This window comes from Schistocerca piceifrons, chromosome 1 (assembly GCF_021461385.2).
Source record: "Schistocerca piceifrons isolate TAMUIC-IGC-003096 chromosome 1, iqSchPice1.1, whole genome shotgun sequence".
In the NCBI taxonomy this organism is placed as follows: domain Eukaryota; kingdom Metazoa; phylum Arthropoda; class Insecta; order Orthoptera; family Acrididae; genus Schistocerca; species Schistocerca piceifrons.
In genome coordinates this window covers 949244204-949316292 of record NC_060138.1, presented here as the reverse complement: position 1 = coordinate 949316292, position 72089 = coordinate 949244204, and positions in this window count along the sequence as shown.

The following is a 72089-nucleotide window of genomic DNA, read 5'->3' as shown; positions in this document are numbered from 1 at the left end:
AGTTATCTTAGAAGACAGGTTGATTAAATCTACGTCTATAGATTAATATTTAAAAAAGCAGTTCTAGCTTCCCAAGTGCTCTAAAGCAGGGATGTCCAATCCGTGGATAAGAAGTGAGCATCTATCACACCATTGGTAAAAAAAACCGCATATGTAAAGTTATGATAAACTGAAACATAATCCTAAAGACAGAGTAAAATAGCCAGTCACACGTTTAAATTTGATACAACAATTTGAAAACCGATTTCAATATTTTCGAAAAAAATATCAACAGTTTTTTTATATATGCAAGATCTTTTACAAGCAACATACATAGGTTGCCAGAGGATTTTTAGATGGAATACATAGAGTTGTAGTGTCTGCCCATAGACAAAATCCCTTGGCGCTCTGTCGTGCGTTGTATATGACATTTTTCTTTGGAAGCACGTACGTTTTTGAGCAGTTATTTTCGAGAGTAAACGGCACAAAGAGTACGAATAGAACGAAAATCTCAGATGAATACATTGAGAACACCCAGAGAATTGCTAGCACTCCAAACAAACTTGACACAGATACATTAGTTCCCAAATTTAGACTCAAATGTCACGTTAATTCTGTGATTTGATTAATGAAAACTCATATATAAAATGTCAAATTAATTCCATCTTGCTTTATATATATATATATATATATATATATATATATATATATGTGTGTGTGTGTGTGTGTGTGTGTGTGTGTGTGTTCTTATTTATTTGTGCTTATACATTATGTATGATCCAAAAATACTCGTCTTTTTCCATTGTTCCCCAGGTAAGCTAAAAGTTTGGACACCCCTGCTGCAGAGCATTATGCAACGTAAGACTTTTTTTTTAATATTAACCACAACATAAGGTTGCTATATCATTATGCCACTTTGTATTTTAATAAATTCCACGGCTATAGCATTTTAGATTAAGAGAAAGCTTTTGATATTGTGGACTAGACTATACTCTCTGACATTTTGAAGATAGCAGAGTAAAATACATGGACCTAAACGTTATTTACAACTTGTACAGAAACTAGACTGCAGTTGTAGTGGTTAGCCCTAGATGAGAAGGGAGTGAGAAGTTAACCAATCCCTGATGTTACTCAATCTGTACAATGAGCAAGCACTAAAGAAAACCGAGGAAAAATTGGGAAGCAGTATTAAAGTTGAGTGAGAAAAACTAAAAATTCTGCGGTTTGCCAATGACGTCTAAATCTGGCATAGTGTTAATAACGTGGAACAGCAGTTGAACATAATGGACAGTGCCTTGAAAAGACGTTATAAGATGAATATCAATAAAACTAAAACACAGGTTATGGAATAAGACCGAAGCAAGTCAGGTGATGCTGAGGGTATTATATTAGGAAGTAAAACAATAAAAGTAGTAGATGAGCTGTGTTAATTGATCAGCAAAATAACATGATGGCCGAAGAAGAGAAGATAAAATGCAGACTAGCAATAGTATGAAAAATATTTCTGAAAAAGTGTTATATGTTAAGACCTAATTTAAATCTTTTCTGAACGTATTTGTCTGGAGTGTAGCCTTGTACGGAAGTTAAACGTGGACGATAATGAGTGCAGACAGGAAAGGAAACGAAGCATTGGAAATTTGGTGCGACAGAAGAATGCTGAAGATTAGATGGCTTGTTCGAATGGCAAATGAGACACTGAGTTGAGCTGAGGAAAAAAGAAATATATGGCACGACTTGTCTAAAAGAAGCGATCGGTTGTTAGGACGGCTCGTTAGATATCAAGGAACTGCAAATTTGTAAACGGAAGGAAGTATTGTGGGTAAAAGTTGTTCAGGGAGACCAAGGCTCGAATGCAGTGTTCTGGTTAATGCGAATGTCGGTTGTGGTTGATGTGCGGAGATGAAGACGGTTGCACAGGATAATTAGCAAGGAGAGCTGCATCAAAGCAGCGTTCGGAGTGAAGACCACAGCAACCAACAAGAAAACTGTACGTCTAAATCGACTATGGCTGACATCGATACATGCAATCAGTTTCAGAACACAACAGAAGAAAAGTAAACCATTTGGAAGTATCTAATGAAAAATATTTAATGATGGGAAATTTCAGGAAGTATCTAATAAAACGAAATTTATTTCATTTGGAAATTGCTATTGAAAGAAACTTTGAACACTGACAGTATTTAGAAATGCTCACTCAGAGTGACTGTAAGAGGTGTGACTGGAAAGTTTTAAGAAAGGATATATTACTGCTTACTGGTTGGCGGGCAGGTACGCGGAGGGTGGGGAGTGAGTCATTGCATTGCCCTTGAACGCCCTCTGACAGGAAACTGCATTTCCTTTATTCAGTTCGTTGTGGCAGCTGGTTGAGTGCGGGTCTGTTACACCTTGTTGCCGGATTCTGTCTGCGTAAAAATGGACTTAAAAACAGAGCAATGAGTTTGTGTGAAATTTTATTTTAAAACCGGGAATTCAGCTTCTGAGACGTAGTATAATTGCGTAGGATTCCGCGGCCAGTCTGTCGACATAAAATTTTTCTGGGATTGGTACCGCGTCATAATGTAAAAACTACTGCCGCTGGAGAAAAACCAACGTTTCGGCCACGATTGTAGCGGCCTTCTTCTGGGTCTAAAAGGCTAGAAGAAGGCCGCTGCAATCGTGGCCGAAACGTTGGTTTTTCTCCAGCGGCAGTAGTTTTTACATTATGACGCGGTACCAAACCCAGAAAACTTTTATTAAAAACAGCTTTTGGAGTTAATTGTATGAGCCAGTCAAATGTTTTTGGCTGGTTCAACAGATTGAAAAATGGCCGCGAATCATCTGAAGATGAACCACGGTTCGGCCGTCCTTCCACCTCCAAAAGCAATGAAAATGTGAAAATTCGCGACTTACTGTGCTCTGATCGTAGACTTACAACTAGAGAGATGGCTGAAGAACTTAATTTAAGTTTCTATGCAGTTCAGTCAATTTTAACTGAAGATCTGAACATGTATCGAATGTCCGCAAAATTCATTCCAAAAGTGTTGTCAAGTGACCAGAGATAATACCGACTTGAAGTGTGCCAAGATCTGATTAATCGGACTAAAGATGACCGAGATCTGTTAAATTGGGTAATTACATGTGACGAATCTTGGGTATATGGATATGATCCTGAAACCAAAGTGCAGTCATCGCAGTGGAAGACTCCAGGTTCACCACGACCGAAAAAGCCACGGTAAAGTCGGTCGAAGGTGAAGATAACGTTGGTGATTTTTTTTTCGATTCTACCGGTATTGTGCGTCATGAATTTACCCCTGGAGGACAGACAATTAACCAGGAATACTAAAAATGTGTCCTTGAGCGTTTGCGCGAAACGGTGTGGAAGAAAAGGCCTGCATTGTGGAAAGACAGGAGTTGGGTGCTACACCATCACAGTGCTCCGGCTGATCGTGCCTTCTCTATCTTGAATTTTCGACCAAATTCAAAATTCGTGTGCTTCCACAAACGCCATATTCCCCTGACTTGAACCCTGCTGACTTCTACCTGATCCTAAACTGACATTTTCACTGAAAGGGAAGCGATTTGACTCGATTGAAGACATCCAGGCAAATGCAGAGAGCGCCCTTAACACACTTCAGGAAAAAAATTTCCAGAAATGTTTGAAAAAGTGGAAACACCGTTGGAGTCGATGCGTTCAGTCAGAAGGGGACTATTTTGAAGGAGATGGATCACAGTAGCATGTAAGTACCACCATTGTACAATTACAAGCCCATTCTTAAAACTTTCCAATCACACCTCGCACATTACGTATCGAGAACGTGTACAGGTCTAATTTATTTCAGTCCTCCTTTCATATAGGTTCTGTAATCAGGCCTCGATAATGTGTAACCTGCAAGGGACGCTCGGTTCCGATCTGTATCGGCTTAGCTGCCGATGACACTGCTGTTGCGACGTAATAAGCTGAAAGAGATAAGCTCCGTCCTACGACGTACAGCTTGTCAAGAAAGAGACTCGTGGTTCAGCTCATTCGCTAACAATGGTCTTAGTACTCATTCCATTAAAAATGTATTCAAAATGTGTGTCATTTAAGATAAGGAAGAGGATGACTGTTACTGAAAAATAAAATGAAATCATAACTTATTTGATTTTCTCAAAAGTGCAAAACTAACATTTAAACTATTTTTAATAAAATCGCTCACTCTTTTTAACACTATCACAGACCTGAAGCATTATTGAAGCACCTCATTTTAAATAACCGACGTGGATGGTACTTGATAACACATTGGTCATAAGACTGATAAAAAAATCATCTCCTTCATCTAACATTCGAAATCACTGAAAAAGTAAAACTAAAAACTCAATAATTGCTAAATGCACGCAAAGCAACGCGAGAAATATATTTTGGTTGATGAGCCGTTTCTGCGGGAAAACCGAATTTCACGTCTTTTCTCCAACCATATTCAGTTCGTAGCTTTTCTCCATTTCTCAAAATTTCTCATCCTCAAAAGGGAACCTCTTTCTTTGTCACAGAGCTGCACAACTAAGCCAACCAACCACCGTCACATCTCGCTCAAGACTCGACTACGACTCACGACTCGCTCGCTCCGCTGCTGCTGATCTCCCTTCCGCCCGCTATTTCTCTCAGCAATGCTTTTCTTAATACTGAAAAACAGTGTATCCGTTCATGGGTGCAAACTTCACATTTGTATCCATGAAAGTTAAAGTCTTTGCAACCGATCTGTAAGACAAATGATTGATAAGTGATACAGGACAATTATGTCTCAGTAAATCGATACATTACAGTAAAACGAAAAAATAGAAATACAGTGGGTAAAATGTTAAAATGTTCCTTTATCTTCCAAAGTAGGAGACTTTCTCCTTACACGAACCTTTCACCCAGTGGGGGGTGGGGTGAGAGGTGAAGAAAAGGCAGGAAACAACGAATTGACTCAAGACTATAACCTCAGAGCATTTTATTACTAGGCAGATACATTTCTAAATTAGAGAGTCTCAGAAACCCTAAAATGGAAATTGCAAGTCTGTCTCGATAAAGTAAACTAAAATTGTCCCGAACATGCCACGAAGGCCCAAAGATACCGACCGGCCACCGTGTCATCCTCACCCCATAGGCGTCACTGGATGCGGATATGGAGGGGCATGTGGTCAGCACACCGCTCTCCCGGCCGTATGTCAGTTTCCGAGACAGGAGGCGCTACTTCTCAATCAAGCAGCTCCTCAGTTTGCCTAACAAGGGCTGAGTGCACCCCTCTTGCCAAAAGCGCTCGGCAGACCGGATGGTCACCAACCCTAGTGATAGCCCAGCCCAGCAGCACTTAACTTCGGTGATCTGACGGGAACCGGTGTTCCCACTGCAGCAAGACCGTTGGCGTTCTGTCTCGATAACGCGAGTTTTATTTCGATCGTGACCACAGGAAATATCGCCGAATCGGGACGTAATAAAAGTGTTGCCGAATGTTGTATTCTACAAAATAACATTTTTGTTCTCAAGTTTCCTTCAACTGAGCTAACTCTCTTTCATCGTATTTCTGACCCTCGGGTCGTACGGGTGGTAACATCCCCGGTTTTTACTCCTTAGCGAGTCAACACCAGACTACCTGAGTACATTACACAGTAAATCGACTAAATGTAGCTGAGCAGGCCAGAGGAGTCACTCACGTCCTATGTCGGTCATTAGCGGACCGTGAGAGGAGCGTGGAGCACAGAGAAGTCGAGGGCGAGCGCTTGAGTGCGGCCGAGGATCAACGCACGGCGTGTGAGCCGCAGCCCGGCTCCTCGTGGCGGGCGCCTCTCGCTGTTCCAGGCGACCTCCGGCCTGCGATTAGCGCCGTGCTGCAGGCAGGAACGCCGAGTACAACAACGCTGCGGGCGCTCTCCCGCGTGCTGTGTGCGCCGGCTATCTTAAGAGCTCCGTAATCACTGGCCCGTCGGCCTCTTGGCGTAGCTGCCCGAGCTTGGGAACACCCCTAAGTGCCACAGCCACAACACTTTGCTCTCCCCTAGCCCGCCGTGATTTCTGGAGCTGTAGTGTTTTCAACAACATACGTTCTTCAGCACTATAGAACCAGGTGCACCAACATTAACTGGAAAGAAATGTCAGTACATAGATTTAAAAAAAATTGAGATAGAGTGACAGAAACGTAGCTTCAGGACACAGAGACTTTTTGCCATATAATGTGCCTAAGAAATATGTAAATACGTACAAAACTTGTTTTAACTGTTACACTGCCACTGTTGCTGGTGTCACGGTTCAATAGACGTTACCACAGAACATCCGCTGCTTGATCATTCTGTAGCCTGGCAGCTCTATTGTTTCTGTGAGTTTTTTCTGTATAAACTTAAAGCCATATTTAACGAACTGTATCGGTCTTAACATTCATTCTAAGTGGAACAGCTGTAACAAATGCAGTGTGAAAGAGGACATTTCTTGAATCGATTTATTTAATTATTAGTTGAGATCCTGGCGTTGCCCGGGTTTGTATTTATTCCATTAGCCCATCTCCTCCTTCCCCCTGCCTCTTTTCGTCCCCTTTTCCCTCTATCTACCTCCTCCTTCCCCTACTCTTTGTCCTCTCTACCATCCAACTCCGTCTCACTATGTTTTCCTCTCTGTCCATCTGCTACTACTCTCTCTCTCTGTCCGTCTGCTCCTGCCCCTTTATCTCCTTCTCACTCGCTTTACCTCCTCCTCCCTTCTCCCCCTGTCTACCACCTCCTCCCCATATCTCTATTTTTCTCTTCTTCCTTTTATCTGTTCATTTCCTCCTCCCAATCCATCGTCCATCTCCTCCCCCACTCTCTCTCAGCCCATATCCTACTCTCCTCTCTACATCTCCTCTTCTTTGCCGCCTCTGCCCCTCTATTCCCACTTCTCCCTGTCCATCTCTTCCTATTCCCATTCTCTGTCCATTTAACCCCCCCACCCACCTCCTTCATCACTGTATGCAAGTCCTCCTTCCCCCTCCCTTTCTGTCCCTCTCTTCCTCTCCCATTCCGTCTCCAAGTTATCATCGTCGACGAACTAGGAGGTTGCTGGTCCTTCACTGTATAGCATTTCTTTCCAGATAGTAATATGCGTATCGAGTCTGGTTGAAATCGATCCAGGGGTTTAGTACAACGTCTTTACGCGCTGCTTCGACAGAATACGCCTATGTCACATGTATTTCATATATATTTAACATATTTGGACACATATTTCACCTGTAGACAATTTCGTTTTCTTTTTCATCCAGCTCAATCTCTGTGGCGTCATATCTCCTGAATAATGTACCGTAAAATGATATAATTATACTAGTAAATTCAGTGACGTATCTGAATACTGTCTGCCAAATGTGTTAGTACTAAAGGCGTAACAGATTAAAATGAGATGCAGTATGCGGCAGTTTTTCATGCATATCAGGGTTCATGATGTCGTATCTTCTGAAGCATGTGTCGCACAATAACTTTATTTTTCAGGGTATATGTGAACACTGTATGCAAAACGTGTCGTAAATACAATTTATAGTGAAGAAGACACAAATTAAAATGTCATGACTCATGGGGCAGCTTCACCACATGAGCACCGAATATGTGGTAAGAGATAAACTATTTTCCTTTCATGATTTTGTGGAGATTGTCAGCAAGAAAAAGTTACTTAGAGGTTTTAAATTGCGTGTTAGGTTCGTTGCAAGTCACTAAGTGCTCTCATTCTCAAATACCTAATAAACAAAATCAGCGAATTCGCCCATCCTGAGCTTCACTACTTTCTCGTCCCTAACCCCACCCTTTTGGTAGGTGCGTGCTCCTTAGCCCCCAGGCGATTCTCTCCAGATAATATGTGATATACTAAGTCTGGTTGAAACTGATCCAGTGGTTTAGGAGGAGATGTGGAACATACTTACGTACATATTTATATCCAGATACACGTACATCCATTCTTATAATATGTATGGACTTTCATGTTTGACTACAAGAGTAGTCAGAATTGATTTCCAGTAAATATGCAAGACACCATAACACAAGGAAGCGCTCACGAAACCATTACGAATTCAACTTTTTAGTAGTGCAACAGAATTCAGAGTATGACGTAAGAGGGAAATCCTTCGAGAAGGGAGAGAGAGACACAGTAATCGAATGACTGGAAGCTGACCACGTGGAACGACTATATGAGCTTCGAGGACGTACAGTACATTTTTTGTAGGTAATCTCGCACTCTTAATACGCACTAAGTATTAAAACACAGTAAACCTGCGGAAATATCCTTCATCCAAGGGAATGGATCCGTCCATCTGGCGGGTAGCGATGAAAGGAAAAATAGTGCGGAAGAAAATTATAGCTTTACCGATGGCTGAATTCATTTGAAACCCTGTGACACTCTATGATAACTTCATACGGAAGTCTGACGTCTGAAAAAGATAACAAAAACATCTGAAATTATATCAGGCCCCATAATCTGGACAGATGAAAGGCGTCAAGCGACAGCCCGAGGAGACAGGGAGGGGGTAACACCACGCGCGGTGACGGACGAGAGCAGACGTGATGGTCTGCGAACTGTCCGTACAAACCACACAACAGTCGCTTTAACTAAAGTACCCTGTAATTAACGAAGTACAAAGTACGAACAGTCGTTAGCTTTCAGACTAAGTTGACGACTTCAGTTCGTTTAAAATTTTTGAACAGTGAATAACATGATTAGAACTGGAACCGTACAGTGAAAACTTTGTGTTGGCCCTGACCAGGTAAGTACTCTTACGCTGCTCGCCTTGTATTATGTCGTTTCTTTTCTTTGTGTCAGTGTTCTTATAACTGTATTTCAAGACCTGTGTGGCAGAGAAAATATCTTTAGAGATTGTCAGGTGTACGAGTATTTTAAGCTTCCACTAACTGTAAAGATAGAGTTTCTTTGGATTCACGATGAATACGCAGGAAAGGCTCTTTGTGCATTGGCGCAAGGCACAGACTACACGTAAGTGGTAATATCCGTAAGAATTTTACTCGCCATCCAGTCTTCTTCATAAACTGTCTCAAACCCTTTTCGGTACTGTTCATACTGGTAGGCTTGATAATCTGCTTCCTAAGTCTGATGTTTCCTTACAATGTCGACGTGGCACTAATGTGTCAAGCTGAGAGATTGACTACTGTTCCCGTAATAAGGTAAGGAGACAGTTTTGCAGGAAGGTGGAGAGTAGAACGACGACCAGCAGCTATAATATATTTGGTCAAAAGTATCTGGACTATTGTTAGTCGACATCAATGCAGGACGTGTCCACCCTTTGCCTATATGACGACTTGAACTGTGTTGGGGCATTTTCATTTCAGTTTCCCTCTCTGCTGATAATGACAAGGTGTGCGTGCGGGCATTAGGACTTATGAACAAGTGTGACATATGGAGGCTTGGGTCAGTTCTGGAAGCGTGCTCGAGTAGTTGAAGCGCTTAAGGTAACAGCTCCATTGAAGCGGGAAATCCGAGTTAGATCCCGTGTGGCACAAATCTTCATACGTCACCGATAGACAGTATAGCTGAAGCCAACTTAGATTCAAAGTTTGCGAGCCAAGTTTCGTAATATTTAATGAGCAGCTCTGAAACGCCAGGCAGTGTCTGTTCCCTTAGACGTGCTAGCATATCTGATCGTTGTATAACCTGAATTGTCAAAATACACATAGTATAATAACTTACTAACTTTCATTGAGGTATCTGAATGCCTGCGGAAGAATTGCAGCCCATTCTTTCTCAAGGCTCGAAACCAGAGAAGCTACTGATGTGGGTCGCTAGCGTCTGGAGCGCAATCGACGTTCTAATTCATCCCAGAGATATCAAATTGGGTTCAGGTCGGTACTATGAGCGACCTAGCCCATTTCAGGAATGCTATTGATCGCAAACCATTGACTGACAGATATTGCATTATAAGATTGTGTATTGTCATGCTGATACAATCATCGTTCCTAAACTGCTCCTCTGCTGTTAGCAGTACACAATGCGGTAAAATGTGTTCGTATTCTTCCGTATTTAGTGTTTTCTTAAGCGCTATAAGGGGGCCACGCCTAAACACGAAACACTCCCACGGTGAAACACCATCTCCTCTGTACTTCACTGATGGCATTACATATGATGGTGGACTACATTTTCCAGGCATTCGCCAAAACTAACCGTTTCAACGGATCGGCACAGGTTATAAAATAATCCATCGCTGCAAATCACTCATTAAGAGTCATTCACTGCCCAGTGGCGTCTCTCTTTACTCCACTTCAAGCGTCACTTAGCCCTAGGTACAGATAAGTGTACCTCATAAAGAGCTGCCCGGCTATTGCACCCAACTCGTTTTAACTTCCTACGCACAGTCGATGCGCTAGCTGCACTGCTGGTAGCACTTTGGAGCTCACGACTGACGCCTTCCGCTGATTTCACGCGATCACACTGCTCCACTGTCCCTCCTATATGCCGGTAAAGGAGGTTTATATGCTATTCGTTTAGCTATCGTTGTTCCTTTGGTATCTACTTCGCCATCGCATCACCAGCATTCGACGTAAGCAGCTGTAGAAGAATTGAAGCCTCTGGGATCGATCTGGTACTCAGGGGACACGTTCGAAGCCACTGAGCTTTCCTGAGCAACCCTTCCGTTGGTATAGCTACTCTACTGTTGATACAGTACTATTCGTATCCTTTTATAATGGCGGATCGCCTCTCGCGACATGTGTCGGTGATTTCCACATCACTCTGTGATGTCCAGGTATTTTTTCTTAGCTTTTGTATTAAGCAAAAGTATTTACTTCCTGTCTGCACTGTGCTTCAATCCCACTATCGTGGAACAAGGCTAAGATTGATACACAAGAAAGGAAGTATTCACAATATTAAAAACTACCGTCCTATCAGCTTGCTCTCAATTTTGTACAAAATTTTCACAAAGATCTTGTTGAACCGAATTAGTTCCCCCCTAGACTCAGCCCAACCTATAGAACAAGCAGGATTCCGAAGCAATTTTAGCACTATTGACCACAAGCTGACCGTTAGTGATGTGGTAAGTAGAGCATTGCCTTTGTTGACTTTGAAAAGGCATTTGACTCCGTTAGCCATGTAGCTGTCCGCCAAGTTTTGAGTGAGCAAGGAGTGGGAGCAGCATACATTGAAGTGCTCAGGAAAATCTACGAGAATTCTTCAGCTTATGTTAACATCGGCGAATCAACTCAAGAATTCCGCATCATAAGGGGTGTCAAGCAAGGCGATCCCATCTCCCCAAAACTGTTCTCTGCTGTTTTGGAACGGCTATATCAAAGCTGAGCTGGGAAGGTAAAGGAATTAGAATTAATGGAAGAAGGCTTACCAACTTGAGATTTGCTGGTGATATTGCCTTACTGGCCAAAGACTTCGCAGAGCTCCGAAACGTAGTTACAGATCTTGCATCGGAATGTCAACTGGTTGGCTTGAACATGAATCCAGCTGGAGATGTGAAAGTCAAGGACAGTCTACTAGAAGTGGTCAGTGAATATGTCTACATTGTCCAGATTATAAATACGTAGGGAGACATAAGGCCAGAAATCTATCGACGCATCAAGCTTGGCTGGCAAGCATTTGGGAAGAATTCAACAGTATTCAGATCAAAAATGCCAGTAAATCTGAAGAAAGCAGTATTTGATCAATGCATTCTTCCTGTGATGACGTAAAGCTGCGAGACATGGACACTGAACTCATTTACAAAAGGGAAACTTAGGACATTACAGAGAGCCATGGAGAGATCAACGCTGGGCTATACAAGAAAGAATAAGAAAAGGGCAGATGACATCTGGTCTGTGAAGAAGGTTAATGACATCTTAGAGACAGTAGGTTCCTTGAAATGGCAGTGGGCTGACTACGTCGCAAGAAGAAAAGACAACAGATGGACGAAGCTAGTACTGGAGTGGAGTCCGAGAGAGCACCGGAGGCCTAGAGGAAGACCACCAGACAGATGGGACAAAGACATCAAGAAGATCGCTGGTAACACCTGGCAGAGAACTGCCCAAGACCGTCCCACTTGGAAAGACTGCTGAAAGCCTACCCGAATCCACGACTCGAAGAGGCCACATCATTTGATGATTGAATTGGCTGATGATGATGATGATGATGACTGTATTAAGCTGAGTCGCTGCACAGGTACCACCGATCATGCCGGTCAAGAGCGACATTATTCACAAGTGGATTTTATTTCTCCTTCCTCTTACTCTGACTTGTACACAACATTCTGAAATACCCTCGCGGATTTGAATTAGATTATCAATGAAACAAAGTCCACTGAGTACGTAAGTGCTCCAGCACTTTGTTCAAAAATCTGTGAGGACGGATATGTAACGAGCTTTAAACACTAGCAAAATTAAACACAAGCTAACTGAGTTTCCTTCACTTCTCACTGTTTCAACTGTTTCAGGCCTATCCTCTGGCTATGCATCGCATTTATATTATTTCCATTTCACACAACACAACACCAAACGTGCTCCCTAAAACAAATTTTCGAGCGAACATTTCGCGTAGCTACATCAGGTTACACCAATCTTCCGTGAGCTGATGAGTCCTGGCTACCATCCTCTGTGGAACACGAGGAGCAATTTTTTATTGGAAGATAATTTACGGCCGAGATTGCTAGCGGTTGTATTTCCCTTTATACGAGGGTTGGAACTTAAATAGTGGCAACTATCAATTCACAACCGATACAAAAAGAGTTACATGTTTGCACCTGTTTCTGTTTTTCAAAGTAGTCACCAGCGTTGTGTAGAGTCCGTTGCCAGCGATGTGGAAGGCGTAGTATACCGTTAGCAGAGCCTGTCTTATTGATGGTGCGAATGGGGCGGTCTAAATTTATGGTGATTCTCGTGTGCGACTGTAATGGTGTTAGCCTAACGCATTACGTTCCTCCACGGTAGACCGTCCATGCACAATATTACTGTTCGTTTTTGGAGCATCACCTGCCACAGCTTTGCGACAGAAGCGGGGACGCTTTCTGCGCAATCCACCAATCATTTTGGACGACAATGCACGGGCGCATACAGCGCAAGCTGTGGCTGCTCTGTTCGGTTGATGGGACTGGGAAGTACTGTACCATCCACCATACTCCCCGGTCTTAAGTACTTGTGATTTTGACTTGATTCCGAAGATGAAATAACCACTTCGTGGCAATCGCCTCCGAACTGTTCCAGAGATTCGACAGGCAGTAGTCGTTCCATTCGCACCATCAACAAAACACTCTGCTAACGGTATACTACGCCTTCCACATCGCTGGCAACGGGCTTTTCACAACGGTGGTGACTACTTTAAATGACAGTAACAGGTGCAAACATGTCACTCTTTTGTATCGATTGTGAATGAATAGTAGCCACTATAAAAGTTCCAACCATCGTATATAAGATAACTGATAATCGAGAGGAACCTTCCCGCAACTGCTTCCTCCAAGCTCCATTATCACTCAGACCTGGTAAGTGCCGCTGTTACCACGTTGCAAGCATTGTTATGCAGCATTCCGTGTCGCCTCTATTGAGCGTGAGATCAAAAAGGAATAGCTGAGCTACGTACGCTGAGGTGGCGTATGTCATAGGATAGCACATAAACAAGTGGCTGTAGTATCACGCACATACGGTATAAAAAGGCAGTGGATTGGCTGACCTGTCATTTGTACTCAGATGACTCATGTGAAAAGATTTCCGACTTGATTATGGCCGCACGACGGAAAAAAACAGACTTTGAACACGGTGTGGTAGTTGGAGTTAGTTGCATGGGACATTCCATTTCGGAATTGTTAGAGTATTCAGAATTCCGAGATCCACAATGTCAAGGTTGTGCCAACAATAATAAACGTGGTCGACGGCTCTCACTTACCGACAGAGAGGAGCGACGTTTGAGTAGAGTTTTCAATGCTGACCGACAAGCAAGACTGTGTGAAATAACCGCAGAAATCAATGTGGGACCTACGACGAACATGTCCGTTAGGACAGTGCGACGAAATTTGGCGTTAATGGGCTACGGCAGCAGACGATCGATGCGAGTGCCTTTGCTAACAGCACGACATCGCCTGCAGCGCCTCTCCTGGGCTCGTGACCACATCGGTTGGATCCTAGACGACAGGAAAATCGTAGCCTGGTGAGATGAGTCCCGATTTCAGTTGGTAACAGCTCAGGTAGAGTTCGGGTGTGGCGCAGACCCAAGTTGTCAACAAGGCACTATGCGAGCTGGTGGTGGCTGCACAATGGTGCGGGCCGTGTTTACATGAAACGGACTGGGTCTTCTGGTCAACTGGACGATCATTGACTGGAAATGGCTATGTTCAGCTTCTTGGAGACCACTGTAGCTATTCATGGACTTCACGCTACGGATGATAAAGCGCCATGTCACCGCTCCACAGTTGTTCACGATTGGTTTGAAGAACATTCTGAACAATTCGAGCGAATGATTTGGCCACCCAGCACGTCCGGCATGAATACCATTGAACATTCATGGGACATAATAGAGAGGTCAGTCAGTGCACAAAATTCTGCACTGGCAACATTTCTGTAACCATGGACGGCTATAAAGGCAATATGGCTCAATATTTCTGCAGGGTACTTGCGACGGCCTGTTGAGTCCATGCCACGTCGAGCTGCTACAATACGCCTGCAAAAAGGAGGTCCGACACGACATTAGAAGGTATCCCATTGCTTTTGTCACCACAGTGTAGGGAACGTTCTCAGCTGTGTGGCAAACGTCGTGGCCAATGGTAATGTAGTAGTCTGTCCGGAGATAACTGTGTCTCCTATCTTCTGTCAGTGACTAGAGCCAGAGTTCTGTAGAGATCTCTTACGACAGTAGATGTGTGACCACGATAACGTGAATGAGTAGTCGATAATCTTGTAGCTGTGTGCCACTAAGAAATTCTCGTTCGTAATCCGCTGGCTAACAACATGACTCTAACTTCCCTTCATTACAGACCTTTTTCGGCTTATTTGATGCACAGAAGTTCGTCACAGCAGTTGACATTCATCTGTAATTTCTTCAGCTTACATTATTCGGTACGTTGTAATTTGCTAAAGTTTTCCGTTTGTTGCTTCGTACTTCATAGCCTCCTACAAAAAATTTTCTGGTCCTGTCAATGATATTGTTTTACCTTGTTTTAGTGTGATAACTTTCCTTTAAATTGAAATTAGGGTTTCGTGTCTCTTGTACTAGTCTTCATAATCTTCTTTGGATTTGGATGTATGTTAATTGTTTTGTTATTTTCTCGATAATTTTTCCAGTGTATATTTCCATATGCGTTAAAGACCTTTCTTTGAAGTAGAGTGTATTATTTTCAGCCTTTTCTCGTCTTCATTTTATAGTGAAAATTTCGTTCTAGATCTGAAACATGTTATTTCTACATGATTTTTTGTAATATTTTCTAACGTATTTATTTGTAATGACATGAATTCGACTAGAATCCTTAAACGAAGCAGAAATCTTGAACCTTGTAAGAACAACATCCCCAAAGAGGATTAAGCATATGGAAATAGAGGTCCTTAGGAGTATATTGCGAGCTAGGAGAACAGCAGACTTTCTATACAGAAGATATCGAACACCCTCAGGAAACGAAGGACAAGTTATATGGGAATGGAAGTTTTTTGGCGAATTTGATTCAAGAAATCTCGGATACCAAATACGTGGCGTCGTGTTATCGCAACATTTCGACTAATTTCCTATCCGTCATCTTCAGGGGAAGATTGGGAGTAGGTAACTCGTCGGAACGTTGAGAAAACACGACACAACGGTGGGATTTATAATCCGAGAAGATTAATCAAGGACGCTTTTTCGGATAGAGTAGATTAGAGATTGACACTTCGTATAATGCAGTTTGTTATGAACTAGAGAATCAAAATACGCCTGATCCAAGGGGTACAGAGAGATAAGGAAAAAATTTGAGTACAGGAAACACATATTTACAACAGATGGCTTTCAGATAAAAAAAAATCAATCTGTCATAGGTTTACAGCATGCAATTAGGTCCAGAACACACTCACGCAGAGAAGAGGGAATGATGTTGCGAAGTATGAGACTGGAGGAATTTCTAGGTGAGTATACACACCAAAGGAAACGTAGCTGATTTGAATATAACGTTGTAGTCCGACGGACAAAAGGAAAAAAAAAAGAAGACAAGACCTTGTATCATGTGCTCAGTTAGGTATGGCGATTATGGCTGAAGCAACCGGTTTTCGGTTACCGGTTGCTTTCATCTCTAGTTTAATATGACTGTTAAAACCCCTCAAAATAATCGATTTTCGGGTTTTTATTGCTGTTATTTCCAACAATAAGCGTAGATATTGAACACAGCAAAGGTTAAAAATTTCTATGCCTCCCTCAGTTTTACACTATTCGTTTCATGCTACGTACACCCAAAATATCAGCTAAAATAGGTAAACAAAAGAAAACTTAGTCCGTCCATCGTTTACTACTTTTCTTCGAAAAGTAGAGAACACTAGAGAAAATTCATCAGACTTCTCCTAAAGATTCTAATTTTTTAAATGTCTGTTGATTAATTACGTTGTAATCGAGAATCATACCGCTATTTGGGCATTACGAATAGTCATTGCTAAAGAGTGGACTCCGTTTTTCGTGTTCGTTTGCCCATTTCTGAGGGCTGCAAACAGGCAAGGACAAATTATACAGACACTGGCAGCAGATTAACTTATTTCAATGTTTATTATAAATTACCTTTGATCTGTTAAGTTTTCAGTTTTATTACTCATGTCACAATTTCCTTTTTTATTATTTGACAGAAAAGGCAAACAAATAATATCCTTTTGAATTTGAATAAAATCTATATTTTGCTGACAAACCACAAAATGCTTATTTAAAAAACTTCAAGTGAACAATTTAGATAGTGGACAAAATATAATATTTACCAGGAACAAGTACATCGAAATTTCAATTACGAATTAATCCAATGGCGAATATTTATTGCCCAGTCTGCTTATAAATACTCATTCTATAAATTTTGATCTGTAAGCTGATTTCTTCCATCAGAAACAGTATCGCTCAAAGACGAATCAATGTTTGAGAAGTCACGGAAAAGAAGCTTTATGGAAAAGAAAAACTTTAAACACTACTGCTATGGCTACATAATAAATCGGTTTTTTATCCTGTTATCAGTAAGAAAGAAAAATATCTGTTATAATCGAGACCAAACAAATCCCGAGAAACATCGATTATTCAGAACTAAGATCCCAGTACCAGTTTCCGAGCCCGAACTCACATCGTTCATTTAGCTTCTGTTAGGATGCGGTTCGCCTGACTTCAGTCTACAGTCATTAGTTGGTAGCGTTTCGACAGCACATAATACTTTTCTGGTTATGTCTTTGTAGCAAGGATATTTTTTTGATTTCACTTCCCGTTTTCTGTCAATTTAAAGACTATGTTTAATCCTCCATATCTACAATATTAGTCAACATATGCTGCAAAGGTATATGATTTAAACTGTGAATATACAAAATACCAGAGATAAATACAGAAGAAAGAAAAGTATGAGTTAATGAAGTTCATTTATCAGAACAACAACGGAAAATTATATAGAGGGAAAAATTGCAGTATTTTAACCTTTTTGAATAATCGATGGTCGTATTTTCCTCGAAGTGCATGGTTTCTGTTGAGAGAATAAAGAAATGCTCTGTAGTTTAAATAAGTTCTGAAACTGTAATCTCGATGAACCGAGAGGCTAAAGCATGAACCAACTTGGACTCGTAAGTCCCTAACTTCTTTATTTCTTCTGTTCGCTTCGAATAGAGCTAATAAGGCTAGAAATTGCTCTAGTACTTCCAAACTGCGTTCGGAAAGCATTATTGGGATAATATTTTGGAGGATTCGCAAGCAGGGTCCCTAATGGACGCAGCTTCATTTTACCAGCACGCTAGTCCATAAACTGCGAGACGCCGCTCGAAAATTTACCGGGCAATTACGTATTAAGAGCGTCCTGTTGGAGCCAGTGAAGGGGATCCGGAAGAAACTCTGCTCTGTATTTCCAGCAGGCAAATTGCGCAAATTTGCATTATTTTGCATTAATGACCGTAACTGTATTCCCTTTGTCTTTTAGTCATAATCACAGGGTTACATAAGGCTCAGGACTTGAGCGAAAAGGTGGAAAAGTACGGGCTGAGCGCCGGCGAGAAATTATAAGTTCTTCTGACGCTGTGAAGTATTGCACATCTTTTAACACAAAGTTCTGTAACCAGTTTGCAACAAGTTCTGTGGGTTTACATCCTGGCACATGTCTGCTAGTGTAGCATATCTGAACGGAATTTAAGTGGGACAAAAACAGAGCAACGTATCATGTTTAATTTCCCGACATTACACTAAATTTCTTAAGAAAGCAGACGTAACAGGCAGCAGTAGTAAATGAAAACGAATGTGGTACTGAGTAATATGTAATTTCTGTGGATTATGCACAGTTTTCGGGACTGAATGACAACGACATACGAGACGTTAAGTTCCCTAATGTTTCGACCACTACTAAGGCGGACATCGTCAGTAACCTCGTCTCCTAACTGGTCTTACTGGACGCATACAAGAGCCAGCGGTAAGTGATTTTGTACAGGTGCTTCCTGTGACTGCATTTGTCCATTGTGAAAAAATCGCTCTAGTCGTGAGTGTCACGGAAATCAAGAACTACGACAAAGCAACACTGCTGAGCTGGTACATTAAGACCATTGCCCACCGCAAGGTGCAAAGCGTGGTAGATGCGCTCTGTGCACGTGAAGCGTTACGGAAAGCACATAAGCAGAGCAGAGACGAATGCAGTATCATCTTAGCGACGATAAGGGCTGCAGATGATAAATACATTAATAAAAACGGTATTGATAAACTGCAGATTCTGAAGGCCCATTTCGAAAAAGTAATGTAGTGAAGAGTAGACTCATACTCAAGTGTAAGCAATTTACTTTTTTTTTTTTTTTTGTCATCAGTCGTCGCGCAATGGAGTTTTCACGACAGGTCTAGGATTTTCGGTAGCCCAAATTCTGCAGTTGTGGGCGTTGACAGACCATCGGTGCGTGAAATGAGCTTCGTCGGTCCACATCACGTAACTCAACCAATCGTCATCTTCCGCCATCTTTTGAAACGCCCATACCGGTAATGTCCTCCGCTTCACTAAATCGCCAGGTGACAGTTCATGATGCCGATGGATTTTGTACAGATAGCATCAGAGGGTACGCCTCAGCGCCAACCAAAGAGTAGTGTATGGGATGCCGGTGCGACGTGCGACTGCACCAGCACAGACTTCCCCGTGCATAGACGAACCCGCTACAGTCTCCATTTCTTCCTGAACTGTCTCAGCAGCATTACGCCTTGCGCTCGGTTGGCCACTACGCGCTCTATCGCCTAAGTAATTCTCGCCACAGCTGCATTTGTCAACGGACCTTGACCCCTTCGAATCGCCTTCCTATGGCGATAGGATCGTAACGCTGAACTAACACATTCCCCATTCTGACAATTTTTTTTTTTTTTTTTTTTTTTTGGTCATCAGTCTACTGACTGGTTTGATGCGGCCCGCCGCGAATTCCTTTCCTGTGCTAACCTCTTCATCTCAGAGTAGCACTTGCAACCTACGTCCTCAATTATTTGCTTGACATTTTCCAATATCTGTCTTCCTCTACAGTTTTTGCCCTCTACAGCTCCCTCTAGTACAATGGAAGTCATTCCCTCATGTCTTAGCAGATGTCCTATCATCCTGTCCCTTCTCCTTATCAGTGTTTTCCACATATTCCTTTCCTCTCCAATTCTGTGTAGAACCTCCTCATTCCTTGTCAGTCCACCTAATTTTCAACATTCGTCTATATCACCACATCTCAAATGCTTCGATTCTCTTCTGTTCCGGTTTTCCCACAGTCCATGTTTCACTACCATACAATGCTGTACTCCAGACGTACATCCTCAGAAATTTCTTCCTCAAATTAGGGCCAGTATTTGATATTAGTAGACTTCTCTTGGCCATAAATGCCTTTTTTGCCATAGCGAGTCTGCTTTTGATGCCCTCCTTGCTCCGTCCGTCATTGGTTATCTTACTGCCTAGGTAGCAGAATTCCTTAACTTCATTTACTTCGTGACCATCAATCCTGATGTTAAGTTTCTCGCTGTTCTCATTTCTACTACTTCTCATTACCTTCGTCTTTCTCCGATTTACTCTCAAACCATACTGTGTACTCATTAGACTGTTCATTCCGTTCGGCAGATCATTTAATTCTTCTTCACTTTCACTCAGGATAGTAATGTCATCAGCGAATCGTGTCATTGATATCCATTCACCTTGTATTTTAATTCCACTCCTGAACCTTTCTTTTATTTCCATCATTGCTTCCTCGATGTACAGATTGAAGAGTAGGGGCGAAAGGCTACAGCCCTGTCTTACACCCTTCATAATACAAGCACTTCGTTCTTGATCGTCCATTCTTATTATTCCCTCTTGGTTGTTGTACATATTGTATATGATCCGTCTCTCCCTATAGCTTACCCCTACTTTTTTTCAGAATCTCGAACAGCTTACACCATTTTGTATTGTCGAACGCTTTTTCCAGGTCGACAAATCTTATGAAAGTGTCTTGATTTTTCTTTAGCCTTGCTTCCATTATTAACCTTAACGTCAGAATTGCCTCTCTCGTCCCTTTACTTTTCCTAAATCCAAACTGATCGTCACCTAGCGCATTCTCAATTTTCTTTTCCATTCTTCTGCGTATTATTCTTGTAAGCAGCTTCGATGCATGAGCTGTTAAGCTGATTGTGCGATAATTCTCGCACTTGTCAGCTCTTGCCGTCTTCGGAATTGTGTGGATGATGCTTTTCCGAAAGTCAGATGGTATATCGTCAGACTCATGTATTCTACACACCAACGTGAATAGTCGTTTTGTTGCCACTTCCCCCAATGATTTTAGAAATTCTGATGGAATGTTATCTATCCCTTCTGCCTTATTTGACCGTAAGTCCTCCAAAGCTCTTTTAAATTCCTATTCTAATACTGGATCCCCTATCTCTTCTAAATCGACTCCTGTTTCTTCTTCTATCACATCAGACAAATCTTCACTCTCATAGAGGCTTCCAATGTATTCTTTCCACCTATCTGCTCTCTCCTCTGAATTTAACAGTGGAATTCCCGTTGCACTCTTAATGTTACGACCGTTGCTTTTAATGTCACCAAAGGTTGTTTTGACTTTCCTGTATGCTGAGTCTGTCCAATTTACTGTGAAATTTACTTAGCACAGCACAATTTGGATTAGAGAATGGTTGGTCGAGTGAGAAAGCTGTTTATACATTGACCCATCAAAAAGTACAAGCTTTAAACGATGAAATGTCGCCAGTTAGTACTTTTTGTTACCTTTCCAAGGATTCTCATCGTGTAGGTCACGTTACCCTTTCAGAAAAAAATCAAGTTTTGTGGAACTGGTGATTTTATTAACAATGGTTTGAATCACATCTAACAAACAGAAAGAAAAAAGCTGTAATGGATAATTCAAACAATTCTGGAAGGTTTTAAAAAGTTAGTGACTGGGGAGAAATCACATATGGTGTCTCGCAGGGTTCAATTTTGGTATCGCTCGTATTCTTAATTTACATATATGACGTTCCACTTAACATGTAACAGGAAAAATTGGTACTTTTTGCAGCAGATACTAGTACTATAATAAATCTCATTACGGAGAAACCAACGGAAGATATGGTACATTATATTTTCCAAAGAATTACAAAGTATTTATCAGAAAATGTACTCTCCCTTAATTTAGGTAAACGCGTATTATTCAGTTCTGTTCAATTATAGACATATCAGAAAACTTGTATTGGCAGAAGCATATTACCGAGCTTTTCAAATAATTAAGTGCAGCTACCTGTGCCCTTTGTATAACCGTTAATCTTGGAAACAAACGAATCAACTTCATGACAAATGTTGCACATTTCCGATCAGTAATGTCGTATTGAATTAGTTTTTGGTTTAACACATCACTTGGAAACCACCCAAGGACCTCTTCAAGGAATAGGCGTTTTAACTGCGACGTCATAGTATGTATACCCGCTAATGAAATTCGTCGTAAATGATCCATCACAATTTGAGAATAGCAGTGATATCAGTACCTACAGCACTAGAGGGAAAAAAGACCTTCATTACCCACTGTTAAAGCGTCTCAGCTAACAGTTCAATATGCAGCAACAAAAGAATTTGATCATTTGCACAATAACATAGAGTGTCTGACAGGTAACGAAACAAGTTCTAAAAACTAACTTAAATTCGAGTACTGTTGCCATGAGCAGCTGTGAGAATTGGTTGAAGAATGGAGAATCTAAGAGTACAAGTTCATGCTTCATCACAGAAAGTGGAACTACGAGTCTTGCTCGATCTGTAAGACGGGAGAGGCGGCGACCTGTGGTGTATCTGACGCCAGAGGACAATGCTGGTGGAGCCGTAAGTGTTTCGAAACACACTGTTCGGCGCACATTGTTGAACATGGGGCTCCGTAGCTGACTACCCCTACGTGTTCGTATAGTGACACAATGTCATCGTCTATTAGGATTGCAGTGGGCAAGGGATCATCGAGACTGAGCCGTGGACCAATAGAAACTCGTCACCTGGTCGGATGAACCACGTTTCTTTTTGTACCAGGTCGATGTCGTGTATACATACGCCATCATCCAGGGGAACGCCCGCTCGAAACCCATACCGTGCCACAACAAAGGCAGATGGGGTCAGGCCTATCCTTCAGATGTCTCTGAACACTATGGGACTTAACATCTTAGGTCATTAGTCCCCTAGAACTTAGAACTACTTAAACCTACGAACATCACGCACATCCATTCCCGAGGCAGGAATCGAACCTGCGACCGTAGCGGTCGCGCGGTTCCAGACTGAAGTGCCTAGAACCGCTCAGGCACACCGCCAGGATCATCTGAGCCTCCATGAGACATATGGCAGTAATCGAAGGTGCAGCAACGTGAATATTATTCTGAACCACCTGCATCCTTTTATATTCGATATCATTCCCGACTGTGATGGTACCTTCCAACAAGATAACTGTCTGCCTCAAAGTCCAGAAACGTGCTACAGTTGTTTGAGCAGGTCGATAGTGAACTCGAGTTGATGCCTTGGCCATCAAGTATGCCTGATCGCAAAACGATGGAATACGTCTGTGACGCTATTTGGTGACATTTCCGTGCCGAAAACTACCAGCCCGTAATTTGAGGATATTCCTTGACATATGCGTTTGGCGCTACAAGGGCCCTACACTCGTATTTGCTGAATACACGCCACACAGAGTCATCCCACTATATCATTCCAAACGTTGACGAAAACACTAACAAGCAGGGCGTCGTAACCAATGGTGTACTTCCAAGTCCTGAATCGAGTTGTAGCAGAGTATTTTGACGACCAATTGACGCAGTCGTTTTCTTCTGGTGCCGTGAGTTGTGCTGTTATGTGTTCTCGCTGCCTGGACTGCTAACTATTTGGAGCATTTTTGTAGCATTGTGCTTCAGTTCCGAGTTCTAGCAACAGTGCTTCAATCTTACAGCGAATGTTTTATTTCACATCACATTGTCGGCCGGCCGGAGTGGCCGAGCGGTTAAAGGCGCTACAGTCTGGAACCGCACGACCGCTACGGTCGCAGGTTCGAATCCTGCCTCGGGCATGGATGTGTGTGATTTCCTTAGGTTAGTTAGGTTTAAGTAGTTCTAAGTTCTAGGGGACTTATGACCACAGCAGTTGAGTCCCATAGTGCTCAGAGCCATTTTTGAACATCTCATTGTCTCGACCATCTGTTGCAGTCAAAATAAGTGTCTCAAGCTAGCAGTTGTGGTTAATCAAGAGTCGTCCGAAAACTTTCTTTCCTTGTGTCTCCTCACCCAAATGTCCTTATTTAAGTAACACTTGTTGTTCCGCACAGCCGTCTTTACTTTCGTGAACGTAGCTAATCGTACACTGCCGGAAATTCAAAGTGATACACCACGAACACCTTGACCGAGTGCTACTACATTAATAATTGTGTTTCCGCGCTTGCAAGAATATGCTGATTAAAATTTGGTCCTTATGCAAGCTTATTTTCGGTACAGAAAAAAACTATTCATACTTATAAAGTTTGGTGTGAGTACGTGATTGCTATTAGTTGTGTCTATGATTATAGCATCTTTTCATGAGGAGATCGCATCACAGAACGTCCAATGGACGTGCATTTTTTGATTTTTAACTTTGTGAAGGATCGAATCGTTGACATGATTTACATGGGAGAATCGTACAGAGAGATCACGTAGACAGTTGGCTACAGTACAATGATGCAAAATGGATGCTGACAAGATAGAATCAGAACATTAGTGTATCAAGACCAGGCACGTGACATTCCACAAGCACTGCACCACGGTAAGAATGAAGGAGTCAATGTGCGTCACCGTTAACGCCATAAACGGGAAAGCGGGTTCATCATAGCTGAAAGCCATTTGTTGTACTCAGTACGAGATGGATAATGATGATTACCAGATATACATATGATCACTTGGCAACATAGGGGCATCTGAAGACGGAACACCAAACACCGAAATAGAGTGAAATAAAAAAAAAAGACATATAAATACAACAGATGGTGTCAGCCTTACTACATAACTATTATTGTAGGATTGTTTGACTCTCGTCAATAGCCTAAATAAAGGCACAGGCCACTATGACATTATGGAAGCTGAATTGATACCTCGAGTCTGAAACCATAAAGCAGTGACGTACACGGTATAGAGATAGACTCGAACAAGACATTAAGTTAAATTTTGTGGATGTTCAGCAACGAGTTTCTCTTCGGTGTGTTGCGATCAGGTGGACGTCAACGCGTGCGTTGACGGTCTGGTTAGAGGTCACTGAAAGCAGCCACTGTCAAGACTCATCCACTCCAACTCCTGGAATCATGGTGTGCGAAACTACTAGATACGACTACAGGACTGGTCTGCTAACTGTTGACGGAAATTAAATACTCGCCAGTATGTGACAAGAACGGTATGCCCCGTTGTATCCTTCGCGACCACGCTAAAGTAGGGGAGTCGGTAATTAAATGTGGAGGTGAGAGGATAGAAGGGGTGCATACAAAGCCATGATGCATAGTGCACCAGAAGAGTTCTAGGGAAGACGTGGCGGAGAGTGCATTTTAGTGAATGATTTCGACCGGAATTGGTAGCAATAGCAACGCCCTCTCGACCACAGTCGAAGGGCCAGTCACATAATGGCATTTAACACTACGTCAGTCAGTGAATAATTCACAGTGAGCATTAACAGCAGCACCAGTGTGATAGGGCATTCTTGGTCCGTATTTGCGGCATTCTGTACGATCACCTGTCTCAGGTCGAGCGTTGTTGTATTGAGTGTACGAGGTTCTTAATTAGGTAGCAGGTTTACAGTCACTGTTTTCCGTTGGGTTACTGAGATCTGAGATTGATTCCCTGATCGACATTTGCATCGGGAGAACAAAATTTCCTTGTTGAGTCGACTAACACAGTAAATCACTAACTATAGTTGTATATATAGCGTATGTAAACTGCTTCACAACCTTTCATGGTGTGTTCATATCTACTATGTTTTTATTTAATAAATTGTTGTGTTAAATGAACGACTGTTTCTGTTAGACACCTTCCATTCATATTAAAGTATTTTTTGTGCAAATCCTCGCTGCAGTATCTATGTCTGGGGCCTTAAAATCGATTATTCATTAACGTTGTGCCTATTAAATGTATAGCTTACTATAACTTTGATCTAAGGCCGTAGCCTTTAAGATTTTTGGGCCATGGTAACTTTTGATACGTTGGGGTTTCGTAGGCTGAGAAGCGAATCTAGAGCCTAACCTTTCGCAGCTTGTGCACTGCCAGTTACACCATTACTCTGCTTAGAGTGAAAGAATTAATTACTAGCAATCGCCGAAAGTCTGTGGATAATATTTATTATGAATATTTTTAATGTCACAGTGACATTTGGAGCATTATTGTATTTATTTTGGTCGTTGGCTCTTTAGAAGCGAGCATTCTCAGACATTGATCGTCCTAATGGTAACAGATTACAAATTATAAACTCCACTTGACACTGTTGCCAACATAGTTAGTAAAAAGTACGTTAACAAACGCGCTGTCGAGTGTTCTTCATCAGAAATACTCTGTACATGGTGTGTATCATAATTAATAGCGGACACTGACCCTGGAAAAAGTGTGCAGTAATATGTACAAGCAAAATTATTCCAGTAAATATACAACACAGTGTTTGTGAGACAATTGGGAATTTATGGTTACAAGTCTTTGCAGACTTAAGTATGAAGTTTTGTCCTGGTTTCTCATTGAGTTTGTGGTTAGGAGTACTAGGTGACTGTCTTACTGGGGTACACTTTCAATCAAGGCTACATGACGGATAGAGCACCTTCGTTTTCAACTGTGGATTCTTCCACGATTGCTTGAGAATTTTCGCTTTGCACAACATTGGAAAATGTGGTACATGATTGGTGGATCACCAGCTCATTTTGCTTTTGATGTAGCATGACATCTACTGCGCCAGTATCGACCAGGATGGCTACACAGAGCAGGTCCTGTACTTAGGCCCCCGGGGTTTTATGTCGGGGGATATAAGGGGACAATCGGTTGTCTAGTCTGAGTTTACGCTAACTGACATGAATTAATTAGACAGATTCCAGCATAAAGAAGCAGGAATTCAATGACTATTGTATGAAGCAATAAACACAACTAATTCGGTTTATTATGTTAAAGTGAGTCATAAATCATCTAACAAGCAACAATAATTCCAAATTGAAACCTTAACATATCGGAACAAATGGTCTGGGGTAAGATTGAAATGATCACGTGTAAAAATGAAACAACTGTGATTGTGAAGCTGTACTAAAATTGTTGTGAAGTTAGTATAAAATACAAATAGTACCAGAGAAGCGAATGCATTGCACCTGTGGCCGAAGTTGGAAGCAAATTGGCCATTCGATTCTGAAAGCAGGGCATTAGATTGAAGCTTGAGGTTATTGAGATTCTATAACAATGACTTAACTGTCCCTACGGATCATCTGTCATGGCTTGATCTCGCCATATGGAGGCTGAAGAGGCTACAGAACCAGTCATTGTCGGCGCACCAAAGATCCTCGCCTATGACTATGTTGAAGTCAGCCCAAAATGTTTCTAAGTCCCTCAGATAATCTTCTCAGAGATGGGCCGCGGAGACCAACAGGCCAGTGGAGGAGGTGTTCGACGGTGAAATCTCCTGGAGATGAAAAAGTCAAAGCGTCAAACGTTGAAAGTTGAATGACTTTGTACTGATTAATCCTTTAAAGGAAAACTCGTATGTGTGCATTTTACGCTCTTTACTTACGCCGTGGGAAATCGTATCCATATTGCCTGTGGCGTGTCCAGCGTCCAGTTGTGGCAACTCAAAAGGGAAGTCTGTTGAAGTAAGTGGCGTTAACCTGCAGCTCATCCATTACGACCTTCTCAAAACTCCTCCGGGGGTGACCCCTATATCTGGCTACGAAGCCTCATTATTTGCCCGAGGCCCGGCAGCTTGTGACAATGTGCTTCGAAATGACTCCATACTTACATACACCGTGAAAACCTGAACAGAAAACGAAACTTGAGATGATCAACGACAAACAAATAGAAATAAAAAATCCAAATTAACGTAATTAAGTACCGACATTTCCTGGTACAAATAAATATTTGACTTCTCACTGTTGATTAATAAGAGACGATCCGCTGGTGTCTGAAAGAACACGTAACTTTCTTCAGAGACGAGTGTAACATTGCATCCAAAAGCGATGAGGCCGTGTGGAATACTTCCTTTAACAGATACAGCTGTACAGTAAATTCTAACATACTGAATTAGTATTGTATTTCGTGTTAACCAGACAATAGTTTTCCAGTCGTCTAAGGTCCAGCCGTTTGGACACGAGCCGAGAGGCGTTGCAGGCAATGTCGTGTTGTTACAAAAAGTACTCTCGTCGGTCGTCTGCTGCCGCTGCCCATTAATGCCAAACTTCGCCGCACTGTCCTAACGAACACATTCGTCGTAGTCCCAAGCTGATTTTTGTGGTTGCGGTATTTCATGTAGTGTTACTTCTCTGTTAGCACTGACGCATTGGCCTCTATTTTCCGTCTTAAGCGAGGGCCGTCGGCCAGTGCGATGTCCGTGGTGAGAGCTAAAGCCCGAAATTTGGTATTTGCGGCACAGTCTTTACACTGCGAGTCTCGGAATACTGAATTCCCCAATGATTTCCGAAGCAGAATGACCCATGTGTATATCACTAACTACCGTTCCACGTTCAAAGTTAGTTAATTCCCTTCGTGCGGTCATAATACAGTAGGGAATCTTTTCACGTGAATCACCTGAATACAAATGACAGTTAAGCCAATGGACTGCCATTTTGTACCTTGTGTACGCGATACTACTGCAATCTGTAATGTGAACAACGCTATCCCATGTCTCCGACGCTTCAGTGCAGTTATCCTTGTGCTGTTAGTCCTTTCAATGTCGCAAAGTGCATAATGGAGTATCTTCTGCTCTATTCCGGAATCTATCAATAACTCTGGAAACGCATTTAAATAAGATATTTTTATGTATGTGATGTGTAGTACAAAGAACAAAGTACATGTTTAGTGGGCGGACTATGTGAGGAATATGTTGTACGCAGATTCGTCTGACAAGGTGTAACCTTCGGTTTACTGCATTCCATGTCAACGCTAGTATTGTAAAGTAAATTTTAATTATTGGTAACATACGTAATCACTATTACAGTCTTACGAAACAGTGATAATAACAGTGGTCTTTAAAGATTATGTAACTTCGCGGCCGGATTGTATTTGCACCGTTATGTTTTTACCCTTCGGAAAATTTCATTTTACCCCTTCGGGGTAATTACTCCTAGATTGGGACCCATTGATCTACATGTCGTTTAATGGTGGACAGATCGAGCATTTTTAATACCATCTCAATAACTCTGAATCCTTTGAATTTTTAGTAGTTAAATTACGTAGGCTTCCTCTCCCAGAGTGAGTAATTGCACTATTTTCCATTACTGAAAATAAATTTTTAAGATCATATTCTTCTTAAACATATTTTATTCCTCACGGCTATTGAGCTGTGCCTGGCTCGCGCTCTTGCCATCTCTTATTTTACATCCTGTTTTTTTTTTTTTTTTTTTCGTGCTAGCACCTTGTTATGCTAGTTTAAATTTCTGTTGTCACTGAGTTGCTGCTTTGTCTGCCCGTGAGCAGCAGCAGCAGCACCTATCGATATAGCCCTCACGTGTTATCTTTGCTTTGGTCTGTTGTGGAGTGAGTTGCAACGTGCCAGGAGGGCAGTTCGGACCTGCCAGTCGTAGAGTTGGAATGCGGCACTAGTGCAGTAGGGTTGGAGGAACAATGACACCTGGATGTCCATGGCTCGCCCGACCGTTGCCGCCACGCATCACTGGAGCGGAGGACGGTCTTCGTGGATCGTCGGGCGGTCGTCCTATTGGATGACATGTATTGGCTCGCCGATCGCTTATGGGTTGGCTGTGTGTGTGTATCAAATCCCGATTTGTCTTTGTGATTGCGCAGCCACTGCTGAGTGTCGTTCAAGTCTCCGTGCCAGTCAAACTGTGTGTGTAGTTGGTGTCATTTCCACTGACAACTTGTTTTAAATGTTGTCGCGTACTGGCAGTCAGTCGGTCGGTTGGAGCAGATCAGCAAGCAAGTCTCCGCACGGCGAAGTCGGCCGGACCCACTGGCGGTCTCTACGCAGTGTCGGAGCGTGTGGGTGTTGTTCCAAGTGCTACGAGGTTCGTGGCTCAAATGGTTCAAACGGCTCTGAGTACTATGGGACTTAACATCTGTGGTCATCAGTCCCCTAGGACTTAGGACTACTTAAACCTAACTAACTTAAGGACATCACACCCATCCATGCCCGAGGCAGGATTCGAACCTGCTACCGTAGCGGTCGCGCGGTTCCGGACTGGGCGCCTAGAACCGCGAGACCACCGCGGCCGGCCGAGGTTCATGGCTCACCGACCCAGGACATGAAAGTTGAGTGGTGATTTTATTACCGAAGACACGTCTGTTCACGTTGTTACCTTGGTTAGTGGTTCGCTGTTGGCGGTATTCCTGGGAGCAACAGCGAGTGTTCGAGTTGGTGAAGATTTAGTTGCCGTGTGGTGGAATTGACTATATTTGTCGGTTTGAAATTCAAGTGCACCAGCAGAATTTTCTGCCTTGTGGCCGTCAGTGTTTCGGTTATCTGCCCTGGTCGCTGACGTAAATTCAGGCAGTGTCCTTTCCTTACCTGTTGTCTCTGTCTAACATGGTGTGTAGTTTTTGACAGCTTAATGTATTTTTGGTTTTGGGCGGCTATGTCTGTAACGTTTTGGCTTTGGAATTCTCGTATACTGGTCGGTGGTTAGCAAGTCGTCTAGTCGGTGGGTTCCTGACTGTCTGTTGGTTGTGTCGCCGGCGGATCGAGTATAGTTGAGCAGACTTCTTGTCTCACATAAGCGAACGTTAAGATTTCAAGGACAGACCGAGCCCCCTGGAAACTTCTGAGCGCCGTTGCTTACACTGCCTTTCTTGTTGACGTTTAATTGTGTATTTTTAATGGCTCATAGCCGATGGTTGGAATTTGTATGCTTGTAATTGTGTTTTTAGAATCAAAGGCCTTCAGCCGTTTTAAAAGTGTTTTTTTTTCTAAATTGGGCCAGTCTTACATCGTCTGTAGATAAAGCTTGGGCCTTCTGCCTGTTAAAAATGTATTGTATTGTTTCAAAGCATCTGCCTTCAGTCGCTTAAAGATTTAAGGATCCTACTTATCAAGTATTACCTTTTGGAAGATAAAGCTGTGGGCTTTCTGCCTGCTGAAAATTTATCGTACTTCTATTATTCTTAAAATGATGGGCCTTCAGCCGCTTTAAAATTTTAAATTCTTACTTATCAAGTCTTACATAACTTGGGCTTAAATAGGATTTGAGGTTAAAAGGTTTGAGCCTTTCGCCTTGGAAAATCGGTTACAGTTTCTTTTTACAAAGGCCCTCAGCCGTTTTGGAGTAAGGTTTCTTATTGGTCATAAAGTTTGGGCTTTCTGCCTATTGAAAGGTTATTGTAGTTGTTTTAAATTTATCGGCCTTCAACCGCTTTTAAAAAACTTAATCTATCTGAATAGTCAAGTACATCACTTGGCCTTAAATACTATTTAAGGTTAAAACCTAGAGCCTTCTGTCTCAAAAAAAAAAAAAAAAAAAAAAAATCATAGCAGTTTTAATTCATGGGCCTTCAGCCGTTTTAGAATTAAAGACGTTTTCTGAAAATAGTCAAGCTTAGAAGTTGCGCTGTAATGTTTGGACAACTAAATAAAGTCAAATGCTTTGTATTCCAGTCTTTGATCACAATATGAATTCTTCACACGATGACCGGTTTCAGTCCGTAATGACCATCCTCAGATCTTTTTTACACCATGTCCTAAAGTGATAAGGCCATAATGACATCACTTTAGGACCCACTGTTTGTATACGCGACCATGTCGCAGTTGGTGAAACTAAATAAAGTGTTATGTTTGGAGTGTAACTGACAGCCGCTCATTCTGGCCCCCTTCCACAATTCCTACTACTTGTCCTGTCCTGCGGGTTTAGCAGGACGTCTCAGCTATAATTGTAAATACTAATAAAATTGTAATAAGTTTTTCAGTTGTTTACTGTGCTCATTTAAATATCCTGGAAATACTACCAAGAAGCATTCGTAGAGGTCGAAACTGGCGGAGTTACCAGGAAAATAAATGAACAGAAAAACAGATTCTCATTGGTTGCAATATTTCTTAGTAAGCTATCTCATTATAACATGTGAACACTGTATTTGGTGAAAAGTTTGAAGCAGGTGTTCCTTTTATTGTTCGGCTCTCATGCAGAGGATCCCTATCTTGAGAGTGGGCGAGTAATATCAGAAGCGTAGTGAAACTTTGCCGGTGGAGAACAGCTTCTTGGACGCAGGTTTGAGAGCGCCGAGACCTAGGCGAGGGAATAAATATCTGTAATGGCTGGAACGGCTCAGTCCGCGGGACGTTTGTAAGCCTCGCAACAGTAATTTATTTCTTTCGGAGACCGCAACGTCCCTCCGGGGACCCGGCTGTGTGGCCCCTCAGCTGAGGGACACTTCGCCGTTTTCAGTCGACCGCAGTTCCATGACTACAATTCCAATATTGTTTTCATACAGCAAGTTTCTTATGTAGCCAGTATGCAGTAGCTGATGATGCTCAGTCCGCCTGGCTGCTTTGTAACGCCGGGTGCTTCAGCGTGCTTAATATGCAGTTGAAAAGCTTCTGTGAGAAACAGAATAATTAGTAAATAAGACCATAACCTTCTGGAAATCATTCCAGCTGTGTTGTATAAAGCTATTCGAAGTATGAAGAAGAGAAAGTGGCAAATCTCCAGTTGCCATTACAGCCAAAACGTGATGATGTAGTCTGGTTGTAAAAACACATATTTTCACTCGGGCGTCGCAGGTGGACGTGCACGCTTCTGGTACATGTGGCGAACGTTCGTCCGACCAATCTTGCGCCTTCTACAGATCTGTTCCTTGTGAAGAAGATACTGCACGATAATAGGGCAGCAGACAGCACACTTCTTGACTGCAATGAGGATCGTCGCGAATGATTAATTGGCTCCTTGCTTATTGGCGATGAGTATTTCGAAATTTGTGGTAAGATCTTATGGGACCAAACTGCAGAGGTCATCGGTCCCTAAGCTTACACACTATTTAGTCTAACTTAAACTAACTTATGCTAAGGACGATACAAACACCCATGCCCGAGGAGGACTCGAACTTCCGACAGAGGGAGCCGCGCGGACCGTGACAAGACGCCTCAGACCGAGCAATTACACCGCGCGACCGGCAATGAGTAATCAAACTTTTTATGGCTACCAGTACACTTGTCATTTACTACAAGAATTATTCTTGTGCAATGTGTACGCCTCGTATACTGCTTCAATTTCTGGTACTGTCAGGGACTTTTCCTTGGTGGGAGGAGCGAAACATGGTGCACTCAGCCTTATTATGCCAACTGAGCAGCTACTTCACTGAGTAGTATCGGCTCCTGGTCACAAAAACTGACACCTGGCAGGGGAGACAGGCTTGCTGACCCCACACCCCCCACATACAGCATCCAGTGACGCCATTGTTGGAGGACGACACCTCCCGGTCGTTAAACTGAAGGGTCTGCCAGGGCCCGGGCATGGACTTTGTGTTAGTACTTACAGAACGTGTCCACACTAAGTAAGTAATTTTTCATGCACATTCATCCTCACAGTCCCTAGCGTTACACGGCCATTTATACCCAACTTGTCAAGGAAACTTTTTGAAAATATAATATGCACATCCCAACACTCAGTGTAATCAGTTCTTTAAGGCTGCGTCAAAACTGTAGACAACGTTCACTAATACCAATGACTGCATACCTTTTTACGTCTTCTCCTATCTTTTTAACTATGGTGAGGGAAATCTCTTATTTTCTTCAGCCTTGGAAGCTTTCTTTAGCTGGTTCGTGACAGGGAATTTGACTTAAAAGAACCAAAGTGCCCTAAACTAGTTCAGCACTGACAACAGCCCTAGAGTAGGTACAAGGCAGAGAAGTCACTGTGTCCCATTTTTGGACCAAAGGTCCGTAGAACGAGGGCCGGCGTGACATAAAAAATGCATTGAGGGAGATACTAGAACCTATTTTCCTGCCGAGATAAGATCTGAAAGCCAGGTGAAGCATGCAGAACTTGAAGACTCTAGGATTGGACATTGTCTGCAGCCGTACCACCAAGGAGTGTACATTTAAATATGAATAGTAGGGACTGATTTTCTCAGAATAATCGTTTCAGTAGAACATGTGTTTTCCCATGTTTGTCCACATGCAGACCTTTTGACTGGCTGGGGTTGGAAACCGGTCGTGTAGTGGGAGAGATTTTATGCCTGGCTCCCTACACTACACAATTTTTGGTTAAATATGACAAAATTCGTTGCTCGGAACTCGTAAGGTCTGCTGCAGTTAACTGGAGAGTTCTCTGCACCAGCAGATACAGCAAAGCTTTGGAACGAAAAGTCACAGGATACTTTCTTCGAGGAGACCAGAAAGAACACCTTCCCGGGAGATCGTAGGAAGCACTTGCTTCACGGAGATCCATGAGTCGTTGCAAGCAAATGCAGCAAGCGAACTCTCTGACTTAAAGCAGAGTACAGAGGCTGAGCTAGACTCAAACTCCCAGCCGTTGTTGTCGCCATCTTCCACACTCGCAACGTTTCAGTGTGGTAAACAGGAGCCACCAGTGCAGTGAGTCGAGGAGGAGGTGAAGCTTGTTAAATTTACATTGGGGTTTAATTGTGTAGTTTTAACGTCCACAACCATCTAGTTGCTATTATCATGCACTTTGGAAAACATGTTGGTGCTCGTATTTGCTTTTCTGTTGTTTTTTTTTCTTTTTCGTGATAGCACTAACCAATCATGCAGTCTTTGGCCATATGTACAATATTGTATCGTTATTTTTTCACGTATCCACCCACCTGCGCCAAGGCTATAGTTCATAACTACAACAACAACCCTTTGTCTGCTCGTTAAATGTTTACGCATTTGATTAAATGAGGAAGCTCATTTTTCTGATGTCTTATGGTAATAAACTGAATAGTTATAGTGACAGCTAGTTTCCTTTTGTACTTCGACGAGTCCCTTCATGAATAAATCTGGTGAAGTACCAGTACTTTCAGGCTTAACTAGGTTACCACTAGTAAATTTCTTTCGATAAAATGTTTTCCATTATACGACATTGTTTCTCTTGAATTTTCATAATCTTATGGGGAGCTTCCCTTCCCTGTGAATCACCAGGCATCGGACTTCTAGCGTCTTAGGGTTATACTTAACTGTTCAACCGACACCTCACACTAGCCACCTCTGTATCACTTTGTGGCAGGCCGTTCTGGAGTACAGTACCTATTCTCGAGTGTTAGTGAATCATAGACCAGAAAACGAAATGTTTTCTTATAAGAGCGTGCTCTGGGCTGTCAATGGGAGACGAAATACGTATTTCTCACTCGCTTCACGTATTCGACCACCCACATAGAGCGTGGACTAAGATGCAATAGGTGTCACACAATTGAGTTCAACCCATATTGCACAGCATTAGAGTTTCCATACACCACATTTTAGGCTGGAATGACTGTTTTCCAATAAACTGACATCATGTTTCAGATTTGGCGTGTGGCATCGTAGTCCCAACTAGTCAAGACTATTACAAGAGATAATGGTGATTCAGTGGAAATACTTAAAGACGGAGTGGAGGCTGAATGGACCACATTCCCGACTCTCCCACCTCAGAAAAATCCGAAGAGGTACCGGGAATCAAACCCATATCCATCCGTAGCAAAGGCAGCGACATTAACCATTTCAAAAAGGAAACCTTGAAAGAAAACAAATTAATAGACAATTAAATATGTCGTGGAGTGCCTCTGAAGCAGATTTTTCAGTGTTAACCTGAAAACGGAATATTGACACTGTGTGTGTTTATCGAACTTGCACATGGGGGAGTGAGATATTGAATACGAAAACCGCTGAGCAACAGAGGTAAAGAGATGCGTGATATGAAGTACTAGGAAAGAAAATAAAACAGATGGACCCTGTAGAAAACCGAATTGGAAAACATAATTACGACTGTATGAATAATGAACTGAACTGGGGAGGGCAGAGTATACCTCCAGGTGAATGGATGACCACGGAAAATTTTTGTCAGATTTGAAAGGATAATAAAAAACAGAAAGGACAACGTAACGGAAGTGATCTGATGACATTATGACCCATACAGGGACAGAGTGTAAAAGTTCAGGGGAGGGGCTGATCCAACTTTCTTCAGTAGCCTGACTGATCACTGCATGCTGCTACAAGGTCATTGCTGCGAAAACATTTAGTGTGTAGAAACCTTACATCGACGGCAAGTGAGCTCAAAACAGTGCCGATGAGAAAGAGGCAGAACCGTTTCATATAGAATGGACGACCACATTAAGTCTCAAAACAATGCAGGTTCGAAAAAGTTGTTGCCAGGTGTTTATCTCCGTAGATGTGCAACGGACATCCCTTGCAACTAGTTTTCCGAGTCTCTCGACCCGCAGCTGCCGAAAGTGGAACTATGAGCCGCACAAGTAATGTCGGAGTCACTCTCCCAGTCTGTCTCCATATCGTTGGAGTGAGGGGATATTATACCAAAATAGACAAACTTCTAAGATGAGTATTTATCTCCATATACTCAGAAGAAAATGAGGCTGCTCGCATTCCTAAGGAATTGTTTGCCTTGACTCATCAGTCTGCAACTGTCTCTGGACATTGAACTATGTCGTTACGATGACCCTTTTTCACCGAAATCGATAAACTCAGTGGCGTCGTGTTTGAGGCCTGACACAGCAGTAATCAGACTGATGATACAAATCTGTGTGCTTACCAGATCTGTTTAGCTAGTGGTGGTCACTTGAAAGCAGGATCATAATACGCGCACACACATGTCTCCACAAGTTTATCCCTTAACCACAAACAGTTGTACACGTCGTTTTGTCTGTTCTAGGGCAGGAGCTCAGCTGTTTCTTGCTTTCCGTTGGGAAGCGAAAAGTTGTTTATGGTCTGCTGTCACTGATCAGTTTTTTCGGTAGTGGAAGCCGTCCACATTCTTTATTCAATAAAAACAATACAAATCACCGTTACACTGGTTTATTTCTAGGCAACCAGTTTCGACGTTACACTACGTCATCTTCAGGCCAAAACTGTTCCAATCCATTAATAGCTATTACGAGACCAGTTAAAGGCACTGCTATATTTTTAACACCAAGGTTACTGGATTGGAGCTGTTTTGGCCTGAAGATGACGTAGTGTAACGTCGAAACTGGTTGCCTAGAAATAACCCTGTATAACGGCGATTAGCATTGTTTTTATTGAACATTGAACAGCCGTAGTCCCATACTCCACCAGAAGATGGAGTTACATTTACTTTCTTTATTGTCCTATATCGTAAGTTTCTTAGCTGATTCAAACTGCACACGAATATCACGTAATATGTTGACAACCATATACATAAACGTTGCTGCGTGTATGGTTATCTCAATTTAAGAAAAATAAGAAAAATGCAATAAATGTGTGATGTACATTGATTGTGTGCAACTGTGATACTTATTATGATCTACGTAATGCCAACAAATAACAACAATTTTTTAAGTCTTTAGTTCTCTCTCGTTCTGCTGTTACGTAATTTTTAAGTTACTTCCAGACATCACATCTATTAGAAGTGATTTAATGTTTTGCCGATGGTTAACTAAATATATAACGCGGTAGCTGGATTACGCCACATTGGGTTGATAAATTTTGTATCCCTTGTAAGCTTTAGAACCGTTAACATGAATGTTACAACTGTCTTCCAATAAAATCAACACGCACTATTTGTTGCAAAATTTCTGGTAAATGATTATCAAACAATAGAAGATAAATTATCTGATGGAATTTCGCGGATGCTGCAAAAATTCTCATTGCCTGAAGTGGCTCTAAAATAGAAGCGTGAATAAAATAAACTACGAAATTTAAAGCTTCTAGTGGCGAAATAGTATTATTAATAATTAAAAGTGTTTCTTCCATACTCAAATTGAAAGCACGAGTTCATTTCGAAAATGATATTCGGAAACAAATTTAAGTCGTATTAAGATACAGTTACACATTTAACTGAGCAATTAAAGGTACTATTAAAGTAACGAAAAGATGGCAGCTTCTTTGGAAAGGCCTGTTGGTATAATCTGATGTTCAACGGCGTTGATTATTGCAGTGACAGTACAAACATTACTAGGTTATTCGTATATATATATTTGTAACAGACACGTTTGCGCACATCAAGAACATCTTTCTTGCCGTATTTGACAAGAGGTTCAATTACTTTTTGTAATTAAAATATGTGTAACGGAAGAACAGAATTACGTACATATGTTAAGGAAAACTGAGGGTAATCCTTTATCAGGTTACCTTCCATTCGGAAGGTTGTTGCACTCAGCGACTGTTATATTGATTTGTAAATAATAGATTTTAGCTATCAGTCGTCCTTTTGAAATTTTATTGGCAGATCTACATTTCAGCTAGAAACTAGCCATTCTCAAAGCACTATCATTTTTGATCAATGCATGTAATGCCTGTTGGTCGGGCTTCATCCACAGTTCATTGTGTTTAGTTAAATGTGTGGGATGAATATTGCTACTAATATCTCATAGTAATTAGGCATGGGAAGTACTACAGTAGTATTCAATGAACTGTGGATGAAGCCCCACCAAAGGCATTACATGCATTGATCAAAAATGATAGTGCAATGAGAATGGCTAGTTTCTAGCTGTAATCTAGATCTGCCAATAAAATTTAAAAAGGACGACTGATAGCTGAAATCTATTATTTACAAGGTAATCATTTAGTACGATAAATTCTTCAGTGAATTTTTGCACATTGTGTATGTCACCTCGCCCGCATTCATATTGATGCGAAACTTCCTGACAGATTACGTTCTGGACTGGCAATCGGATCCAGCACCTTCGCCTTTCGCTGGAAAAGTGCTCAATTGGTAGATAATTCCCGTACAAGGCGAAGTTCCCGGGTTCCAGCACCGCCCTCGTCCATAGATTTAATTTGACAGAAAGTTTTATATCAGCACGCACTCCACTTCAAAGCGAAAAATTCATTTTGGATGTATACTTGTGTGTTCGATGAAAGAAAGACGATGGTTCCCTGTGGCCCACGAACTGATGCAATTTACAGGTGATGTATGTGTTTAGGGGGAATAATTTTTGTTTTGTCGGCTTAAAAGTTTTCTGGATATGTTATGAAAACTACTACTGGTGAAACCAACGTTCCGGACAGATTACGGTGGTGTCACAGCGGCCTTCCTCTGACTCTGATGCTCACCGTAACTTTGACCGAAACATTGGTTTCACAAGTAATAGATTTTTATAATACGACGTAACACACCCAGAAAAACTTTTGTGTCAGCTTAGTATCCGCGTAATCCTATGCAATTATAATTTTTATTCTGTTTCTGGAAACGTGCCCGAAAACTCCTACTGAATACGAAAGTACAACGATTGAGGAATTTAGAAAAACTGGCCTCCCTCTATTAAAAATATAATTTGCCAAGCGCCTCTTTGTGAAAAAGCGTTTTACAGTCACTTTTAGGGCATCGTATCAGAAGCAAGTTACCTTTGCAGGTCCTGAAAAGTAGAGGAAGCAATTCTCGTTTGGACCCGAGTCCTTCCCGGTTTAATCAAAGCAATTCTCAGCAGGTGAAAATGCAGTAATGGATCCTCCACAGTAGTATGTGGGAACGCTACAGTGTTGCACTCCCAGGAATAGGGGAACACTTGCCCTCGTACCTGCGAACTACGCTAAATTATTTCTGTGAAATCACATACAGTGTGTGTCAGTCAATTAAATACCGGTCCCACCTGGCAACTGCAGTAATCCTAGATTGCCCCCACACTACTGTTACTGAGTACTGTGCTACAGTGGTATGCCATTTTCGTCTGCCTCAGATTACATTTTTATTGTCATCCATGTTATGGCAACGAATTATTGCAGTAAGACCGTGTCAGTACAATAAGCACCTTCTGCTTTTGTCAGTTTAACACCGTACATTTTTGAACAAGTGTTTTTGTACGATAAAGCTGACAGCATTTTTAATTTCCGGCACAATAGTGGCAACTCAGGTAGGTAAATACGTGCAAAATAAGACTGAAACGAAACAACAGCATTTCAAAAGTATTTTGACATAACATTTTTAAAGCCTCTTCTTCTTAGATGCGAATGTTTATTATTCTCTGACAAATAATTAAGCAAAGTTATTATTACTGAATCATGCCACCACCAAAATGAAAAGAATATTTTACAGATTTGAGGAAAGCAGTAGTACGTGCTTTGAAGAATACAGGCTGAGGGGGGTAGCACTTTTGGAGTATCAAGGCAGCTGTGTTTGTTTGGAACAAAATTTATAGAATCAGTGGCCTTACGAGTAACAATCCGTTGACAATGCCGACTTCGGGTAACTACCCTCAAAGTCGACGGAATTATCAGAAGACAATCACTAGCAAATCCTCGGAAACAGCACAACAAATTACTAAGGAGCAATCAGTACGGCGCAGCAGTTAATATATATACAGTAAAACATCTGCTTCACTTTCAGGGCTTCACAGGTCTCCGGAGTTGACAGAAACCTCTCCTATGTCATCAAATGGAAAAACATGAACCACATTTACTACACGAGTAGAATGCTGCAAGTGGACAGTAAAATATTAGTACAGGGTGCTACAGAGCGGCGTAAATAAACTGGATTTGATGTAATCCGATGGGATTCAGTACATTTGTCGCTTTACAGGTGAATCAAGGAAACCACATCAAACCATGAAATTTGTGAAGAGGAAACACTGTGGAACTAGGTTGCTTTTCTGATAAAGGTGTGGGTCCTTTTTTTATGGTATTGTGAACTGACTATAGGCACATTTAAGACACACGTATGCAACCATCCAATATGTAACACGTCATGAAACTGAGTTTTTCGAAACAACGATCTAAAGTATCGTTCTGTACGTAACCAAGAACATCTTAGGAGGGGAAAAAGTAAAGATTTTGACGTCTTGACATCCAAGTTCGAACATAAATCCGATGTAGCATACGTTGAAGGTACTGGAAAGATTTGTTAGACGAACAGAGTCCGAAATTAAGCAGATGTCTACGAAAGTTTTCGCTATCAATAGGAAAAGATACCTCACTACACAAGAGGAACTCTAATTGAATCTATACGTGCAAGATGTGATACTGTAATAGCAGCAATGGGGTATGCAATGAAGTGTTAACTTTACTTTTGAGACAAAAATGTACTTATTTTCTTTCTTTCCACCTATTAAAGATTTGATTAGTTGTTAAAACACTTATGAGCTATGAATTTCTTAACTTCGACGTAAGATGTACTGTTGTTAGAAAAATTATTTCTATCTTGTACGTTCGGTACTCTAACTCTTGTAGAAATTGTAAATATGTCATATTAAAACTAATTGTTCGGCGTAATCTACTGTTGGTATATTTTTCATATATTTATAACGAAACATACTGCAACTATTTTAAATGGACAGACCGACCTAATAATATTCGTAAAACATTTCCTTATTATTATTTAATGACAACACATTGTAACTTTCACTTTGAACAATTATACACGAGACTGTCCTTAAACTGACACACAATATTTTGTTAGCGCAACACAATCTGACTTTCAAAATTCCCTACAAAAGAATGGCCCTGACTAACAGTAAACTATACCTTTCACAAATCACTTACCTCCCAAAAATCTTCGCTACTCAAGCTACTGCAATACAGCAAGCGCCACTACTGCCAGCTAAATAAAAGATTCAAACTACAGAAGGTACTAACTACTGATAGGGATAGCTAGCAAATGAAAGATATTAATAGAGAACGAACAATGTATTTACCTTGATATCATCATATATAAATATAGCAGTTCATGACAAATTACAAACCTCCGCCATCTCTCTCCCCACATCCACCACTGCTGGCGGCTCACCTCCAACTGCGCAACGCTACGCGCTGTTCACAGCCAGCTGCCTAACACTACAATGGCGAGTATTACAACAATGCAAAGCAGCCACAGAGTGCACACAGCACAGCCAGTGATTTTCATATTGAGCGCTACGTAAAGTTGCCAATAAGAAAACATAAACAGCCTACTTACATAGAGAAAACATAAACAGCCTACTTACATAGCCCCCATGCTCCCCACAAAAAATTTTACAAATTTTTTTTGGGCAGTGGCCAATAATGATTTGATAAAATTTTTCATAATTACAATAACAAAGAAATCAAATGCACACACTTATTGATACAATGTTGGTCAAAAGCTAACCTTTTCTCACAGTCCATAAAGACAGTCCTCATCATTCGTCACAGTAAAATTGCAGTGTTTTTCTCAAAGTCTGAGCAGTAAAAGAAAATGCACATAGAAGTAGTGGATTTCCATGCTGTCTTGAAGAAGTAGTGTTGTCCTTCCAATGGAAAGACAGTGCTGACTCTTGACATGCAGACAGGTAATGCGCCACAACAGAGCAAACCCACAGCAGAGTCAGTCGAAGTTTTGAAGAATATTGGTAGGTCATCACAGAGCAGACCCACTGCAGTCCTGGTAGAGATAATGGTATTGGTGGGCCACCAGAGGTGCAGACCCACTGTAGTCCTTGTAGAAATAATTGTATTGGTGGGCCACCAGAGATGCAGACCCACTGTAGTCCTTGTACAGACGGCCAGCAACCATCTGTTGCGACTGTGCAGGTGCACAATCACCATTGTAGAGTCTTGCGGACAGTATAGAAAGTCCATAAACCACCACTTGTGCATCCACAAAGTTTTTTGGAATTGTCCTTAGAACCAGCAATGCTGTTATCCAGTCCCTTGCTGAATTATTAATACACGTGCAAACACTAACAGTCCCAACTTCTCACATATTGTCCATATTCTATGACCAACAGAAACGTGTGCAGTGAAATGTAACTCACAAGTTACTTAATTTGATGAACTGGTGTCAAGTACAATTTTATAACATGAGAATACAATTACAAAGATACAGAAAACATCATTGAAACATAATAATACAGATAACATTTGTAGATAATAGGGGCTTTACAAAAGAATCGAAATAACATATACATCAGTGTTACAGGAATTATGACATTAGTAAATACATAAAAGATCAGAATAACTTTTGAAACATCAATTTCACACATGAGCATTAAAACAAAACAGAATAAATAATGTCTAAACATCTTTACAAGATAAATAACATAGAATTTGAAAAATTCTACAACATAAATCTTATTAGCTAAACACATAAAGACAGGAAAAAGACAAATATACAAGGGTACATAAACATATAGTGGGGTAACACCAATAGGAAAGGACAGGGTTTGTTTTACTGCAGTATTTTGCAAACAAAACTTTCTTTACTTCTCGGAGATCTCCCTTCGTTCTTCATTATTTCCAAAAGTCCTATCTAAACCTGCTTTCTGTACTTTTCTCGTATAGCCTCTCAGTGCATTTCTTCAAATTCATCGCAACTCATTCTCTTATAGGCTACCCCCTCTTAAGCTAACTTAAATCTACTGAGCTCAAATGCTAAACAAAGGGACGAGGCAATGCAGCAGCCCAAAACAAGTAACACAAACAGCAATGACCAAAAAAATGGGAAATTGCAAAGCAAGCTACAGTAAATCTAAATTACCAAGCAATGCAACATTACAACTAATATGAGCCAATGTGCAGCAACGAGAAAAATAAATGAGTAGTAAAACTGGCTTAGCAGAGTAACACAAAGTCAAATTCAGTAACACTATGCCTGGCAAACAGCAGCAACTTATACCTAAACATGACATAGCACAAGCAGAAAAAATAGTACACTAAAGATAACAAAGCAGATAAGGGAAATGTATAATCACATCTTAATGTCTAAGTAATTAAAGTGGTGCACCACAACAACTTATTGTAAAAAAAATATTACCATGTACTTGAAAAGAAAATTATGTATCCAGTTACTGTTACTAGTCCCTTCTTATTGTTCTTTCCTTTCCAAGTGCTCCTTTTTTTTAAAGAATGTGGATTACAAAATTATCATTTAATAGATGTGTTGACAGAAAGTGTTCACATTAGCAAATGCATTTTATTTTATAAACGCAATGCTGCAACACAGCTGGAAACCAGATATCAAGTGACATAAGCAACTACGAAAAGCAAAGCATAAAAATATCATTCAATAGTCATGTGGCATTTCGTAAGTCAGTAGCTCTCAACTCTCATAGAAAGACACTTGTCATAATCAGGTGTGCAGATGTACGAATATTTCCCATCAATTCATAAGCATTGCAGTAATTAGCACAAAGTACGAGTAATCATATGTTTTCAGGTAATGAGAGTGTAATATTTGCGATGCTTTCTACAAAGGAACGTCAATAGCCAGGAAATGGCCTCCCTTTTTTTTTTTCTACCTGTGCCGCTGAAAGGCTAATGGCTTTTTTTTTCGGGCGGCTGTCGCCCAGGTGGGTGCCCGCGACACATTACGTGCAGGTGGTCACTTAACTTTCTTACGGAAATATTTACGACAGCAGTTTCCGCTACAGTGACAGTCTCACATAAAAATATTTCACAGGTCAAGAATTTGCGTTACAAATTTGTAGAAACAAAATCCCGTAAATATAACAGAGTCCAAAAAATTTTCAGTGGCATTGTGATACATTCACACATGTACTCACATTTCATAACTCTTAAAGTACGATTCTTGGTTTCCAACATCCTGTTTCACAAGTCAAGAGTCCCTACCCACTATTCATTACTCCTTACCTTATTACACATATACGTATCCATCGACACTCGTCAATATTTCGTCATTATAAATATGAAGCATAATCAAATAATTCATATAGCCTCAGCCTATTAATCATAAACATACCTCAGCAGCATAATACACATCGTCGTTGTAAAAATAACATCATAACACCTCAGTCAAATCTCAAAATCGTCGTAGCTTCCTCCAATAATTTCAAAACCTAAAAAAATTCTCTGCTCATTTCAATAGTGTCATTACCTCAAACGTACTTTAAAAATCGTGATCCCATACCAAATACATCATTCAAAGCTCTCATAGTATCACAATGGTTCCGAAAAAATATGAACAGTTTACAAAGTACAGACAAAATACAGTTTCATAAGTGTGAAGTTATCCAACTGTGTAATTGCGTAAACATCTGTCACTGACGTAGTAAAAAGAATGTTTGTTTCTCTATCAAATAATGAGATAGCTGTGTAATTCTGTGTTAGAGAAATGTGGTACCGATGTGTAAAGTTGTATAAGCAAATACCATATTAGCTAGGGTTCCTTGTGGTTGCCACACACATGGTACACAAAGTAAGTGTGTACCCCCCTGAGGATTAATGTAATTATACCCTCAGGTGTTACAGATTACAGCAATGGAATGAAATGTATCACGGAAAACTTTCTTTGTAATTCAAAAATCTTTAAAAATAAATGTTTTAAGTACCAAATTAATCACTCAAATACGTGTACTGTAGCGCTAAACTGTGCATCTTGTCGCAACATAATCTCTGTGGAAGTGTCGCACTTATCGTCCTCCGAAAGCTAAGTTCTGCAGAAGTCAATGTACTTACCTCATGATAAACAAAAGTGAAATGCTTTATGTATAGATATCTTAGTTATTACGCTTATTGCCATGATGAAGAAAGTACTGTGCTGTAACGTATTGTTGTGCTACGGAAAAGGCAATCTCATTGTAGCTATACCACAAAAGTTACTACTAAAACATGTTTTACTTTGCAGAATAGAACAGAAAAACTGTGCAGAAATAAAACAGAAACACTGCAAAAGCAACATTGTAAATTTTCACTCATTAGTAGCGTCGTGATAAAACCGTGTAGTTGTTACATAAACTAACCACTGTGTCGTCTGGTATCTCACATAAAGTACTTTAAACCCAGAATGTATTTTCAAGTAAACCAAAATGTTGCATTAAAATCTCATTAGCAGTACCAGTATAGGTTCTAAGTATGTAAGCCTGATAGTCGTTACGTAATCGTGCAACTAACAAGCAAGAATGTACAAATACAACACTGTGTCGTCTGTTCACTATAACAATGCATTCGTAATTTCTGTTTAAAAATGTTCCCTAGGTTCTAGACTGGATATTTAACTTCAAATATAGTTGTATGTTAACAGTTTCTTAAGTCTGACACAGCATACTAGTAATGTAAAGTGAAAAGTTATATGGCAAAGACAAAGTTAAAAAGCATATTATCTCTCAGTAAGCGGTTTTACATGTGAAGTGTGGTGCAATCCTTTACTCTTCCTAGTACGCAGACTTCCAACTTCAAAGCAATTATCATGCTGTTTACATCGGTAAAGAATGCTAAATCTTTTCTCAAGGCTAGCGTCTTTGTTATTTTTCCCTGAGCCAGCGGCCGCATGCAGCTGCCTGCTGTGCAAGTCATTGTCTGTCTCTTTGTTGGCGCGCGTCGTTATTGAGATTAGGAGACCTAACTTCTACAAATTCACTCTGATGAGAAGGCCCTGCTCTGTTCGAATCCCGCCAGTTCTGATGCAATTCAGATCTGTCGTTACGATCACATCGTCTGTCGTCATGTCGGTAGTTCCTGTAGTTTCTTTCTTGTCGGTTAAGTGGTGGAGAATTTCTCCCGGAATCGTAACTGCGCGCTGAACTGTTGCGTCTAAAGTTATTCTGTCTCCCCTAATAATAATTATTTTCGTTCCCATATTGTCTGTTTCTCTGATTGTCTCTGTGATAGTCACTACCACAGAGAGGTGATCTTTCCCTGTAATTATTACTACTCTGCCAACGGTTGTCGTACGGGTGGTGTCTATTTTGGTCACGATTTGCATTGTAAGAATAGACCTGTCGTGTCAAGTTATTGTTTCTGTCGTCACGGAATTGTGACGGGAGTGACCTGTAGTGATTGTTTTCCTGTTTTCGCATCCCGCGACTGTCTGTGTCAATTTCCAGTTCTTGTAACAGTCCCTGAAAAGCCTCAATGTCTTCTTTACAACGTCCTGCTAAAATAATATGTCGTAAATGTTCAGGCAATTTGAGTAAGCAAATGCGGATGAGTTCTGAGGGGCTGTATGGGTTTGAAAGATACTGATTCTTATGCAACATGTCTTCAAAATACACTCCTGGAAATTGAAATAAGAACACCATGAATTCATTGTCCCAGGAAGGGGAAACTTTATTGACACATTCCTGGGGTCAGATACATCACATGATCACACTGACAGAACCACAGGCACATAGACACAGGCAACAAAGCATGCACAATGTCGGCACTAGTACAGTGTATATCCACCTTTCGCAGCAATGCAGGCTGCTATTCTCCCATGGAGACGATCGTAGAGATGCTGGATGTAGTCCTGTGGAACGGCTTGCCATGCCATTTCCACCTGGCTCCTCAGTTGGACCAGCGTTCGTGCTGGACGTGCAGACCGCGTGAGACGACGCTTCATCCAGTCCCAAACATGCTCAATGGGGGACAGATCCGGAGATCTTGCTGGCCAGGGTAGTTGACTTACACCTTCTAGAGCACGTTGGGTGGCATGGGATACATGCTGACGTGCATTGTCCTGTTGGAACAGCAAGTTCCCTTGCCGGTCTAGGAATGGTAGAACGATGGGTTCGATGACGGTTTGGATGTACCGTGCACTATTCAGTGTCCCCTCGACGATCACCAGTGGTGTACGGCCAGTGTAGGAGATCGCTCCCCACACCATGATGCCGGGTGTTGGCCCTGTGTGCCTCGGTCGTATGCAGTCCTGATTGTGGCGCTCACCTGCACGGCGCCAAACACGCTTACGACCATCATTGGCACCAAGGCAGAAGCGACTCTCATCGCTGAAGACGACACGTCTCCATTCGTCCCTCCATTCACGCCTGTCGCGACACCACTGGAGGCGGGCTGCACGATGTTGGGGCGTGAGCGGAAGACGGCCTAACGGTGTGCGGGACCGTAGCCCAGCTTCATGGAGACGGTTGCGAATGGTCCTCGCCGATACCCCAGGAGCAACAGTGTCCCTAATTTGCTGGGAAGTGGCGGTCGGTCCCCTACGGCACTGCGTAGGATCCTACGGTCTTGGCGTGCATCCGTGCGTCGCTGCGGTCCGGTCCCAGGTCGGCGGGCACGTGCACCTTCCGCCGACCACTGGCGACAACATCGATGTACTGTGGAGACCTCACGCCCCACGTGTTGAGCAATTCGGCGGTACGTCCACCCGGCCTCCCGCATGCCCACTATACGCCCTCGCTCAAAGTCCGTCAACTGCACATACGGTTCACGTCCACGCTGTCGCGGCATGCTACCAGTGTTAAAGACTGCGATGGAGCTCCGTATGCCACGGCAAACTGGCTGACACTGACGGCGGCGGTGCACAAATGCTGCGCAGCTAGCGCCATTCGACGGCCAACACCACGGTTCCTGGTGTGTCCGCTGTGCCGTGCGTGTGATCATTGCTTGTACAGCCCTCTCGCAGTGTCCGGAGCAAGTATGGTGGGTCTGACACACCGGTGTCAATGTGTTCTTTTTTCCATTTCCAGGAGTGTATTTCACAAGACTGGAAAATTCAGATTGTTCGAAATGTTTCATCATTATGATGCCATGTTTTACTCGGTCTTGTGTGGCTTGAGACCAATATGCTGAGAGGAAGGCATGGTAAAACTCTCCTTCACTGTGGCAATCGTGAATTACCGATCGCATTCTTACAGCTGGTTCATTCTCCAAGTAGCCACACATAAATTCTAATCTGTGTTCTAACGACCAGTTGGGAGGAAAACAATGAGAGAATTGATGGAGCCATCCTTGTGGATGAATGTCGTAGCCAGAATTCTTAAATGTTTTGAATTTACGTGTAGTAATGAACAGCTTATAGTCAAAATCGTCATGTCGGCGAGTCGCATGTCGGTCATTGTTACTTCGTTTCGGCGGTTCCATCTCAAAATCCAATGCGCCTTGCCAATTTCTTTCATAATTTCCGAAGTCTCCTGTGTTATTATTTGTGGTTGTTCCGTTTTTGTATGTCCCTCTTCCCGTATTGGAGCACGAGTGTCCTCTGAAATACGTAATTCTTGTATTACCTGCGTCAACTGATCTTGTACTTCCCGGATTTCTCTTTTGTACTGTGTATTGATTTGATTTTGATTTTGTTTGAATTTTCTTATTTGTTCATACTCTTCTGTGTCAGTGAAGGCTACAGGTGTTGTGTTATTCAGATCATCATCTACCTTTGTAGATAAGTTAGTGAACTGATCTGAAAGTTCGGCTACTTTATCCGATAGTGAAATTATTTCCTCTGTATGTTTTTCTGAACCAAGTTTCAGAGTATCTACTGTGTCCTTTAAGTTTTCCTGAGTTTTTGCAAGTTGCGTAACCGAATCGGTAGATGCAACTGAGTCAATTTTAGCTTGCAAGGTGTCGTGATTTTCATGAACAATGGTTTGCAGTTCTTTTATGGCTGCTTCGTGATTCTGTAATACATTTTCATGCCGCGAAAAAATAGGTTGAAAATGCTCACAAATTTGTGTTTTTACGTCATTACAGACTTTTTGACATTTCGATTCAATGTTATGTAACTCAGTAGTTAAATCTTCACGTGTTTTTTCAAGTGTGGTGTCTAACTTTTGAAGCTTTTGCTGTGTTTGTCTCTGATTTTGTTCCATTGTGTCTAACTTTTGAAGATTTTGTCCCATTTGTTTCTGATTTTGTTCAAGTGTTGTGTCTAACTTTTGTAGCTTTTGTCCCATTTGTTGCATTAACTGTAATAACAATGCACTGGTGTCTGAAACATGTTCCTCAGTGCTTTCCGGCAGTGAATTTGCACCGGCAACATTCACATTTTGACAAGCGGAAAACGTGTCTTGACTCATTTGGGAAAACGGTGAGGACACAAAACCTGAATCTACAGTATTTGCAAAATTGTGTCCTGTCATTTCGGATTCCTGAGGCGAGCTGTTGCCGACCAATCGATCGATAATGTTTCCCTCTTCACTAATTGTTTCACTGTCCACGCCATTGTTTGCCGCCCGCTCCATTTCCCTATGCACAATTACCAAATTACTACTTTGAACATCAGTTAATTCATTACTCGGTGGCGCTAACACACTGCTTTCATTTTCAGTGTCATTTCTCAGTTTACTTTAGAGCCTAGTATTACGTTTTTCACACGCCATTATTGTCACAGTATTTCACACGACAACACAGAAAAACACAATTTGAAGATCAAAAATAAGAGAACACATTAACATAGCACTGAAAATAATATCTAGTTAATTGCAGCTGCGAAATACTTGGTGCAAATCTACATGCATACCACAACTGTTTTACTGTACAACAATGGAAGTCTGCAACTACAAAGGAGATTTTCTCTACAATTACGCACTAGCAATAAACAAAATCTACACTAATTACACAAACTACAACAAAAAATCAGAAGATTCCAGTGAGGTATCCTTGGCTATATGAAACTTCCCCTTTATAACAATTATACATGACTGTCCTTAAACTGACACACAATATTTTGTTAGCGCAACACAATCTGACTTTCAAAATTCCCTACAAAAGAATGGCCCTGACTAACAGTAAACTATACCTTTCACAAATCACTTACCTCCCAAAAATCTTCGCTACTCAAGCTACTGCAATACAGCGAGCGCCACTACTGCCAGCTAAATAAAAGATTCAAACTACAGAAGGCACTAACTACTGATAGGGATAGCTAGCAAATGAAAGATATTAATAGAGAACGAACAATGTATTTACCTTGATATTATCATATATAAATATAGCAGTTCATGACAAATTACAAACCTCCGCCATCTCTCTCCCCACATCCACCACTGCTGGCGGCTCACCTCCAACTGTGCAACGCTACGCGCTATTCACAGCCAGCTGCCTAACACTACAATGGCGAGTATTACAACAATGCAAAGCAGCCACAGACTGCACACAGCACAGCCAGTGATTTTCATATTGAGCGCTACGTAACGTTGCCAATAAGAAAACATAAACAGCCTACTTACATAGAGAAAACATAAACAGCCTACTTATAACATCTACAAATTAGAAAAAGTGTTACAAATATATATATATATATATATATATATATATATATATATATATATATATGTGTGTGTGTGTGTGTGTGTGTGTCATGGGGAAAGCCCGAATTTAGTCCGGTAAAACAAATTACTACCAAGAAACAGGTTACGCCGAACAATTGATCGATAATACGACATACTTAAATTAATTATTTAGTGTTAGGGCACTGATAACCTCGCCGTATAGCGCCCATAAGCTCTAGACACACACCTTCTTAGTTGTAATGTTTGATTGTGATGTTTATTACTTTATTTTTGCACAATAAACTGAGCAATACGACTTGCAAAACACTTGGCCCAACATTCGTTCTCAAAACATTTCTGAATGCCACTGCATACTTGCCCTTGGAACATGAAAAGTCAGCGACATCACTTTGAACGGTCTGCATCCGAACTGCATTCACAAGGAAAGTCTGACACGAAACGCAAAGTCTCTTTGGAATGAAGAATAACATTCACTATATAGCGATTATTCTGAAAAGAACATGTCACTGATGTGGCAAATGAAACTTATGATTAATCCAATCAACAGCAGATACAGCCCTTTGAGCATACAGCTGAGAATATATTCACTCGAGCGCAACTTTCTAGCGCCATCCCATTGCTGTCGGCGTCTGCTCTGTCTGATGTGATGAAGCTACTGAAGCAGAAATCGTCAATGAGTTTGTGCTGAGGAGATGAGGTAAGTTCATTGGAGAAAAGTGCGAAGCTCTGGTAGGAAATTTTACAAATAATGCATATTTTGCTACAAGGGATCATCTACTACACGGCAAAATTTATCTCTACGCATTTGGGAAATTAAAAACTTACAATTCTCTCAGAAGGTAAATTTGATCCAGCTCAGTTTTTATAGCATTTTTGTAACGTACGAAAGTATTCAAAGCGTTAAAATGTATAAGCAAACCGGTTTAATAGGCAAAATCTGTGTTTAAGAATGTAAACAATTCTCTGGTTTTGGCGCATCGTAATCTGCCAAGAGGATGTGTCAGAAGAAGAGCAACTGACATTCATCAGTCCATTGCTGGACTGAAGCGTCTCATGTTTCATTCATAATTGGTTTAAATTCACCACAATTTGAGTTCTGTCGCTGTCAGTTAATAAATATTTACCGCATGTAAGAAATTACATCTGTGATTGCCAGGCTATTTTTACATTAATTCCTTGTGACAGTTTTGCACGTGAGATATTCTGTAGTTTAACTGGGTCCCTGATGAGGCAGGATAGGCAGAGAGGGCGAGAGGGTAACTTGGTGTCCTGTTGGACTCCTGTGAGTTTCAGCTCAGTTTTCAGAGGAGAAATTTAGGAGGATGAAGTGAAGTGTGCGCACTGGAAGGTACAGCCCGAAGCGCTGTTTGACGCTGATGCCTAGGAATCATACTCTGACAGTTTTTCGCATAAGGTATCCTCGCGGGCCCTCATTCAAAGAGGTCGTGTAATATGTGAAGATCATTTGCACCGGCGCCAACTTTGTTGTTCGCTGACGGCTAGCCTTCCTGGAACACTCTGGAGTTCTAAGTGCATCACAGATACTGACATTTGTGTTCCATGAAATGCGATCCAGCTACATTGTGTCCATGGGTTCTTTTATGAGTTCGTAAAGCGGTGGTCCGACTTTCTGGCGCCGCTTTATGCGGGGTGAACACATTCTTGTCTACAAGGCTGCCTGAAAGGTTGTAAGAGGGTTTTTCATTGCAATCTGATAAACTAGCGAAGAAAGGGAATTCATGATGTCAGTTTCCAAGAAATTTCGACGTGGAGGCTAGGGCATTGGCTAAAGTGAAAAACTGAACTGAAGGATGGGAGTGCAAAAATAATTGCGTACATGGCAATCAGACGACTGATTAACTTTTGATACGAGGGGAGTTATTTTATTAACAACAATATCATTGACCAACATTTTGCAGAGCCTTTTTCGTTGACGTACAGAATGTGTGCGGAATGGTAGAGAGGAGAGAGAAGTCTGTTTTGGTGGAGATCGCTTCGCCAGTGGATTCTGAGAAAAACACATGACCTGCAGATTATGACAAGAGCACTTGGTCTGGGTCTTCTGTAGAGGGATGTTCCCGCAGATTCCAGCTGATGCGTTGCAGAGTGCAGCAAATCATGGCGCTCGCAACTCTCCACTATACTGAATGCAGATTACAGCAAGATTCTGCAGCTTAAGCGAACGGGCTATGACACTTACCGAGCGTTTACAGGCACGTTGTCAGAATCAAGTAGGGTCTGCAAATCTTATCCTTTACTCAAGTTACTGACGATTCATTCATAACACATCACAGATATTATTTGTGTGTTGTGGTTTTCATACTTCTGGCACAATGAGGCAATCACTGTGTGTCCACCGTGTATTTGCCTTTCCACGACTCATCTGTAAGATCCCGGTTTGATCCCTTTCACCTGAGCTGTCCGATCTTTGCCAGGTTATTTACGCGTTAGATTACAACTATCCCATGTTAATAATTGTCAGTTTTCGAGTTCCATGCAGTTTTAAGACTTAGTCTATCCTGTGATCGTTCCCAGTTTAAGTATACGTTAGTAGAGATCTTCATAACAAACCAGTGAGAGACAGCGTTTCATTTCATAGTTATATTATTCCTCGGCTTTTCATCTTTCGTGAGGTGCAACACCCATGTCTAACGTTTGCTAATGTTACCCCTGTTCTATTGTTTATTTTTTGCGTTACAGCTTGACTAAGGTGTATGAGTCAATAGTGAGCAATTTATCGGCAACTCCAACCGATGCCGATCATTCTCACATCATCAGCGGCATGTCAAAACCACAGTTGACCCTCCACGCAATAAATGAAATGTAATAATACGTGAACTTAAGTTGCTGACTACGAACACTTTGGACAGAATGGTAGGAAATTGAGGTTTAACGTCTGAACAACAACGCATTCTTTAGAAACAGAGCACAAGATAAAAATGGACAAGATTATAGACAGCGCTTGGGTACATTTAGTAGGAATCATTCCGCAATTAATCTCAACTGGAGGCAAGTTTCATCACCGGTCTTCTCAAACTACAATATATTTATTGCACTGCTTTTCAGTGATGATCGTATAGGCTGGCGTGTTCTCCTCGCCATAGACCAACGGGGACCGGAAGTCACTGACTATCCAGCTGGTTAAGTTGCTGTCTCTTAAGTACTGCCTAAAAGGCCGTGATCAACGGCATAAGGATGCGTAAGAGAATGGAAACACTGCATTAAAGACACATAGCATGTATCCAAAGAACATGTGGCCTGTGATTGAAAAAGTATCGTGATGGTCTCTCCATTGGGAAAAGATTCCGGACTAGACGCCATTCGGATTTCCGGGGGTGGACTGCCAAACTGCCAAAGGGGAGCTAACCACGGGACACAGACTGAATAACCAAGGAAAAGGTAACATACTGCCTGTCGGAGCGTGTAGCATCAGAAGTTTGAACGAGTTAGGTTAACTATAAAATCTGAAAAGGGAAATGTAAAGGCTCAGTACAGACGTAGAGGATGTCAGTGAAGTGAAATGGAACGAAGATAATGATTTCTGACCCATCGATTATGGGGTAATATCAACAGCAGCAGAAGATGGTATAAGCGATGTAGGATTTTTTATGAATAGGAAAGTAGGACAAAGAGTGTGTCACTGCGAACAGTTCAGTGATATGACTGTTATCGTCAGAATCGAGAACAAACCAACACTAACAACAATGGTTCAGATATATACGTCGACATCATTAGCAGAAGATGAGGAGACAGAAAGAATACTGAACTGGTAATTCAGTAAGAAAAAGGAGATGATAATCTAATAATCATTGGGTATTGGAACGCCCTAGTAGAGAAAGGAACAGAGGGTAGGGTTATGGGAGATTATGGGATTGGTATCAGGACTGAGGGGGGAGAAAGACTAACCGAGCTCTACAGCAAATTTCAGTCAGTAATAGCATATACACTGTTCAGAAATCGTAAGAATAGGAGGTACACCTGGAAAAGACTTGGAGGTACTGGACGATACCAGCTTGATTACATTTTGGTCAGGCAGAGATTCTGAAATCAGTTACTGGATTGTAAGTTGTAGCCAGAAACAGATGTAGACTCGGATCATAATTAAGTAACAATGAAGAGTAGGCTGAAGTTTGAGAAACTAGCCCGAAAGAATCAAAATGCTAACATGTGGAATAAGGAAGTACTAAGGAATGATCAGATGTGCTTGAAGTTCTCTATGGTTATGAATATATAGATACTAAGATTAGGGATGCTTCAGTAGACAGTTAAGTTGTAGAGGAATGGGCATCTCTAAAAAGAACAGTCACAGAAGCTGGAAAGGAAAACATAGATAGAAGGAAGGGTATAGGGAAGGTAACTGCGAAGAAACCTTGGGTAACAGAAGATTTGCTCCAGTTGATCGACGAAAGAAGGAAGTACAACACTGCTCAAGGGAGTCTTGGACTACAAAAATGTAAGCCACTTTGGAGGTAAGTGAATATGATGTGTAAAGAAGCTAAGGTGAAATGCATACAGGAATACGTGAAGAAATCGAATAAGAAATGGTCATCGGATGGACTGATTCAACGTGTAGAAAAGTCAAAACAATCTTCGGTGAAATTAAACGCAAAGGTGGCAACATTTAGAATGCAATGGGAGTTCGACTGTTAAGCGGACAAGAGAGAGCGAGTACGTGGAAACAGTACATTGAAGACTTCTACGACGGGGAGGACTTGTCAGATGATGGGACTGAGGGAGTAGTGGGAGTCGATATCGAAAAGACATAGGGGATCCGGTATCAGTCAGAAGTTAACAGTGCTTCAGGAGACTTGCAAGAATCATGAGACTCGCGATGTACCACCAGACTTTCGAAAAAAAAAAAAAGACAGTCTCACAATCCCGAAGATAGCGAGGACAATAACACAATCATCTTAACTGCTCATGCGTCCAAGCTACTGACTGTAATAATACATGGAAGTCTGGAAACGAAAACTGCGGAACTGCTAGATAACGATCAGGTTGGCTTTCGGAAAGGTAAGGGAACGACAGAGTCAGTTCTTATGTTGCTCTTGATAATGGAAGCAAGACACGTTCACAGGATCTGTCGATCTGGAAAAAGTGTTTGACAATGAAAACTGTTCCAAGATGTTCGAAATGCTGAGAAAAATGGGAGTAAATCACAGGTAAAGGTGAATAATATGTTATTTCTACAAGAAACAAGAGGAAACAAGGAGAATGGAAGACCAAGAACGAAGTGCTCGGATTAAAATTGTGGTAAGAAGAGGATGTAGTCTTTCGCCCCTACTGTTCAACCTACACATAGGAGAAGCAGTAGCGGAAATAAAAGAAAGGTCCAAGAGTGAGATTAAAATTCAGGTTGAAAGTACATCAATGATAAGTTCGCTGACAACATTACTATCCTCAGTGAAAGTGAAGTGGAATTACATGCCATGTTGAATGGAATGAACTGTCTGACGAGTGTAGAATATGGATTGAGTGTAAGCCTGCAGAAATAAGATAAGAGATAAATTTAACATCGAAATTGGGGACCCATAAATACATGAAGTGAAGTAATTCAGCTACCTTGGAAGTAAAATAACACATGACGGAAGAAACAAGGATGACATAAAAAACGGATTAGCAGGCAAGGAGGTGCATTCTTGGTCAACATAATTCTGCTAGTGTGAAATATCGGACTGAATCTGAGGAAGAAATATATAAGAATGTGCGTTTGGAGCACAGCACTGCATGCTAGTGAATTGAGGACCTTGGGACAACAAGAAAGGAAGAGAATCAAAACGTTTGCGATATGGTGTTACAGAAGGACGTAGAAAACTATGTGGACAGATAAGATAATGAGTGAGGAGGTTCTCAGCAAAATCGACTAAGAAAGGAACGTGTGGAAAACAGTTACAAGCACAAAGGAAAGGATGACTGGACTTGTGTTAAGACATCAGGCAATTAATTTCGAAGGTATTGGAGAGTAAAAATGGTAAGAGAAGACAGAGATTGGAATAGCCCCTACATCCAACAAAGAATTGAGGACATAGATATAAGAGCTACTATGAGATGAAAATTTGGCATTAGAGAGGTATTCGTGGCAATCTGCTTCAAACCAATCAGACGACTGATGGCTCGAAAAAAAAAGATCATACAGGCGTAAGGCAAAAAGAGCGCTGAATTATAGTTGTCCATAATACCCAATAATCAATGTGAAGAAGGGAATGAGAAAGAGTGAGAGATGAGTGCGGCTAATTGGATACGCTGATTGAAGCTTTTACCTGGTCATCTGCTGAAGAAGGCTTATTGAGCAATCGGCGAGCGGCTGCTGCACCTTCTCATCCTCAGATTCAGGCAGATGGTTTCGCCGAGTGAGAAACTTTGTCAGAGAATGTTTACCTACTGTAATTACAAGGCTTGAATTTTGAACTCCTGATGACCATTACTTTACAAGGTGTGGATTATTTGCGATCCATATTGCGAAGTAAAAGGCTACCCGTATGTAATTTCTACTTAAATATCTTCGGCGTCGAACGGAAACACAACACACTAGGAAGGGAATCTGATTTTACGGCAAGAAACGCCCCTGCTAGGCTAATGGTCTCTAGCGAATAACAAATAATATCAAGCTTCCATTACTGATCACTTCCAGACTCCGAAACATTCGTGTTGAGTTTGTACCCACGGGCAGGGGGGAAGTGGGACACACAAACTCTTCTTAGTAGCAGTAGTCCATCATCTTATCAAGCCATCAGTATCCTGGCTGGTTTGATGCAGCTTTCCAAGTGTACGAAGCCAGAATGTTGCTGTTAGTTGTGACCCATGGCACGAGTGTAGAGACGATATCTGAGCAGACTGTTACAGAGACGCATGCAGAACCTGGCAGCACATCGTGAATTAATCGACCTTGACGTGGAACGATAGCTGGTGCAAGAAGCATGAGCCAAAGTATATCGGATGTCACACAAAGACTTTGGTCTTCGCTGGTCGATACTGTCTGGGGGGGGGGGGGGTCTTTGAAATCCCAGACGCAATGTTATCACACGTGTAAATCCTCGCATAGGACGATCGCAAATGCTTGACGAAAGGACGCTACGTCGCCTCCACAGAACCTTAGGGGGCGTTCGACGGTGTAGAGTAAGTCAGACCACAGCCGATTTGAATGTGAAGCGTGTGGACACAATTTCTAACAAGACTGTGCTAGAGTACTGCTTAAATGTGTGGGACCTGTAGCAAATACGAGTAGGACTAACAAGGAAAACGGGCATATACGACGAATGAAAGCCCGAATTGTCACATGTTTGTTAGACCCATGGTCGATGGTCACTGAGATGCCGAAAAACAGACTATCTGGACGCTAGTCCCAGCTATGGCACAACTTTGACTTCATTGCATCAGCTTCTGTCCTTATCTAAGATAAAGTAGAGACTCACATGTGTCCAGGAAAATGTAATTCCATCTGATCAATAGATCACCTGTGCCTGAGGTACAGGCAGAATTTCCACATTACTGACTAAGGTGGGGTGCTAATCCAACATAGGAGAGCCTCGGCAATACCGAAGATTTAAGAAGGGGAAAACGGGCTGAATGTGTGACTGAAGTTTATCTTAGGGGGCATTGAACTACGCTAGTCTATGGGTCAGTGTGAAAGCCACAATAGTGCAATGGTTAGCACATCTGCCTAACACACAGGAAACCTCGGTTCAAGTGCCGGTCATAGCACAGATTTTAATTCATTTGTTCAACTTCTGCTTTTATCGAAGATGAAATTGAGACTCATAAGTCCCCTGGGAAATGTAATTCAATGAGATCACATTACGCTCCCACAGAGATTGCGAAGACAAGGTCAGACTGACTCAATTACAGCATGCACATAGACGTTAACGCAATTGCTCTTCGCAAACTGCGTATGCGAAAGGAAATGGAAGAATCCGTAATACGAGACATGTGATTGCTCGGCTTTTATTAGTCCGATTCGCGCGAGTTTTCGTTACTGCGTTGGTAAACATGTCTGAAAAGTACCTGTTCACTGGCAGCTATATGGGAGTTCTGGTCTGTCGTCAACTGTCAAGAAGGTTGCATGTGTTTGCTTACTAGTTGCGAGTGCTAATTTGTTTTAAAAATGCATCAGAGAACTCGCATTAAATTTTGCTGTAAGACTGATATAAAATGTGTAAATCTCGGAAGTTGTAGTGCACATTCAGCGCGCGTGTGTGTGTGTGTGTGGGGGGGGGGGGGGGCAGTTACCTAATGTTGAGCCCGGTCCGTAACAGAAATATCACGCCTATAAATGAATTAAAAACAGCCCTGCCATAGGCAACCCAGGCCTAGAAGAATACATTAGATGAGGAATCTAGTAATGATGTATTCTCCTCTAGCTTAATTACGAGATCGATAACGTTGAACAGATATCGCCCTAGACTAGAATGAATACAACTATACACAGTAAAATATTTTTTTTCAAACGACAGAAAAATCAAAAAATGGATTACAGAATGCTACATCCTACTGTTACTCTGGCTTGGAGATGGAGATCATGTAAATTTCCTCAAAATCGCACTCCCATTTATTGTACGGACACACTAAACTGTTTTATACTGATTATTCTCGTGTCACAGAAGACCTTCACCCTGACTGGCACTGACAAAAAGAGCTCAGGGAACAAGCAAATTGAGCTAAATACATTTATTGCAGAGCCATCGTGCGTATTCCACTGATCACTGTGCTGTGAGGAGTTATACTACAGCCTTGGTTCCTGTGAAGGGTATATACACTGCGTACCTACAAATCCTTATTTATACCAGAGACGTTCTCTTTCAACCCAAAATAGCGGCGAATGGAAGTTACTAAATGAAGTCAGTAACGATGCAAACTAATGAAAAGTATCACTACAGGAGACAAAACATGCGTGGACTGGTATGACATCGAAACTGAGGCTCAGTTATCCCATTGGAGGCATTATGGATCGCCAAGAGTGAAAAAAGCTCGGCAAGTGCGGTCGAATTTGAAGGTTCTGCTGACTTATTTTCAATTTTAATGGCATAGCGCACCATCACGAGTTCTTGCGATAAATTCAAACGATAAATAAGGAATACTACTCATAATTTCAATGCCTTTTGTGGGGAGCCATCCAAAATAGATATGTGGCGAAATAATTCACAGCTTTTTCACCATGAGAATGCACCTGCTCACACTTCTTTGTTTGCTCGGAATTTTTGGCGAAAAACAACTCTCTAATAATTTTCCAGCCTCCATATGTGCCATACATGGCCCCATATGACTTTTGTCTGTTTTCAAAAATAAAGAAAATCTAAAAGAAACGTCACTCTACGAGCTTGAGAAGATGAAAAGCGAATCACTGAAAGAGCTAACTGTTACCGCGAAGATCAAGTTCCAGAAGTGTTTCGGGGATTGAAAGAAACGCTGGCATAAGTGTATAATATCTAGTGAAGACTAATTTGAAGGAGATAACATCAATGCACACGAATAAATAAAATTATTACCAAAAATGAATATTCCCGATGTTTTATGAACACACAAGTGGTAAAATAGAAAGTACCCTCTATCATGCACTTCGCTGTGGTTTGCAGAGTGGATATATGTTGTACAGAGACAAAATCACCACGTAAATCTTATTAGCGAATGGCGGAGTCGTGTCGCAGTACTTTCCAATAATTTTTGCCACTAGGCGGAGATATATAGTCAGTCCATGACGTGCGGAATATACTACTGTATCTCCCAGCTCTCGATTGATGTGAGAATATATCACAGTTCCATCTTAGTATCTGAAGGATTATTAGAAAGTATTTTTATTTGTAATTTAATCCAATGACAACGTGTATAAATACCCTAATGATTGCTGTGAAATCGCACTTAATACATATCAGTTAGTGTGATTGATTGATTTATTTGCTAGGATAATTTTTGCGTATGGTTGACCTCAGAATAGTTTTACAAAAGCAGAGCAACACAACGCTTTTTACACTACCATACACTTTCAATTCTTTCTCCTCTAACGTAGCACAAAACACATATTTCTGCGAATTTTTTTTTTCTTCTCCCTCGGGGATATGTGTATAGGGAAACAAACTCTGCTTTTTGCCTGAAGTCTCACGGGGATACACTCACTAGTCGTAGCTGTGCAACATAAGTGCTGAAGCCGGGATGATCTTGTGATACACAACGAAGGAGATGAGGCTAGATATATCAGAAATAGTAAAAAAGTATATTTCTATATCCCTTCACTGTGTGCCGCGTGAATAGAAAGAGAGCACTCATCTGGTCTTGAAGGTCTACGCCACCCATTCCTCAAGTGCACTTTGAACTACTGCTGGTAGTTCTGCAGAATCACACTGAAGTATAAATCACTTACATCATTATCACTGTTAAAAACTCTATCAACAAGCTTCCTTCTCATTATCATCATGTAATAATCTCTTCGCCATCTTCCCTGTTTACTAACGTCGGCTACCAAGTGACATACAGGGCTGTGCTTCGTTTCACATTACATTTAAGAGCCATCACTTCGCTAAAAACTGAACGCCATACATTCATACAGCGGAGCTCTCATTCGCGAGCTAAGCTCGTCACGCCATTTAAGTACCATAGCAGCTTGAAGCGAATACAGCTCGTCATTTTATGCGTTTGAATTAACAAACGCTTTTAATTAAAATTACTTGGACCTTCATGCGACTTGATGTCACACTGTAACTTTAGCAGTGTCTGATGTCGGCGACAGGTATCGATTTATGTTGTGGAGGGGTGTGCGATTGTTCCTATACTTTTTTTTACCAGTCAGTCGGTGCACCACAGTTCGTGTGATGTTAAAACGTGACAAAAAGAGGTAACAATTCTAGTTCCGTCGATAACATGTGAGAGTCGTACACAGCTCTTTGACGGTAATCTACACCCGCGCATCAATTGTTAGGTGGCCGAGATAACAGCCACACGCGCAAGCTGACACGCCGGTGTCACTGTGATGGCGGCTTTTCATGAGCCCGGACCGTCGCTCTACCTGACACGGAAAGTCTGATGGAGCGAGCCCCGGATGCGTCGCCTGCCCCTCACCGCCGATCAGCTGGTGCGGCTTTCCACCGCGCGACTTAATTAGCCGGCGAATGAATCGGCGTGTCGCTGCGGCGCGTCTAATGAACTGGCCAGTTATTGAACTCCCTGAGGAAATTACGCCGGCCACGTCATTATTCACGGCGGTGACCGCCCCCCTTCAGCGTTAATGTCCGGCGCGTGAATAATCACCGGCGTGGACGGCGGCTGCGTCAACTCCACGTCACGCCGACACCCGCCGCCTGTCGGCGCTGCGGTCATGGCGCTATGGTCGTCGGCAGATTCACTTTCCTGCAGGCAATCTTCACTCTGGGCTACTACTATAACTGTTTTTACAACATCTTTAGAAATTAATGAAAATCAGTAAACAATTTTGCTGCATACGGAACGGTTTTGTAGCATATGTAACGGTTTTTTCTTCTCTTGGTTAAGCAGAGATCTGGTGCGGATCAAAGACGACGGGGAGGTGGGGGTGGACATGAAAACTTCTTCCCCTCCCCCTAACGCCCTCCCCCCCCCCCCCCCCCCCCGAAGGAAAAGGAACAATAAGACTGGAAGACCAAGAACGAAATTCTCGGATTACAAAGAGTTTAAGGCAGGGATGTTGTCCCCTCTGCTGTTCGCCCTGTACGTCGAAGAACCAATGACAAAAGTTAGAGGTAGGTTTAGACGTGGGTTTAAAATTCAAAAGGAAGGTTCAAAAATGGTTCAAATGGCTCTGAGCACTATGGGACTGAACTGCTGAGGTCATCAGTCCGCTAGAGCTTAGAACAACTTAAACCTAACTAACCTAAGGACAACACACACATCCATGCCCGAGGCAGGATTCGAACCTGCGACCGTAGAAGTCGCACGGTTCAGACTGTAGCGCCTAGAACCGCTCGGACACACCGGCCGACCAGGATGAAAGAAAATCAAAGACAAGATGCGCTGTGATATTGCTATTCTCTGTGAAAACGACGACATACGGCACAAAGTGAAGAACACTGGACAGAGAATGAGATCTGCAAAAAGGCTGAAGAAATATGTATGTAATAAAGAATAGCAAAAAAAGAGACTCGTGATGGAATTAACATCGAAACTGGGGACCGTGAAGTAGTGGAAACGAAGAATTCTGCTACCTTGGAAGCTAATGCTTGACGGGCGAAGCAAGAGGGGCTTAAAAAAAAAAAAAGTATACTAATGAGTACATTCCTGGCCAGATGAAGTACACTAGTATCATTGTGTGGTTGTCAACCTCGGACGCTAGGGCCACCAGCGGAGAAGAGAATAGAAGCGTTTGAGACGTCTTGCTATAGAAGAACGCTGAAAATAATGTGGACGGATAAGAAATGAGGAGATTCTCCGCAGAATTGACGAGGATAGAAATGTGGAAATCACCGACAAGAAGAAGGGACAGGACTTTTGGTCATGTGTTAAGACATCAGGGAATGGCTTCCATGGTACTAGAGGGAGCTGCAGAGGGCAGATACTGCAGGGGGAGACCGACACAGGAACATATGCAACACGATGAGTGCACTCAAAGATTAAGAGGTGGGCACAGGAGAGCAATTCGTGGTGGGCCGCATCAAACCGATCAGCTGACTGATGACCCAAATAATAATAATAAAACACCCAAAGTCTTTACAAGAGTGAGAAACTGTGTGATGACCTGATAGAAAAAGAAATGGGATTCGGTATATCCATTATGAATCGCTAAACACAGCTTTGATTTAAATCAGCTATTTACAATGGTATAATAAGCAACCAAACATTTTTTTAATTTTTGATACGACTTATTTTCTGTTCCATTAAATAGTTTTCAAACCACTGCAGGCTAATATCAGATGCAGATATTACAGGAACATTACCTTGAACGTCTGCGCCAGACACTGCTGCTGTGGCCGTGGTTGTGGTGCTGGAGAAAATAACGGAAGATTTGTTGCCGGTAACGAAGAGTTTATGAAACTAAAGGACCGTTGTGGTTTACTATACGTACATTGCAGTGTCTCGTGATATTCATGACAAAATTCATTCTGACAATACACATTTTGCCAGTTGTAGCCACATATATATATAAAATTAATTCGAACTTGGTTCCTCACTCATTCACAGTAAGTGAACAATGAACATATGTACAAGGAATGTGACTATTCTAGGCATACTACTTTTTCACATCGCCACCCTGCGTCACAAAATAAATACTTGCAAACACAGATAACGAACGTGGGTGAACATTAGAAGCTCTTGATTTGTTCATACGTGACAATATAAAAGTAATACTGATCAAAAAGTTACACAAAAAGTAAAGGAATAGAGTGAAATAGTTACTACATATTTAAACAGGAGATAAGTTATTATCATATGTGGGAGACCTTTTCTTTTTAGAACCCTGGCAATATAAATAATAAAAAAAATCAGTCATGAGTAAACAAAAATAATGTCGTAATTCTACATGAATAAGTGAATGATAATCGATGTAGGAAAATGAACATGTCTTACTCTTAAATTTTTGGAGGTGTTTTTGGTGCCAGGATGTGTTGGAAATTTTGGAAGAAAAATTTCTATGTTGATTTAGTTTATTCACTAAGGATTTTTTGAGGTGATTTTAGCTTGTGAATGTAAATCTCTCAATGTATTGCACAGAAAAATTGTCATTGATATTACCAACGGAGTGTTCAGACTAGACTTGTGTAAGTTTTTGAGACGATGGGCATGTATTATCTGTAAAGGAGTTGCAAGGTTTCTCTCTGTCGGTCCTATACAGAAGCAAGAATAAGAGCATTTCAGTTTATATATGCTGGACTTCTCATGCCACCATCCACTGGATTTTTTATTGTGAATAAATTTTTTATGTAGAGGTAACTTTTCAACCTCATAATACAAAAACATCATTCTGTACGTGTGTCGTGTGTGTGTGTGTGTGTTTTGGCAGACAATGAACTACAAAAATACGTAAGTTCTCCCACAGCTTTCCACGACCATTGTTAAGTTATGAAAGTTTTCTGGGTACAATACCGAGTCATATTGTAAATAATTTTCGCTGATGAAGTACCCTTCAATTGCCTGGAAAGTCAAGTGAAAACATACTCCTTGACACTATGCATCACCCCACCACCCGTCTTCTTCTGTATACACTACTACAAGCACTGATGTAAACAAATTATTTCAATTATATTAAAAAACTAGCTGGAGGCTTCGTACACATGGAGATTATTTTAACTTCTGACACTTCTTTGCATACAACGTTTGAAGTAGTAATATTGGAAACATGAACAAAGAGCTTGATTGCTTTACTAACACGAAAGACAGCCAATTAGAGCTGGCGGTGCGAAAAGCAACTGACTCTGAAGGTCCACGCGCGCAACTCACATTGTCTTCCTTCGTGCTTTGTTTATGGCGATGGCATAAGAAAAGCACACCAGGAATAGTACACGTTTACAGGAAAACGGGGAATTGTTAGGAGTAAGCGGGATTCGCTGTATAAAAATGTGTCAAAATTTCCGCATTTATGATGTTAGGTAACAGAAAAGTAACTTCAAGCATCGTATATTGCACACTTAAATTTTGCAATATAATAATCGGAACGCCGTTTTCCCAATTATTTTTTGTGTTGGAAAGGCAGGTGCTCTAAATGAGTTTAAAAATTAGACTGAGTAATTACTACAGTCAGTGCAGTGGTAGTGCAGCTTTAAAATTGTGTATATTCGACTATTCAAAGCTAGAATCAGAACTGGCTACGTCCAAATAATGTAGTTTTGAGAAAATTTCAATATTTATTTACGCATTGTTGCTTCGTGGTTTTATTCTCTTTGTGCGTGGAACAATTACATTAGCAATTACATTCGTTAGTTAAAAGTGACAGTTCTAGAAAATATAAGTAATTTATGATCGAGATATGGGGCAATACTCTTTGGGCATAGCAACTTTTGTTACTGACTTCCTGGACATAACCAGTTCCGTTTCTTACACTGTTGCACATAAACAGTTTCGTCACAGATTTATGTTAAACACCAACAAAAAGAGGCTCGCTACTTTATAGCAGGAAGTAACCAAATTAGGACTCCTTCCTGTGAGTTACAGTATAAAAGTACAACATATTAATAACTACATCCAAAAATGCCTGTTAGATACCAATTAAACATTGGACACTAAATTACAGTTGAGAAGGATGATTTTATATATTTTAATAGGTTGGTTCCTTTAAGTTATACGAATATTTTACACCCTTTCCATCCGTATTGTCATTTGCACCACCAATTAAGTCTTTATAGTAAACCAAACGTTCATCCTGTCTCCGGTCTTCTCCGAACTGTTTGGTAAGTAAATTATTTCTATGTTTCAGTTTCCCTGTCTTTATTGTTATTTGAGGAATTATCGGTATTTTTTCATCCCAGAGCACGTCTTTCCCCTTTTGCATACTCCTTAACACTGGTGACAGTCGATTCTGTAATTTGGTCCGCCTCTCACTAACATATTTTGATGAAATTATGTCTTCATGACTGAGTTACTTATGATTGAATAGTTTCTTCTTTAGCTTGTTTGCAGTCATAAATTATTTTATCTTTACCATGTTCTCTTACTGTTCCATGATTCTGGAATATTGTTACTCTTCTGGAAGTATGATTGTTTCTCTCTTTCGCAAAACTTCCTCAGTTCGCACGAAAACACGATCAGGTGCAATGTATGAATGAATGACCAAGTACGAGAAAAACTTCTTTAATATTATGTGGGGCATCATGGATACGCCAGTGAGAAATCGCCTTAACCATAGACGAATTCTTATTCTGGGCCCCACAACCATCTGATGTGAGCCTATCTTTTATATAAGTCACAACGTCCATTTACACAACAATGAGTGCTGCCAGCACTCACTAATGAAATATCGCTTCTGGAATTCTTTTAAGGGGAGCTAGAACGCAAATTTTTTTGACGTATTCGGATTTTTATCTCATTCTAAAATTTGCGATTTTCCGAATAAAATGATTATATATATCACTTGTAAACTCACATGGGAAGTATTTTATTTTATTTTTTTTTTAAATATAATCTACACTGGTTGAAAATGTTAAAATTTTTAAGTGCATTACTTCAAGATCTAATAAAATCGGCAATTTTTTATGTAGAAGGCTGTGGATTGCTGTGTTACAAAGGTTAAATTACGTGTTTGTATTGGTAGCACTGTCAAAAACAGTATCGTATCGTTTCATAGTATAAACACGCGTTGTATGTCGAAGTGTAACGTTTTTCCGTGGAAAAGTGACGAATATATTGGTAAATCTCACAAAAGGTAAAGTATGACGCCAAAACAAAGTGTTTTTGAGAAACGTGAGTTTCATGATAATAGATTTTCGGATAAAGGCAAACATAATGTTCAACACGTAGCGTGTGAAGTTACAGACAATGAAATACAGGCAAACTCATCAATATCTAGAGAAACACCCATTAGCGCTTCGAAGATTAAAATAAAACGTTGTGATACACTTTCTTAGAACGAAAGTAATGTAAATGGTAGGTTAAGTTATATTCTGATAGATTTACACATGCTAATAATGGTATTAGGTGAATGTGTGTGTTGTAAAATATGTGGAGGGCCAGATAGTTTACATGAAAACAGTGAGATAACAAAAGGACTAACCAGGAAACTTATCATTAATTGTGCCAGTTGTAAATATACTCATTCATTTTGGAATTATGATAAGTGCAAAGATAATTATTTTGAAGTAAATGTTAGGTAGTTTTATGGATTTAGAGCTACTGGCAAAGGACACACGGCAACAGAAACAATGTGTGCCGTGATGAATATGCCACACCCACCTTGTAAAATCGACAAGTACGCAGTATTTATTGAAGCTGCTGTGGAATCTGTTGCATGTGCGTCAATGAGGGGTGCTGCAAACGAAGCTCTTGCAATAAATGATAGTATGACTGACATACCAGTAGCTTCTGATGGCACTTGGCAGAAGTGCAGCTACAGTTCTAAGAATTCTGTTGCTACGGCGACCAGTGTGGATACCGGAAAGATTCCAGATTTTAACTAAACATTGTTATAAGTGTAAATCAGAGAATGAAGATGGGCATATCTGTGACAGAAATTATGAAGGAACAAGTGGTGATATGGAGGCTTCTGGATCTATTGAAATTTTTAGCCAATCTGTGAACGTAAGGGGAATGTGTTACACTAAGTTCTTAGCTGATGGAGACACAAAAGCATATAACAGTGCAGCAGCCACTCAGCCTTATGGTGAGAAGATTATCACAAAACTGAAGTCTGCTGGCGATGTCCAGAAGAGGATGGGTACCAGGTTGAGGAAGCTGAAACAAAGTTTGAGAGACAAGAAGCTTTCTGATGGTAAGACCATAAGAGGCACGCTGACAGACAAAATGATTGATGAACTACCGTAGTATTATGGGAAGTCCATTAGGAATAATACTGAGGATTTGTTGAAAATGAAGCAGGCAGTAGGGGCTACCTACTTCCACAAACTGTTAACTGATGAAAAACCAGTACACCTTCTTTGCCCTCCTGGACCTGATTCATTGTGCAATTATGATGATATACAGTTCGGTGCAGGACGCTTCTGAGTGACTAAAAATAAAAAATTAAGCATATATTAAGTGAATTACAGTCTCTTGAAAGTTTAGAAGCCGTTCCTGAAAATTTACATTCTCTGTTGCATTTTTCTCTGGCTCTCAGAAACCACTTCGATACGTATTCATATTTGCAGGGAGTAGCAATATACATATCCTGAGTCTACTGAACTAAAAGAAGAACATAATGTTGTGTATAATTAAAATAATTTAGGATAACGTACAAAAAAGTACACAAAATTTTAACCATGTAATTAAAAAATTGTATTTCTGAAAGCATGGGCTGAAATGCAATTATTTTAATTCAGTAGACTCAGAACATACTGTTTAATGGCCTGTAGAAGTTTCATGTCAATGGCTACAGTGGTTCCTGAAATACAGGGGAGCCAAATCACTAAATTTAACATTGTCGGGGTAGGGCGTTCCAACTCCCCTTAAAAGAAACTTCAGAGTAACGGACTTCTACAACTAATATTTTCAATCAACGAAGTACATTGTACAAACACTATAGTGATAAAGTTTTAAAATACTTTTGGCCATTTCAGATATAGGGCCTGTAGCTGATCTTATATTTTGTATGGAAGAGGACTAGTTTTGATACAGGCAGAACATGACCATTGATGTTTCTTACATTCATGTGGACATGACCAATCTCGTTGATAGTGTCAAGTTTTAAAGCTTATTTTATCGCGTTTACGGTCAATTTTGTCGACTAAAAAGTGTGGCTACCAATACAGTAGATTCACAATAAAGCGCTAACGTTTTCTTTTTAAAATGTAGACGTAGCCAGTTTTTGTTATAGCCTCCTTGAATCACCGGCTGGAGCACGTTTTGAAACTGAGCAGTCAGATCACAGTTAAGTTGTGGAGTATTTTCGTATCTAACATTTGCATATTCTTGATAGTTAGAAAAAAAGTGTAAGTGAAGAAACTTGGGCTCATTTTCAGGCAGCAAAGCACCGTTGAAAATAAATCTCTGAACTTCAATGGTAGGCATGAATGGTCCTTCCATTATTTGTTTCTCGCCACAAGACGTCATTTCAGATGCATTATTGTACCTACCGACGTTATCCAGAAACAATTTTGATTGTGCATGGTCACCATTCAACAGAAATTTTAAGAACTCAAGGTGGCTCTTAAAAAATTATATGTAACTGCACTTTTTTCTTTATTAACTCAAGGAAGTTCGGAATGCCCCGTAACCAACTCTTGGGATTCTTCAGACGAAGTTGACATTATGTATACCGAGTATCGAAATCGATCAGCGTCTAGGCGACTTTGGCGCTGTTCTTCTGTCTCTTGTCTGCTGTATTCCATCTATGCTCAGCCTTTCACTCAATGTCAAATGTAAAAAAAAAAAAAAAAAAAGTATAGAAAGAAGCAAAGCGATTCCCATAAGTTTTTATACACAAAGCAAAATCAGTAAATCTTTGTAACCTAGCCAAGTAAATTCACTATTAGTTTGTATTCGTAAACATAAGATGGCTCCGCTTATTTCAGTCAATGACGTAAAAGAGAAACTCTTTTATTCATGATCCAGTGTTGAGGAAATAAAGCATATATGTTGCCCTAATATACGTACAAGTTAACATGCGAAAGCGACACGAAAATTGGCTTAGTAGTTTTGGAGATTAGAGTGTTCGAACAGGCAAGCAGACGAAGTTTTTGAAAATAGTCTTATTGTATTCCGTTGCACTCCCAAAATCACAAGAAGTCTGTTATTGGCAAATATTTTCAATGCACAGACACGACGGTTTTGCAGTTTTGTTATTAGTATACATTTCATGTATTTTTAAAGTAAACAATTTATCGTTATTACAAATTCTATGTATGTACTATTGTTACTACGTACTATTGAAATGATAAGCATTTTGGGAACTTTAAAATTGTTTTTTCTCCACTACTCTTCCTTCTTTTCACTGTTTCTCTTTTCTTTTCTTTAGACCAGTTAACATCTGCGCTGTTACCGTTCCTACTTTGGAATTATTCTGATTTCAGCGTTTTCATAAGGAAAGCATTTCTTTTGTTTACCTAGGCTTTGTGTTCGAAAATCCTTTTTAACTTCACGAATCTGGCTTGTTATTTGTATCTTGCCCCACTGTTTCTTGAAGGCGTGTTACATTAATCTATTGTCACTAGTTCTCTGTATTTGCCAAAAAATATCTGTACTATCGTACAAAGTGATCTTTTCCATCATGTACAAATTGTAGGTATTGATCGATGACAGGATATGGAACAAAAAACTTCTAATGAAATTATTCCTGGAAATGCATATTTTCCATGCTAGATACGTTGATACGCTCTGTACCGTGCAGCCACAGTTACAGCATGCATGGTCTCCTGCTGGAGGGTGGTGCTGTTCCTCATATGTCATGCCCTAGTGCCCTCTCCTGCCATAGTAATTTGTAATGTTGTGTCCGATTCACTTCTCTTGCTGACCCACCTTGTAGTGGATGTGATGCAGCATTGTACACAGTGGTTGCCTATTCGAATCGAGAGTATGCCCACACGGTGTTCACTTACGGAAAGGCAAATCGCAACGGGCGGGGGCCAGCAAGGTTGTATCAGGAGACCTATCCCAGCCGACAGCAACCCCAGCATTTAGTTGTTTTCCACAGTGTTTCAGGATCGTTTCAGGAAGCAGGATATCAGGAAAGATATACCCCAAATGTTCGGACACCAGGCCTGGAGTATAAAGTGGTTAATCCTGTGGACGTCCACCGCCATGTCAATATCAGGTAGTTGGCTGTCAGTCAATACGGGGTAAGCCAGACGATCGTGTGGAACATTCTCGAAGACAGTTATTATTACCCTTATGACTTACAGCGTGTTCAGGGCTTACTAGCGACAGACTTCGCACATCGGGAGCAGTTTTGTCACTGGTTTCTTCACCAGGCAACCACGATTCCGCGATTTGTTTCTTCCATCCTATTCACAGATGAGGCCACCTTACGCAGAGTGGTATCTTCAACTTTCATGACAATCATCCGTGGGACAGCATGCAGAACCCCTATGGCATGGAGACAGCGAATCATCAGCATCAGTGCTGCCGCAATGTGTATGCCGGAATAACTGGCAACCGTATTTGGGACCAGTGTTCCTTCCACTTCGCGTAACAGGCCGGAACTACCGGCGTTTCTTGCGGGTGACTTTGCCTCCCCTGCTGGAAGAAGTGCCATTGATGATACGATGGGTTATGTGGCTGCTACATGATGGTGCTCCAGGCCACTTCGCCATTAACGTCCGAACGCTTCTCGATTGTGTCTTCCCTGGTCGATAGATCGGACGAGGGAGTCTAGTTGCATGGCCTACTCGTTCGCCAGATCTCAACCCACGCGATTTCAGGCTATGGGCCATCTCAAAAGCATCGTGCATGCAGGTCCCATTCCAGATGTGGAGACACTGGAGCAGCGTATTCACGCTGTCTTTGACACTGTTCAGATGCAGCCTGGCCGATCTGAACGTGTGTCACACTACGGCGCGTACATTCATGCGTCGAGGCACATGGAATACCATACTGTAACTGTGGGTGAACGCCACAGTGCGTATTAGATGCAGTCGCTGTAACAATGTATGATTGAATCAACGGTCTCTAGCATGGAAACCAAGCATTTCCGGACATAAGTTCTTTAGACCTTTACTACTCCGTATCCTGTCATCGATCAATCCCTAGAGTTTATACACGGTGGATAAATCTTCCTGTACTTATTATATATAAATAGTGTGGTCAGAAGCAGTCTGAAAAGCTTGTAAGAAACGTTGCAGACTAGAAAGTGCTAAGAAATAATTGTTAAAAAAAAGTCCATACATTGCGTCTT